Genomic DNA, 72089 nt, shown 5'->3' with positions numbered 1-72089 from the left:
TAGTGGGTTCATGCCTCCATTAAATGCAGGACGATGTGAGAAAGTTCTAAGGTTGTGGATGTGCTGTTGCCACTAGGGATAAAACATTGATGCTATGTCCGAGGATGTAGTTATTGATTACATTACGCACCATACTTAATGCAATTGTCTGTTGTTTGCAACTTAATACTGGAAGGGGTTCGGATGATAACCTGAAGGTGGACTTTTTAGGCATAGATGCATGCTGGATAGCGGTCTATGTACTTTGTTGTAATGCCCAATTAAATTTCACTATACTTATCATATCATGTATGTGCATTGTCATGCCCTCTCTATTTGTCAATTGCCCGACTGTAATTTGTTCACCCAACATGCTATTTATCTTATGGGAGAGACACCTCTAGTGAACTGTGGACCCCGGTCTTATTCTTTACATCGAATACAATCTACTGCAATATTTGTTCTTTAATATTTTTTTGCAAACAATCATCATCCACACTATACATCTAATCCTTTGTTACAGCAAGCCGGTGAGATTGACAACCTCACTGTTTCGTTGGGGCAAAGTAGTTTGGTTGTGTTGTGCAGGTTCCACGTTGGCGCCGGAATCCCTGGTGTTGCGCCGCACTATACTTCGCCGCCATCAACCTTCAACGTGCCTCTTGGCTCCTCCTGGTTCGATAAACCTTGGTTTCTTTCTGAGGGAAAACTTGCTACTGTCTGCATCACACCTTCCTCTTGGGGTTCCCAACGGACGTGTGTTAATTGCACGCATCAAGCACATTTTTTGGCGCCGTTGCCGGGGAGATCAAGACACGCTGCAAGGGGAGTCTCCACAATCCAATCTCTTTACTTTGTTTTTGTCTTGCTTTACTTTATTTACTACTTTGTTTGCTGCATTATATCAAAACACAAAAAAAAATAGTTGCTAGTTTTACTTTATTTACTGTCTTGTTCTCCATATCAAAAACACAAAAAAAATTAGTTACTTGCATTTACTTTATCTAGTTTGCTTTATTTACCACTGCTAAAATGGGTACTCCTGAAAATACTAAGTTGTGTGACTTCACAACCACAAATAATAATGATTTCTTATGCACACCTATTGCTCCACCTGCTACTACAGCAGAATTCTTTGAAATTAAACACCTTTCTTGAATCTTGTTATGAGAGAGCAATTTTTAATTGTTAGTTACGATGATCTTGCTGCCCATCTTAATAATTTTGTTGAATTATGTGAAATGCAAAAGTATAAGGATGTAGATGGTGACATTATAAAATTAAAATTGTTTCCTTTCTCATTAAGAGGAAGAGCTAAAGATTGGTTGCTATCTCTGCCTAGAAATAGTATTGATTCATGGACTAAATGTAAGGATGCTTTTATTGGTAGATATTATCCTCCCGCTAAAATTATATCTTTGAGGAGTAGCATAATGAATTTTAAACAATTAGATAATGAACATGTTGCTCAAGCATGGGAGAGAATGAAATCTTTGGTAAAGAATTGCCCAACCCATGGGCTTACTACTTGGATGATCATCCAAACCTTTTATGCAAGACTGAACTTTTCTTCGCGGAACCTATTGGATTCAGCTGCTGGAGGTAACTTTATGTCCATCACTCTTGGTGAAGCAACAAAGCTTCTTGATAATATGATGATTAATTACTCTGAATGGCACACGGAAAGAGCTCCACAAGGTAAGAAGGTAAATTCTATCGAAGAAACCTCTTCCTTGAGTGATAAGATTGATGTGATTATGTCTATGCTTGTGAATGGTAGATCTAATGTTGATCCAAATAATGTTCCTTTAGCTTCATTGGTTGCCCAAGAAGAACATGTTGATGTGAATTTCATAAAAAATAATAATGCTTATAGGAATAATTTGGGTAACAACTATAGGCCATATCCTGCTAGTGGTAATGATCATGGTAATTCTTATGGTAGATATGAGGAAAAGATGCTAGAAATTGAAAGATCCACTAAGAGCTTTATGCAATCACAATATGAGCAAAATCAATTGTTTACTAAAACTATGAATGAACAATCTACCTTGTTGAAAAATATAGGAAATCAACTTGAAAACTTGAATATGGGGATTTCGGATTTGCAACCTAAGATTTCAAATGCTAAAAACCGAATCTCATACCTGTCTGCGTCACAATCCTCCTTAATTAATAAAATGGCTGCTAAACCTGAGGATATTGAAAATAAGATTGTTACTACAGCAAATGCCATCCAAGTTAGAATTAATGAGAATATGAGATTGATGGCCGAATTGCATGCTAGGTGGGAAAGAGAAGAAAATGAAAAACTTGCTAAAGAGAATAATGTAGCTAAAGTTTGGACTATTACCACCACTAGTAATGTTAATGCTCCACATGTTGCTGCACCTCCTACTAATAATGGTGAAAGAATTGGTGTTGGCAATGTTTCCACTTCTAATGCAAAGCCTGCAAAACTACCGGAAACTGCTAAAACTGCTGAAACTGCTTGTGATAAAACTGCTGAAATTTTTTCCAACATTGGGGATGATGATACCATTGCTGTAGATCATAATGGTTTAGACTTTGATGATTGCCACATCTCTGAAGTTATAAAGTTCTTACAAAAGCTTGCTAAAAGTCCCAATGCTAGTGCTATAAATTTGGCTTTCACAAAACATATTACGAATGCTCTCATAAAAGCTAGAGAAGAGAAACTAAAACTTGAAACTTCTATTCCTAGAAAGCTAGAGGATGGTTGGGAGCCCATCGTTAAGATGAAGGTCAATGACTTTGATTGTAATGCTTTATGTGATCTTGGTGCAAGTATTTCTGTTATGCCTAAGAAAATTTATGATATGCTTGACTTGCCACCATTGAAAAATTGTTATTTGGATGTTAATCTTGTTGATAATGCTACAAAGAAACCTTTGGGGAGAGTTGATAATGTTCGCATTACCGTTAACAATAACCTTGTCCCCGTTGATTTTGTTGTCTTGGATATTGAATGCAATGCATCTTGTCCCATTATATTGGGAAGACCTTTTCTTCGAACTATTGGAGCTATCATTGATATGAAGGAAGGTAATATTAAATATCAATTTCCTATCAAGAAAGATATGGAACACTTCCCTAGAAAGAGAATGAAGTCACTTTTTGATTCTATTATTAGAACAAATTATGATGTTGATGCTTCATCTCTCGATAACACTTGATATACACTTTCTGCGCCTAGCTGAAAGGCGTTAAAGAAAAGCGCTTATGGGAGACAACCCATGTTTTTACTACAGTACTTTTATTTTATATTTGAGTCTTGGAAGTTGTTTACTTTTATTTTATATTTGAGTCTTGGAAGTTGTTTACTACTGTAGCAACCTCTCCTTATCTTAGTTTTGTGCATTGTTGTGCCAAGTAAAGTCTTTGATAGTAAGGTTCATACTAGATTTGGATTACTGCGCAGAAACAGATTTCTTTGCTGTCACGAATCTGGGCCTAATTCTCTGTAGGTGACTCAGAAAATTATGCCAATTTACGTGAGTGATCCCCAGATATGTACGCAACTTTCATTCAATTTGGGCATTTTCATCTGAGCAAGTCTGGTGCCACTTTAAAATTCGTCTTTACGAACTGTTCTGTTTTGACAGATTCTGCCTTTTATTTCGCATTGCCTCTTTTGCTATGTTGGATGAATTTCTTTGATCCATTAATGTCCAGTAGCTTTGTGCAATATCCAGAAGTGTTAAGAATGATTATGTCACCTCTGAACATGTAAATTTTTATTGTGCACTAACCCTCTAATGAGTTGTTTCGAGTTTGGTGTGGAGGAAGTTTTCAAGGATCAAGAGAGGGAGATGATACAATATGATCAAGGAGAGTGAAAGCTCTAAGCTTAGGGATGCCCCGGTGGTTCACCCCTGCATATTTTAAGAAGACTCAAGCGTCTAAGCTTGGAGATGCCCAAGGCATCCCCTTCTTCATCGACAACATTATCAGGTTCCTCCCCTGAAACTATATTTTTATTCCATCACATCTTATGTGCTTTGCTTGGAGCGTCTGTTTGTTCTTGTTTTTGTTTTTGTTTGAATAAAATGGATCCTAGCATTCATTGTGTGGGAGAGAGACATGCTCCGCTGTTTCATATGGACAAATATGTCCTTAGGCTTTACTCATAGTATTCATGGCGAAGGTTGAATCTTCTTCGTTAGATTGTTATATGGTTGGAATCGGGAAATGCTACATGTAGTAATTCTAAAATGTCTTGAATAATTTGATACTTGGCAATTGTTGTGCTCATGTTTAACCTCTTGCATCATATACTTTGCACCTATTAATGAAGAAATACATAGAGCTTGCTAAAATTTGGTTTGCATATTTGGTCTCTCTAAAGTCTAGATAATTTCTAGTATTGAGTTTTGAACAACAAGGAAGACGGTGTAGAGTCTTATAATGTTTACAATATGTCTTTTATGTGAGTTTTGTTGCACCGGTTCATCCTTGTGTTTGTTTCAAATAACCTTGCTAGCCTAAACCTTGTATCGAGAGGGAATACTTCTCATGCATCCAAAATCCTTGAGCCAACCACTATGCCATTTGTGTCCACCATACCTACCTACTACATGGTATTTCTCCGCCATTCCAAAGTAAATTGCTTGAGTGCTACCTTTAAATTTCCATCATTCGCCTTTGCAATATATAGCTCATGGGACAAAATAGCCTTAAAAACTATTGTGGTATTGAATATGTACTTATGCACTTTATCTCTTATTAAGTTGCTTGTTGTGCGATAACCATGTTCCTGGGGACGCCATCAACTTTTTACCTTTGTTGAATATCATGTGAGTTGCTATGTATGTTCATCTTGTCTGAAGTAAGGGCGGTTTTCACGATCAAATGGTTTGAGTATGCATACTGTTAGAGAAGAACATTCGGCCGCTAACTAAAGCCATGAATCATGGTGGAAATTTCAGTTTGGACATAAAACCTCAATCTCTTATGAGAATATTATCTGTTGTTGAATGCTTAAGCATTAAAAGAGGAGTCCATTATCTGTTGTCTATGTTGTCCCGGTATGGGTGTCTAAGTTGAAGAATGATCAAAAGCGAGAAATCCAAATGCGAACTTTCTCCTTAGACCCTTGTACAGGCGGCATAGAGGTACCCCTTTGTGACACTTGGTTGAAACATATGTTATGCAATGATAATCCGTGTTAATCCGAGCTAATTAGGACAAGGTGCGGGCACTACTAGTATACTATGCATGAGGCTTGCAACTTGTAAGATATAATTTACATGATACATATGCTTTATTACTACCGTTGACAAAATTGTTCCATGTTTTCAAAATAAAAGCTCTAGCACAAATATAGCAATCGATGCTTTCCTCTTTGAAGGACCTTTCTTTTACTTTTATGTTGAGTCAGTTCACCTATTTCTCTACACCTCAAGAAGCAAACACTTGTGTGAACTGTGCATTGATTCCTACATACATGCATATCGCACTTGTTATATTACTTTACATTGACACTATCCATGAGATATACATGTTATAAGTTGAAAGCAACCGCTGAAACTTAATCTTCCTTTGTGTTGCTTCAATACCTTTACTTTGATTTATTGCTTTATGAGTTAACTCTTATGCAAGACTTATTGATGCTTGTCTTGAAGTACTATTCATGAAAAGTCTTTGCTTTATGATTCATTTGTTTACTCATGTCATTACCATTGTTTTGATCGCTGCATTCATTACATATGCTTACAATAGTATGATCAAGGTTATGATGGCATGTCACTCCAGAAATTATCTTTGTTATCGTTTACCTGCTCGGGACGAGCAGGAACTAAGCTTGGGGATGTGATACGTCTCCGACGTATCGATAATTTCTTATGTTCCATGCCACATTATTGATGATATCTACATGTTTTATACACATTATATGTCATATTTATGCGTTTTCTGGAACTAACCTATTGACGAGATGCCGAAGGGCCAGTTGTTGTTTTCTGCTGTTTTTGGTTTCAGAAATCCTAGTAAGGAAATATTCTCGGAATCGGACGAAATCAACGCCCAGCATCTTAGGATCACGCGAAGCTTCCAGAACACCCGAGAGAGGCCAGAGGGGGGCCACAGGCCCACCAAACAGTAGGCCGGCGCGGCCAAGGGGGGCCCGCGCCCCCCTGTTGTGTCGTCGCCTCGTTGACCTTCTGACGCTGCCTCTTCACCTATATAAAGGTCCCTGACCTAAAACACGATACGGGAAAAGCCACGGTACGAGAAACCTTCCAGAGCCGCCGCCATCGCGAAGCCAAGATCTGGGGGACAGGAGTCTCTGTTCCGGCACGCCGCCGGGATGGGGAAGTGCCCCCGGAAGGCTTCTCCATCGACACCACCGCCATCTTCACCAACGCTGCTGTCTCCCATGAGGAGGGAGTAGTTCTCCATCGAGGCTCGGGGCTGTACCGGTAGCTATGTGGTTCATCTCTCTCCTATGTACTTCAATACAATAATCTCATGAGCTGCCTTACATGATTGAGATTCATATGACGATGCTTGTAATCTAGATGTCATTATGCTAGTCAAGTGGATTTTACTTATGTGATCTCCGGAGACTCCTTGTCCCACGTGTGTAAAGGTGACAGTGTGTGCACCGTGTGGGTCTCTTAGGCTATATTTCACAGAATACTTATTCACTGAGTTATGATTTGAGTTGGATGTCTCTATGAAATTGTGGTGTGTTAGTACCTCCTGTGAATGCTCAAAGTGACAGCGTGGGGTGTTCATTAGTACTTGGGAATGCATCTTTAAGGTTTGCCTACATGATGAATTAGTGTTCGTTATCTTGCCAGAGAGTAATTCAGAGTAGCATAGTGAAGTGCTTATTTATATCTCTTTATGATTGCAATGTGTTTTGTATCACAATTTATCTGTGTGCTACTCTAGTGATGTTATTAAAGTAGTTTATTCCTCCTGCACGGTGTAATGGTGATAGTGTGTGCATCGTGTAGTACTTGGCGTAGGCTATGATTGTGATCTCTTGTAGATTATGAAGTTAACTATTGCTATGATAGTATTGATGTGATCTATTCCTCCTTTCGTAGTGTGAAGGTGACAGTGTGCATGCTATGTTAGTACTTGGTTTGGTTATGTTGATCTGTCATGCACTCTAAGGTTATTTAAATATGAACATTGAATATTGTGGAGCTTGTTAACTCCAGCATTGAGGGTTCGTGTAATCCTACACAGTTAGTGGTGTTCATCATCCAACAAGAGGGTGTAGAGTCTAGCATCTATCTATTTATTCTGTTATGTGATCAATGTTGAGAGTGTCCACTAGTGAAAGTATGATCCCTAGGCCTTGTTCCTAAATACTGCTATCGCTGCTTGTTTACTGTTTTACTGCTTGTTTACTTCCTGCAATATTACTACCATCAACTGCACGCCAGCAAGCACTTTTCTGGCGCCATTACTACTGCTCATACTTATTCATACCACCTGTATTTCACTATCTCTTCGCCGAACTAGTGCACCTATTAGGTGTGTTGGGGACACAAGAGACTTCTTGCTTTGTGGTTGCAGGGTTGCATGAGAGGGATATCTTTGACCTCTTCCTCCCTGAGTTCGGTAAACCTTGGGTGATCCACTTAAGGGAAACTTGCTGCTGTTCTACAAACCTCTGCTCTTGGAGGCCCAACACTGTCTACAATAATAGAAGCACCCGTAGACATCAAGCACTTTTCTGGCGCCGTTGCCGGGGAGGAAAGGTAAAAGGCACTCATACTCCGGTCCCAGGTAACTAACTACTTTTCTGTTGCCGTTGTGCGTGTGCTCAAAGCTATTTCCTTTAGATCCTGCAATTTCATCTTTTTGTTTCTTGTTTACACTAGTTTGGCATAATGGACAACAGTGAGCTTCTTATTCTATTTCCTGATTTAAGACATGGATGGTTTGATGCGAAAATTAAAAAACCCATGGAACATATTAATATGAACACTTTGAATACCATTGTTGCTAATGATATAGAAAGTTCTAAGCTTGGGGAAGCTGGTTCTGATGAGCATGATCTTTTTAGTCCCCCAAGCATTGAGGAGAAAATTTACTTTGATGATACTTTGCCTCCTATTTATGATGATGATAGTAGTCTTTTAGTACCGCCTGCTATGGAGGATAAATTTGATTATGATTACAATATGCCTCCTATATTTGATGATGAGAATAATAATGATAGCTACTTTGTTGAATTTGCTCCCACTACAACTAATAAAATTGATTATGCCTATGTGGAGAGTAATAATTTTATGCATGAGACTCATGATAAGAATGCTTTATGTGATACTTATATTGTTGAGTTTGTTCATGATGCCTCTGAAAATTATTATGAGAGAGGAAAATATGGTTGTATAAATTTTCATGTTACTAAAACACCTCTCTATATGCTGAAATTTTTGAAGTTACTCGTGTTTTATCCTCTTATGCTTGTCACTTTGTTCTTCATGAATTCATTTGTGTACAAGATTCCTTTTCATAGGAAGCATGTTAGGCTTAAATTTTTTTTGAATTTGCCTCTTGATGCTCTCTTTTGCTTCAAATACTATTTCTTGCGAGTGCATCATTAAAACTGCTGAGCCCATCTTAATGGCTATAAAGAAAGCACTTCTTGGGAGATAACCCATGTGTTTATTTTGCTACAGTACTTTTGTTTTATATTTGTGTCTTGGAAGTTGTTACTACTGTAGCAACCTCTCCTTATCTTTATTTTATTGCATTGTTGTGCCAAGTAAAGTCTTTGATAGCAAGGTTCATACTAGATTTGGATTTCTGCGCAGAAACAGATTTCTGTCTGTCACGAATCTGGGCAGAATTCTCTGTAGGTAACTCAGAAAAATCTGCCAATTTACGTGCGTGATCCTCAGATATGTACGCAACTTTCATTCAATTTGGGCATTTTCATCTGAGCAAGTCTGGTGCCATTTTAAAATTCGTCTTTACGGACTGTTCTGTTTTGACAGATTCTGCCTTTTATTTCGCATTGCTTCTTTCGCTGTGTTGGGTGGATTTCTTTGTTCCATTACCTTCCAGTAGCTTTGGGCAATGTCCAGAAGTGTTAAGAATGATTGTGTCACCTCTGAACATGTGAGTTTTTGATTATGCACTAACCCTCTAATGAGTTTGCTTTGAGTTTGGTGTGGAGGAAGTTTTCAAGGGTCAAGAGAGGAGGATGATATACTATGATCAAGAAGAGTGAAAAGTCTAAGCTTGGGGATGCCCCGGTGGTTCATCCCTGCATATTTCAAGAAGACTCAAGCGTCTAAGCTTGGGGATGCCCAAGGCATCCCCTTCTTCATCGACAACTTATCAGGTTTCTTTTCTTGAAACTATATTTTTATTCAGTCACATCTTATGTACTTTACTTGGAGCGTCTGTGTGCTTTTGTTTGTGTTTTTGTTTGAATAAATGCTTGTGTGGGAGAGAGACACGCTCCGCTGGTTCATATGAACACATGTGTTCTTAGCTTTTAATTTTCATGGCGAAGGTTGAAACTGCTTCGTTAATTGTTATATGGTTGGAAACGGAAAATGCTACATGCAGTAATTGGTAAAATGTCTTGAATAACTTGATACTTGGCAATTGTTGTGCTCATGTTTAAGCTCTTGCATCATATACTTTGCACCTATTAATGAAGAAATACATAGAGCTTGCTAAAATTTGGTTTGCATGTTTGGTCTCTCTAAAGTCTAGATAATTTCTAGTATTGAGTTTTGAACAACAAGGAAGACGGTGTAGAGTCTTATAATGTTTATAATATGTCTTTTATGTAAGTTTTGCTGCACCGGTTCATCCTTGTGTTTGTTTCAAATAACTTTGCTAGCCTAAACCTTGTATCGAGAGGGAATACTTCTCATGCATCCAAAATCATTGAGCCAACCACTATGCCATTTGTGTCCACCATACCTACCTACTACATGGTATTTCTCTGCCATTCCAAGCAAATACTTCATGTGCTACCTTTAAACAATTCAAAAGCTATTATCTCTTATTTGTGTCAATGTTTTATAGCTCATGAGGAAGTATGTGGTGTTTTATCTTTCGATCTTGTCATTTACTTCGGACAGACTTTCAACAATGGATTAGTGGCTTCATCCGCTTATCCAATAATTTTGCAAAAAGAGCTGGCAATGGGGTGCCCAGCCCCAATTGATTAACTTTCATTAATAATTCTCTTCACATGTTTTGCTCTGATTCATCAGTAAGCAACTTAATTTTGCAAATAGACACTCCTTCATGGTATGTGATTGTTGGAAGGCACCCGAGGATTCGGTTAGCCATGGCTTGAGAAAGCAAAGGTTGGGAGGAGTGTCATCTAAAAAATAAAAAAATAAAAAAACTAAACTAAAGTACATGTGTAAACAAAAGAGAAGAGGGATGATCTACCTTGATGGTAGAGATAACGTCCTTCATGGGAGCCGCTCTTGAAAGTCTGGTTGATGAGGTAGTTAGAGTACCCACTACCATTCGTTGACAACAACAAACACCTCTCAAAACTTTACTTTTATGCTCTCTACATGATTTCAAAACTTGAAAAGCTCTAGCACATGATTTAATCCCTGCTTCCCTCTGCGAAGGGCCTTTCTTTTACTTTATTGTTGAGTCAGTTTACCCATTTCTCTCCACCTCAAGAAGCAAACACTTGTGTGAACTGTGCATTGATTCCTACATACTTGCATATTGCACTTGTTATATTACTTTACATTGACAATATCCATGAGATATACATGTTATAAGTTGAAAGCAACCGCTAAAACTTAATCTTCCTTTGTGTTGCTTCAATACCTTTACTTTGATTTATTGCTTTACGAGCTAACTCTTATGCAAGACTTATTGATGCTTGTCTTGAAGTACTATTCATGAAAAGTCTTTGCTTTATGATTCATTTGTTTACTCATGTCATTACCATTGTTTTGTCGCTGCATTCATTACATATGCTTACAATAGTATGATCAAGGTTATGATGGCATGTCACTCCAGAAATTATCTTTGTTATCGTTTACCTGCTCGGGACGAGCAGGAACTAAGCTTGGGGATGCTGATACGTCTCCGACGTATCGATAATTTCTTATGTTCCATGCCACATTATTGATGATATCTACATGTTTTATACACATTATATGTCATATTTATGCGTTTTCCAGAACTAACCTATTGACGAGATGCCGAAGGGCCAGTTGCTGTTTTCTGCTGTTTTTGGTTTCAGAAATCCTAGTAAGGAAATATTCTCGGAATCGGACGAAATCAATGCCCAGCATCTTAGGATCACGCGAAGCTTCCAGAACACCCGAGAGAGGCCAGAGGGGGGCCACAGGCCCACCAAACAGTAGGCCGGCGCGGCCAAGGGGGGGCCTGCGCCCCCCTGTTGTGTCGTCGCCTCGTTGACCTTCTGACGCTGCCTCTTCGCCTATATAAAGGTCCCTGACCTAAAACACGATACGGGAAAAGCCACGGTACGAGAAACCTTCCAGAGCCGCCGCCATCACGAAGCCAAGATCTGGGGGACAAGAGTCTCTGTTCCGGCACGCCGTCGGGGCGGGGAAGTGCCCCCGGAAGGCTTCTCCATCGACACCACCGCCATCTTCACCAACGCTGCTGTCTCCCATGAGGAGGGAGTAGTTCTCCATCGAGGCTCGGGGCTGTACCGGTAGCTATGTGGTTCATCTCTCTCCTATGTACTTCAATACAATAATCTCATGAGCTGCCTTACATGATTGAGATTCATATGACGATGCTTGTAATCTAGATGTCATTATGCTAGTCAAGTGGATTTTACTTATGTGATCTCCGGAGACTCCTTGTCCCACGTGTGTAAAGGTGACAGTGTGTGCACCGTGTGGGTCTCTTAGGCTATATTTCACAGAATACTTATTCACTGAGTTATGATTTGAGTTGGATGTCTCTATGAAATTGTGGTGTGTTAGTACCTCCTGTGAATGCTCAAAGTGACAGCGTGGGGTGTTCATTAGTACTTGGGAATGCATCTTTAAGGTTTGCCTACATGATGAATTAGTGTTCGTTATCTTGCCAGAGAGTAATTCAGAGTAGCATAGTGAAGTGCTTATTTATATCTCTTTATGATTGCAATGTGTTTTGTATCACAATTTATCTATGTGCTACTCTAGTGATGTTATTATAGTAGTTTATTCCTCCTGCACGGTGTAATGGTGACAGTGTGTGCATCGTGTAGTACTTGGCGTAGGCTATGATTGTGATCTCTTGTAGATTATGAAGTTAACTATTGCTATGATAGTATTGATGTGATCTATTCCTCCTTTCGTAGTGTGAAGGTGACAGTGTGCATGCTATGTTAGTACTTGGTTTGGTTATGTTGATCTGTCATGCACTCTAAGGTTATTTAAATATGAACATTGAATATTGTGGAGCTTGTTAACTCCGGCATTGAGGGTTCGTGTAATCCTACACAGTTAGTGGTGTTCATCATCCAACAAGAGGGTGTAGAGTCTAGCATCTATCTATTTATTCTGTTATGTGATCAATGTTGAGAGTGTCCACTAGTGAAAGTATGATCCCTAGGCCTTGTTCCTAAATACTGCTATCGCTGCTTGTTTACTGTTTTTCTGCTTGTTTACTTCCTGCAATATTACTACCATCAACTCGCACGCCTTGACAAGCACTTTTCTGGCGCCGTTACTACTGCTCATACTTATTCATACCACCTGTATTTCACTATCTCTTCGCCGAACTAGTGCACCTATTAGGTGTGTTGGGGACACAAGAGACTTCTTGCTTTGTGGTTGCAGGGTTGCATGAGAGGGATATCTTTGACCTCTTCCTCCCTGAGTTCGATAAACCTTGGGTGATCCACTTAAGGGAAACTTGCTGCTGTTCTACAAACCTCTGCTCTTGGAGGCCCAACACTGTCTACAAGAATAGATGCACCCGTAGACATCAGGATGCTGATACGTCTCTGACGTATCGATAATTTCTTATGTTCCATGCCACATTATTGATGATATCTACATGTTTTATGCATACTTTATGTCATATTTATGCATTTTCCGGCACTAACCTATTAACAAGATGCCGAAGAGCCAGTTGCTGTTTTCTGCTGTTTTTGGTTTCAGAAATCCTACAAAGGAAATATTCTCGGAATTGGACGAAATCAACGCCCAGGGGCCTATTTTTACACGAAGCTTCCAGAAGACCGGAGGGGAGACGAAGTGGGGCCACGGGGCGCCGCCACACTAGGGCGGCGCGGCCAGCATAGGGCCCGCGCGGCCCTGTTGTGTGGGGCCCCCGTGATGCCTCTTGACCTGCCCTTCCGCCTACTTAAAGCCTCCGTCGCGAAACCCCCAGTACCGAGAGCCACGATACGGAAAACCTTACTGAGACGCCGCCGCCGCCAATCCCATCTCGGGGGATTCAGGAGATCGCCTCCGGCACCCTGCCGGAGAGGGGAATCATGTCCCGGACGACTCTTCACCGCCATGGTCGCCTCCGGAGTGATGAGTGAGTAGTTCACCCCTGGACTATGGGTCCATAGGAGTAGCTAGATGGTCGTCTCCTCCTTATGTGCTTCATTGTTGGATCTTGTGAGCTGCCTAACATGATCAAGATCATCTATCTGTAATGCTATATGTTGTGTTTGTCGGGATCCGATGGATAGAGAATAATATGTTATGTTGATTATCAATCTATTACCTATGTGTTGTTTATGATCTTGCATGCTCTCCGTTATTAGTAGAGACTCTGGCCAAGTTTTTGCTCTTAACTCCAAGAGGGAGTATTTATGCTCGATAGTGGGTTCATGCCTCCATTAAATGCTGGACAAGTGACGAGAAAGTTCTAAGGTTGTGGATGTGCTGTTGCCACTAGGGATAAAACATTGATGCTATGTCCGAGGATGTAGTTATTGATTACATTACGCACCATACTTAATGCAATTGTCTGTTGTTTGCAACTTAATACTGGAAGGGGTTCGGATGATAACCTGAAGGTGGACTTTTTAGGCATAGATGCATACTGGATAGCGGTCTATGTACTTTGTCGTAATGCCCAATTAAATTTCACTATACTTATCATATCATGTATGTGCATTGTCATGCCCTCTCTATTTGTCAATTGCCCGACTGTAATTTGTTCACCCAACATGCTATTTATCTTATGGGAGAGACACCTCTAGTGAACTGTGGACCCCGGTCCTATTCTTTACATCGAATACAATCTACTGCAATATTTGTTCTTTACTATTTTTTTGCAAACAATCATCATCCACACTATACATCTAATCCTTTGTTACAGCAAGCCGGTGAGATTGACAACCTCACTGTTTCGTTGGGGTAAAGTACTTTGGTTGTGTTGTGCAGGTTCCACGTTGGCGCCGGAATCCCTGGTGTTGCGCCGCACTATACTTCGCCGCCATCAACCTTCAACGTGCTTCTTGGCTCCTCCTGGTTCGATAAACCTTGGTTTCTTTCTGAGGGAAAACTTGCTACTGTCTGCATCACACCTTCCTCTTGGGATTCCCAACGGACGTGTGTTAATTGCACGCATCAGCATCCTAGTTCGCGTCTTCGGCGTCGTACTCCTCTTCTTCGAAATACTCCTCTTCAAAGTCTGGCCAAGTAAATAGCCAGGACAACAATGCCAATGAGTACGTTTGAATGTACTCGCAAACCACCTTAGAGAGAAATAAAGGATATGCAACATGGCAGTAGCAAGGAACAGGCACTAACTAAGGCGACAAGGAGCGAGAGAGAGTTTCTCTCGAGAATATGACCTCTCTACCTTTTGTTGAAAATATTTTTGTAAACAATTTTCATTTGGAGACTAGTAGGTAAGGGTGACCCAATTTATTTTTCTGGCCCTCAAAATGGCCAAATCAACTGTACCAACTTTCCACCGTACCTCTCAGGTACATTTTCCCCAGTCCCACTGGCATTTTCCCGTACCTTCCCGGTACCTTTCAAAAATCTTTTCTTTGAAAACATTTGTAAAACAAAATCTCTTCAGCGTAGGTATCATGCCTTCCCAACCGTCCATGACCGCGGACGCGGCTATTCGAATAGTTTTCACTCTGCAGAGGTTGTACACTTTCACCATAAGATCCGATAAATCCGTCGGGATCATCCCTGGTTCACCAAGCGTCAAAACGCGAGGCTCGGATAACCAATCGTAGTTTTTCGCTTGCTCGCCATAGCCTAAGACATGCCGCCTAGAGTTGTACCTCCCAACACCAGAGTACGAGGGATCGTTTACCCAGGAGTAGCAAATTCCCCGACCAGCTCGACCCTCCGGAATGCCGCGACCAACTGTGGGGCATTATTCAATGGGAGCTCATAGGTTGTACCCCTGCCATCGATACGCAATGGAAAGGCGTCCCAGTTCATCGGGAAGGCCACGGTCGATAGGTGTCCATGCTCGGACTACCCCTTACATTTGCAGGACCCAAACTATGGCAAGACAAACTACTACGCTACGCCCCGTGCCCACTTTGGGGTAATGTGGTTGCACTGTTTTCCAGTCCGGGTGAGTACTTAGGTGCTAAAGTTTTCGAAAACATTTTCTTTTCTCCACTTGCCTCCAGCAAATCTCCTTTTCATAAACATTTTTCATTGGATAGACTCACACTTGGGCAGGGCTACCCCATTCCAAGGTTTTCGAAAAACTTCTTTTCAGGAAAACATTTTCGTAACCATTTTTCCAGGGCTCCCAACCTATAGTCCAATTCTTCTTCGAAAAATGGCGACAAGGATGACAAGGTGATAAGCACCATATCACTAATAGAGATGTGTTCAGTAGGTACCAACGAGGGTTGCACCCTAAGGGTGGGATAAGAAATCTCCGGGTGGCACGAACCACCGAAATAATAAATAAAAGACATGCACTTTATAAATCCTGTAGTAATGCACGAACAAGGTATATGTAGGATCAGAGATGCATCAAGAGGTGGCTTGCCTTGATCAGCAAAGTGCCCCTGGTCTTCCTCTTCAATCCCTCCAAAATCTCCCCCTCCTTCGTTGCCGGCGGTGTTCGAATCTAGCGTCGCAAAAAGAAAACAACAAGCCATACCCAATCAACAAACCATACCAGAATAATTCACATAAAAATTTGGTAAAATCACGGTATGTAAAGGTTTACTAATGCAAGCTACTGAAAGTGGTTTCACCCATTTATGATTTTTAAAACAAAAGATATGATTTTTGCAATTCCAAAAATGACGTAGGAACCATTTAAATTGTCTAAATCTTTCTGTATGTCATAAAAATGCATGCAGCATACCTACTAAAAGCTAATAACATGTAGAGTACACATGCACAAGAATCACATGCAAATAATCTTTTAAATGACCTAGGTAAATTAACTAAGGCAGAAACCAGTGCATACAAACAACAAGGCACACCAGTATCAGAGCATCACCAACCAACACCAAGCATACCCATGGATAGGTGAGACTAAATGTGAACTAACCCCACTGGTTTGGTATTTTTTTGATTTGTAAAAGATTTTACAAAAATCAAATACTACAAATCTATACTGTTTCAGTCATTGAATTATTATAATTAAAATACTTCTCTGAAAAATAAACCCTATGGCACAAAAGTACCATACAATTATATCTACCAGTAGCCCTTGGTTTTGCTTCAATATCATTTGTGGTTTTTGAAATAAAAATCATGGAATAGCTCTCTGGTCATATTTTTATTTGTAAATAAAACCAAAACCATGAAGCTTCTGCATGTCATACTAGTGCCAAAACAAAGGTATTAACTTCTACTTTACACCAAAGTTAACCTCATGCAGAAAGGGTTTATAAAACTTACATCATAAATAAAATACACAATCAGTAACATTTTAGGTTCTTATTTATCAGCACATTTTAACAAAACTAAATCACATGAACACATTTATTTGTGGTAGAGATTTTATTTGTGAGCACATAGGAATTTGAATCAACAAATTTGAGTTAACGAGGAATTTACAACATTTTAAAACCTACCAAGCTATTTACTGGAGGGAAATGGCAGATTCAATTTTTAATTGGAAACGGGCCGGAAGAGAGGGGGCGGCCCAGTTCGGCTGCTGGCTAGCCCAGCAGCGATGGCGACGAGCGGGAACCGCCGTTTTAAACGGCGCCGACGTGGCATCCGAGCTGGCGCGGGCCAGGGGAGGCGAATGCATGCAGCCGTCCGATCAAGTGGAGATCGACGGCTACCGTGCGTCGTCTCCACGGCGCCATGCACGACGTGCACAGGCTACCTGGGAACTGGCGGAGGCTGGGGTGCTCACCTCGGTGAGCAGCTGACGACGGGACCGGGCGCGTTGGAAGCAGAGGAGAGTTCTCCGTCGAATGGCGGTCGCGGCGGCGAAAACAGTGGTACTTTTTCTGGCGGACGTTGACGGCGGCGTCGACGCTGTTCGGAACGCCGGCGGCTACAGGCGATCCTGGGAAGCGAAAACAGATGCGTTAGAACGAGTCGAGGATGGGCTTTACAGTGGAGGTGGTGGTGGTCAGAACGGAGACCTCCTGTCCGGCGTTCGACAGCGACGGCCACGGGCGGCTGCTCGTGACGGCGGCGTCCACCAGCGTTCCTGGAAGAGACAGAGGGGTGCATCAGCACTAGGAGGAAGAGGAGCATCCAGAGAGCTAAGGGAGAGGGAAAACGGGGGGATCCCTTCGACGGCAACCTTCACCGACGCTCACCGGACGCCGAGCGTGAGCTCGGATGGTAGGGAGGAGAGGAGCTCCTCTCCTCTCGGGAGGTGGAGTTGGGGTGGAGTGGGGTTCTGGTGGCGAGGGAGTTGAGAAAGAGGGGGTCCTGGCTGTTTTATATCTCGCCGCGCGGTGCACGGTGCACCGCGTCCATGGCGAGGAGAAGGGCGTGCGGCGGCAGCGTATTGGGCAAGATGGTTGGCGGGGCTACGTGGCTGGTCGACGGTGCCACGCCGTGGACACACGCGCTTGTCGTCTACAGCGAGAGAGAGGAAAGACACGACGGGAGCAGGGAGATCTGCCAAGCGTTCGACGGAACAACACGACATGGCGTCGATCGTGGCGTGCGAGTGATGGGAAGGGACGGTGCTGGTGTGTGTCTCTGTGACATGTGAGCACTCTACCGTGTTCTCCCCGTCGTCGATAGTCACCGGCGTGCGAGGGTGGAGCGGCCAGCTTGGCCGTGCCAATGCCGGCGTGTTCACCGCCCATTGGGGGTGACCACGGCGGGTCAGAGGGAAGGAGTGAAAGAGGGACGCCATGGTGGTGTCTAGGGGTGTTGGAGGGTTGCAGAAAGTGTCGATGACACGCTAGATTCGCGGCCTGGGCAGCAGAGCGAATGGAGGGAGGAGCTGGCCGTATCTGGGTGACCACGGTTGGAAGCGGACACGAGGGCGGCCTAGAAGCTAGGGGAGGGAACAGGAGGGAGATGTAGGACGTGCAGGAGCTCCAAGCGTTGTCTGGTCTGGATGGAAACATGCAGGTTGGCAGTAAGTGCTCACCAAGCCCCGGCCATTCTTTTCTCTCCGATTTCTCTCTCACTCACATGATGCCAAGGGTATGGACACGCATGTGATCAGTTGGTGGAGAGTGAGAGAGTGGAGAGGAGGGATGGGGTCGAAAATTTTGTCCACTATGCTGGTTGTTTTGGCGTGTGATGAGAAAGAGAGAGAGTGCAAATGGGTGATGTGGTGTGCATGGCCGGCATGACCATCCTCCTCTTCTTTAATTTCTTTGAAAATCCAGCCACACTCCTAAGCATGATCCAGGGAAAAGTTAGGTCAAAAAGGTGGGAAAGGTTTCTACAAGATCATTATCACATGGTAATGGTCAAAATGGTCAAAGGTTTCTACAAGGTTTAAATTAATAAAACAAGGTTTGAAAAAGGGTGACATATAAGAAGAGAGTTTTAGGGTTTTGTGAAAAATAGAAATTTTGATCACACAAGTAAATAGAGAGAAGGGTGAGATACTCCAAGGGTTTGTGCCATGATTAAGTTAATTTAAAACTAGAATTTAAAAAAAAAATCACATGAAGAAAAGGGTTTTAGGGTTTTAGAGATTCACACACAAATGTAATTTCCACAAGTGACAAACACACACATCCAACAATCAAATGCAAGATCAACTATATGCATGCAAATTTTTAAGATAGAACAAGTTTTTGTTGGCCCAAAAATTTGTATTCCAAGATTTTTAATCAATGCACAAAAGTTGGGTTGTTACAAACCTTCCCCCCTTAAAATGAATCTCGTCCTCGAGATTCGGTGGCAAAGAACTGAAGAGTGCGGGAAAGTCCTTCCAAAGTTGATCCTCTCGTTCCCAAGTGGCTTCCTCCTCGGAGTGATTAGTCCACTGAACCTTACAGAATTTGATCTTCCTTCTTCGGGTGAGACGGATAGCTTCTTCCAAAATCCGAAGGGGTACCTCGTGGTAGGTTAAGTCGGTGTTGAGGTCGAGGGTGCGATAATCGATGTTCTTGAACGACTCCGGCTTGTCAGGTACTTGGAGGCATCGTCGAAGGAGAGAGATATGGAAGACATCGTGGAAATGTGCTAGCTCGGCAGGCAGTTCCAACTTGTAAGAAACTTCTCCTCGTCGATCGAGGATCTTGAAGGGTCCAATATATCTTGGCGCCAGCTTACCCTTAACATGAAACCGTTGCATTCCTTTGAGTGGGGTGACACGAAGATAGACATAATCTCCAATATTAAGGGTCAATCCGCGACGCTTGGAATCAGCGTAACTCTTCTGACGGGATTGAGCGGCCTTGAGGCGGTCACGAATCAGTTGAACTTGTTCTTCGGCTTCACGGAGGTGGTCAGGTCCAAACACTTTACTATCTCCAGTCTCGGACCAGTTGAGAGGGGTTCGACAACGGCGACCATATAAGGCTTCGAAGGGGGCCATCTGCAGGCTGGCTTGGTAACTGTTGTTGTAGGAGAATTCTGCGAAGGGTAGACAGTCTTCCCATTTTGCTCCATAGGCGAGGACACAAGCACGAAGCATATCTTCAAGGATCTGATTCACTCTTTCGGTTTGACCTCCGGTCTGTGGATGATAGGCGGTACTGAAAGACAGGTTTGTCCCAAGGGCTTCATGCAGGCTCTTCCAGAATCTGGAGGTGAATTGGGTGCCACGATCCGATACTATCCTTTTTGGTACTCCGTGGAGACTCACAATCCTGGATATGTATAGGTCGGCTAGTTGTGTTCCATGATAAGTGGTCTTGACGGGAATAAAGTGAGCTACTTTGGTAAGTCGATCGATGATGACCCAGATGGAGTCATGACCACGTTGAGACTTAGGAAGTCCCGTGATAAAGTCCATTCCAACCTCTTCCCATTTCCACTTGGGGACTTGGAGGGGTTGGAGCAGTCCAGCTGGTCGCTGATGTTCAGCCTTCACTTTCTGGCACACATCGCATCGAGCTATGAAAAAGGCTATCTCTCGCTTCATACTGTGCCACCAGAATTGTTTCTTCAGGTCTTGATACATCTTGGTTCCTCCGGGGTGGATTGAGTAGGGGGTGTCGTGAGTGAAAGGACACGGATGTCGCCTAGAGGGGGGGGGGGGGTGAATAGGCGATTTAAAACTTTTACGAGATGGGCTTAACAAATGCGGAATAAAACTAGCGTTTACTTTGTCAAGCCCAAAGTCTATATACTATTATTCACCTATGTGCACCAACAACTTAATCTAAGCAATGGTTCACCTATGTGAACCAACAACTTATGCTAAGCAATACAAGCAAGTATGTGATAGCAAGATATATATAACTTCAAGCACGATGGCTATCACAAGGTAAAGTACATAAGTAAAGAGCTCGGGTATAGAGATAACCGAGGCACGCGGGAGACGATGATTTATCCCGGAGTTCACACTCTTGCGAGTGCTAATCTCCGGTGGAGAGGTGCGGTTGCTTAGTGCTCCCGAACGCCACAAGAGGCTCACCTTGAGGTGTGGTTGCTCGATGCACACCAACGCCACAATGGCCTCACCCCAAGATGCGGTACTCACACCACACACCGAACGCCACGAAGGCGCCTCACCTAAATCTCCGGTGACCCTCGCCACAAAGGCCTAGGTCACGATTCCACTAAGGGATTTCCTTCGAGGCGGAAACCGGGCCTTACACAAAGATTGGGGCACACATCCACAACTTAATTGGAGGCTCCCAACAAATCGCCACAAAGGTGTAGAATCCGTCTAGGGTTCCAAGAACCCAAGAGTAACAACCTTCTTGCTTTCACCACCACGAATCACCGTGGAGAACTCAAACCGATGCACCAAATGCAATGGCAAGAACACCACAAAGATGCTCAAGTCCTTCTCTCTCAAATTCCAACAAAGCTACAAAAGCTATTGGGGGAATAAGAGAGGAAGAACAAAGGAATTCACAAAGAACACCAAGATCCAGATCTAGAGAGTTCCACTCACAAAGAGATGGATTTGATTGGTAGAAGTGTAGATCTAGATCTCCTCTCTCTTTTCCCTCAAATGGGGGCAAGAATCATGGAGGGATTGAGAGATAGTGCAAGCTTCTCTAGTTCAACAATGGAGGAGAGAGCGAGTGAGAGAAGCTACAGCCCAAGGAGGAAGAAGGGGGGTATTTATACCCCCCAAGAAAATCGAGCCGTTGGGCAAAACCAGGGCCGGATAATCCGGCCTAAGTAAGGGCCAGATAATCCGCCCCCCCCCCCCGGATAATCCGGCCACAGGGACAAAACCTGGTCAAAATCCGGCCAAAAGTCCGGCCTCACATCAGACTTGCTTTTCTTCAGGTCCTTAGCCATTTTTCGAGGGGCCGGATATTTCCGAAATGTCCGGCCCGGATAATCCGGCCCTGGGACAAAACCGGGACAATATCCGGGCAAATGTACGGCCCCTATACTGAGCAGCGATTCCTCAGGTCCTTAGCCGATTTCGAGGGGCCCGGATATTTCCGAAATATCCGGCCTAAGCAAACTGCAGAAACACCAAAACTAAAACGGGCATAACTTTTGCATCCGGACTCCGATTTCGATGATCTTGGGCTCGTTAAAATCACAACAACAAGCTCTACAACAATATGCATAGAAACATCATAGTACAGCAAAGGAGGATAGAAACAAATGATGAAAGGTTTTACCTATCTCAAAAAGACATACCGGTAAAACCTCCAATCTTGAAAATGCAACAAGTTGCCCATGGAAAAACCATTCTCAATGAACTAGAGATTGTCATGAGAATAAGCACAAGCTCTAAATCATCACATGGATAAGATTCAAATAACAACCAAGAAAGATGATGAACCAAACTCGAAAACGCAACAAGTGATCTATGCGAAATCCGTTTTCGATGAACTAGAGCTTGTCATGAGAATAAGCACAAGCTCTAAAACATCACATGGATAAGGTCCAAATAACAACCAAGAAAGATGATGCAAGGATGCAAAGGTTTGAGCTCTCTCCGAACGATACGATCGAGTTACTCACTCGAGAGCCCTCTTGATAGTACGGCAACTAAACTATAAACCGGTCTCCAACTACACTATGAGACCGGTGAGAAAGAAACCCTATCAAGAGCAAACCTTATACTTGCGCATTCCACTTGAGCTCGATGACGACGATCTTGACCTCAACAAGATGGAACGCCTTTCTTGCTTGTGCTTGCTTGATGAAGTCTTGTGGATTGCTCCCCCATAATCCACCATGGGAGAGCTTCTTCTTTGGCGCATCTTCACATAACCATGACCACCATGTGGATGTGGATTGCTCCCCCATAATCCACCATGGGAGAGCTTCTTCTTCGGCGCATCTTCACATATCCATGATCACCATATGGATGGCAAGACTCAAGCAAAGGATCTCTTCGAGATGGCTCATCTTGAACTTGCACTTCATTCTTCATTCTTCATCATATTGATGTCTTGAAGTAACTTGAGGGCTCACTTCATCTTCATCTTCAAGACATACTTGACATTTGATATCCTTCATCAATTTCTTCTTATTGCAACCTTGAAGCCAACAAATGGTTCAAGAATTTCCTATGGACAACTCCTACAAATATAACTCAATGCAAACATTAGTCCATAGGGATTATCATTAATTACCAAAACCACACATGGGGGCTCCATGCACTTTCAGTGAGCTTCCTTCATGATGAGTTGCTTCAAGTCTTCGACATTGGGGACACAGAGGCGTCCCTTGTACCACAAAACTCCTTTGGCATCAATGGTGAAGCCAGGAACTTCTTTCCTATCCAGCCTACGCTTGATTCCTTCAATACTTTCATGTCCCACCTGGGCTTCTTTGATCTGATCAAACAAGGTAGGCTTCAGCTCAAGATTTGCCAGGAAACCATGGCTAACCAACTCGAGGCCGAACTCCTCAAGTTCTTCATACAGCTTGGGTTGAGCAATTTTGATCAGGGCGTTCAACGAACAGGGCTCTCGACTAAGGGCATCAGCTACGACATTGGCTTTACCGGGATGATAATGAATACCGAGATCGTAGTCCTTGATAAGTTCCATCCATCTGCTCTGCCTCATATTCAGCTCCCGCTGAGTGAAGATGTACTTCAGACTCTTGTGGTCGGTGTAGATTTCACAACGATTTCCTACTAAATAATGACGCCAGGTCTTCAGGGCGTGAACCACCGCAGCAAGCTCTAAGTCATGAGTGGGGTAATTCATCTCGTGCGGTCGAAGTTGTCTTGATAAATAGGCTATCACCTTACCTTCTTGCATCAGCACACTTCCCAGACCAAGTTTCGAGGCATCACAGTATACATCAAAATCCTTGGTGATATCGGGCATGGTCAAGATGGGGGCTGTGACTAATCTCTTCTTGAGTTCCTGAAAACTGGCCTCACATTTGTCGGTCCATTCGAACTTCTTATCCTTCTTCAACAGCTGCGTTAAGGGTCTCGCAATGCTGGAGAATCCCTCAACGAACTTACGATAATAACATGCCAATCCTAAAAAGGCGCGGACTTCGGTCTGATTGGTAGGGGCTTTCTTCTCCATGATGGACTGAATTTTGGATGGGTCGACTGACACTCCTCCGGCAGAAATGACATGACCAAGGAATCCTACTTCTTTCAGCCAAAATTCACATTTACTAAACTTGGCGTAGAGCTGATGGTCTCGGAGAGTTCCCAAAACAATCCGCAGATGTTCAGCATGCTCTTCTTCATTCTTGGAGTAGATCAGAATATCATCGATGAAAACCACGACGAACTTGTCGAGGTACTTCATGAACACCTTGTTCATGAGATTCATGAAATAGGCAGGGGCATTGGTGAGTCCGAAGGACATCACGATATATTCAAATAGTCCATACCGTGTGGTGAAGGCAGTCTTGGGAATGTCTGACTCTCGAACCTTGAGTTGATGATAACCAGTTCGGAGATCTATCTTAGAGAAAACTCGGGCGCCATTCATCTGGTCGAACAAATCTTCAATCTTCGGGAGGGGATATTTGTTCTTGATGGTGACATCATTCAGTTTCCGGTAATCCACGCACAGGCGGATAGTACCGTCCCGCTTATCCACAAAGATAATGGGAGATCCCCAGGGTGATGCGCTCGGGCGAATCAACCCTTTCCTCAACATATCATCCAACTGCTTCTTCAACTCCACTAACTCTTGGGGGTTCATCCGGTAAGGTCGCTGAGCGATGGGAGCAGTTCCGGGAACTAGCTCGATGATAAACTCGATATCCCGATCAGGGGGCATACCGGGTAACTCATCAGGGAAAACCTCAGGGTACTCACAAGCTATGGGTACTTCATGCAGGGCTGGACTGGCGATACTCTTCTTGCATAGGGCCTTCGATGATGGCATGGTGGCTACATGTTCAATTTTTTCGCCGTCCTCAGCAGTCAGGGTTATGGCTCGGCGAACACAATCTATGTGACCCTTATACTTCACCATCCAATTCATCCCGAGGATAACTTCTAAGCCTTGCTCTCCTAGTACGATCAGATTCGCGTGAAAACGATTTCCCTGAATATCTATGGGAACATCCTTGCAGGATAGATCCGTTTTGGTGGAGGCTCCCGGAATTTGGACTATCATAGGCCGTTGCATGATGGTAGGTCTCAACCCACTCTTTCTAGCGAATGGCTTAGTGACAAACGAGTGCGATGCTCCGGAATCAAACAAGACAGTGGAGGGTACTGAGTTGACAGGGAACGTACCCAGAACAATATCCGGAGCTTCCTGTGCTTATTCAGCGTTGACATGATTCAGGTGACCTCTAGATGGTCCTGCTGACTTCTTTTGGTTCTGGTTTCTTCCGGCAGCAGCGCAAGCTTGTCCCTGATTTGGCTTGGGCGGATTGGGGCGCTGAGCAGTGTTTACCTTGTTGGGACACTCCTTGGAGAAATGACCCGGCTGTCTGCAGGTGTAGCATCCGTTGGTGGGGATGCGGACAGTGTTGTTCTGGCGGTTGTAGTTGGGATTGAAGTTGCTTCCTCCAGAACGCTGAGGGTTGTAGTGGCGGTTAGGGTTGTTGGGGCGAGGTGCAGGGGGTGGTGCCCTCTGCTGTTGTGGCGCCGTCCTGGGTGGAGGGAAACTGCGGGGTCGCTGACTGCTGGAGCTGCCTTGCTGCAGCATCGCCTTGCGCTTGCGGTTCTCAAACGCATTCTTGCGCTTGCTCTCAACCATGATAGAGGCATCTACTAGCGACTCAAGGTCAGGGTAGGGAACAACCACCAAGATACTCTGCATCTCATCATGCAGACCGTTCAGAAAGCGGTCTTTCTTCTTCTCTTCGGTGTCGGTGTCTTCTGGAGCATACCTGGACAGAGTGGTGAACTTGTCCATGTACTCCACCACAGACATGCTTCCTTGCCTCAGATTCATGAACTTGTCCTTCATGTGCTTGATCAGTCCCGATGGAATGTGGGTCTTGCGGAACTTGGCCTTGAATTCTTCCCAGTTGATGATGTGTCCTTCGGCTTGAATAGCCTTGACATTTTCCCACCAAGCGCGTGCCGGTCCAGAAAGAAAGTGAGTGGCGAACAACACCTTCTCATCATTTCTGACTCCGGCGACCTCAAGGTTGTTCTCAATGGTGCGAAGCCAATCATCGGCGTCGAGAGGTTCAGTGCACTTGACGAAGACGGGAGGGTTGGTGCTCTGGAAATCCTTCAGCTTAGAGTGGGGGTCTCCATTTCCGTTCCCGCCATTGTGGTTGTTGGCGTTTCCGGTAGCAAGCTGAGCGAGGTGCTGAAGGGTAGCAAGGTTAGCTTGGCGCTCTGCGCGGGCTGCCTCACGGTCTTCCATCATAAGGCGCAGAAGTTGCGCCATGGTTGGGTCCGGAGGTGGAGGGGGGTTTTGGTCTGACCCGCTGGCATTTCCGCTACGGGTTTCAACCATCCTGGAGAGGTGTGGATTCAGATATTAATGGGGAAACAAAGAGATGGGTAGCCACTTAAAAGGGGAGGGCTTGTTAAAAACGCATAATTTTGAAAACGGAAACACGCAAAAACAAGGTAGGTAAACGATAGCGTAACATAGCAGGGGTGCCAAAGGCACAAAAGCATCACACAACAATCATATCCAAACAATCAAGCTCACACTTCGAAAACTACAACAACTACATGACTCGCGCATAGGACTAGTTTCAGGGGACACCTAATATTTGGGATATCCTATTCGAATCAACTGGAGCTTGTCATGTCTTCAATACCTCGAGTCCGGTGAATCTGAGTTGGGGGAACATCGTCAAATATATAGGCTTGGAAGAGGATGAGATAGTAGAACAAGAACTTTCAAAGTCGCTAGAAATCAGAGGGGTGAGAATTTGAAGTTTTTGAAAGGGTAAGAAAGATAGAAGCTTAAACTTCTAGTATGTAGGAAAACAATTTTAGTAAATAATTTTACCAAAGTAGTATTTTTCCTAACTAACGCCCATGCTAACTAAGGTCTCCTACAGTCAGGATGGCTCTGATACCAGCTCTGTGGGGCCCCGGACTTACCAGTCCAGAACTCCTGTTATGCATACAATTTCACGATCCGAAGATCATTCCATCGTGAATACATAACCGAACTGATACCAGATTACATCATCCATTACAGTACCGAAATAATATTAATACGGAAGTCTTACATCATAGGCCATCAAGGCCGAAGTTCAACAAACAGCAGCGGAATTTATTTGACTTCAAACAGCGGTGGAACCCACGTCAGGCCTTTACCCTATAGGCAGCTGACTGGGAGAGCGTCCTAGTTCGCGTCTTCGGTGTCGTACTCCTCTTCTTCGAAATACTCCTCTTCAAAGTCTGGCCAAGTAAATAGCCAGGACAACAATGCCAATGAGTACGTTTGAATGTACTCGCAAACCACCTTAGAGAGAAATAAAGGATATGCAATATGGCAGTAGCAAGGAACAGGCACTAACTAAGGCGACAAGGAGCGAGAGAGAGTTTCTCTCGAGAATATGACCTCTCTACCTTTTGTTGAAAATATTTTTGTAAACACTTTTCATTTGGAGACTAGTAGGTAAGGGTGACCCAATTTATGTTTCTGGCCCTCAAAATGGACAAATCAACTGTACCAACTTTCCACCATACCTCTCAGGTACATTTTCTCCAGTCCCACTGGCATTTTCCCGTACCTTCCCGGTACCTTTCAAAAATCTTTTCTTTGAAAACATTTGTAAAACAAAATCTCTTCAGCGTAGGTATCATGCCTTCCCAACCGTCCATGACCGCGGACGCGGCTATTCGAATAGTTTTCACTCTGCAGAGGTTGTACACTTTCACCATAAGATCCGATAAATCCGCCGGGATCATCCCTGGTTCACCAAGCGTCAAAACGCGAGGCTCGGATAACCGATCGTAGTTTTTCGCTTGCTCGCCATAGCCTAAGACATGCCGCCTAGAGTTGTACCTCCCAACACCAGAGTACGAGGGATCGTTTACCCAGGAGTAGCAAATTCCCCGACCAGCTCGACCCTCCGGAATGCCGCGACCAACTGCGGGGCATTATTCAATGGGAGCTCATAGGTTGTACCCCTGCCATCGATACGCAATGGAAAGGCGTCCCAGTTCGTCGGGAAGGCCACGGTCGATAGGTGTCCATGCTCGGACTACCCCTTACATTTGCAGGACCCAAACTATGGCGAGACAAACTACTACGCTACGCCCCGTGCCCACTTTGGGGTAATGTGGTTGCACTGTTTTTCAGTCCGGGTGAGTACTTAGGCGCTAAAGTTTTCGAAAACATTTTCTTTTCTCCACTTGCCTCCAGCAAATCTCCTTTTCATAAACATTTTTCATTGGATAGACTCACACTTGGGCAGGGCTACCCCATTCCAAGGTTTTCGAAAAACTTCTTTTCAGGAAAACATTTTCGTAACCATTCCAGGGCTCCCAACCTATAGTCCAATTCTTCTTCGAAAAATGGTGACAAGGATGACAAGGTGATAAGCACCATATCACTAATAGAGATGTGTTCAGTAGGTACCAACGAGGGCTGCACCCTAAGGGTGGGATAAGAAATCTCTGGGTGGCACGAACCACCGAAATAATAAATAAAAGACATGCACTTTATAAATCCTGTAGTAATGCACGAACAAGGTATATGTAGGATCAGAGATGCATCAAGAGGTGGCTTGCCTTGATCAGCAAAGTGCCCCTGGTCTTCCTCTTCAATCCCTCCAAAGTCTCCCCCTCCTTCGTTGCCGGCGGTGTTCGAATCTAGCGTCGCAAAAAGAAAACAACAAGCCATACCCAATCAACAAACCATACCAGAATAATTCACATAAAAATTTGGTAAAATCACAGTATGTAAAGGTTTACTAATGCAAGCTACTGAAAGTGGTTTCACCCATTTATGATTTTTAAAACAAAAGATATGATTTTTGCAATTCCAGAAATGACGTAGGAACCATTTAAATGGTCTAAATCTTTCTGTATGTCATAAAAATGCATGCAGCATACCTACTGAAAGCTAATAACATTTAGAGTACACATGCACAAGAATCACATGCAAATAATCTTTTAAATGACCTAGGTAAATTAACTAAGGCAGAAACCAGAGCATACAAACAACAAGGCACACCAGTATCAGAGCATCACCAACCAACACCAAGCATACCCATGGATAGGTGAGACTAAATGTGAACTAACCCCACTGGTTTGGTATTTTTTTGATTTGTAAAAGATTTTACAAAAATCAAATACTACAAATCTATACTGTTTCAGTTATTGAATTATTATAATTAAAATACTTCTCTGAAAAATAAACCCTATGGCACAAAAGTACCATACAATTATATCTACCAATATCCCTTGGTTTTGCTTCAATATCATTTGTGGTTTTTGAAATAAAAATCATGGAATAGCTCTCTGGTCATATTTTTATTTGTAAATAAAACCAAAACCATGAAGCTTCTGCATGTCATACTAGTGCCAAAACAAAGGTATTAACTTCTACTTTACACCAAAGTTAACCTCATGCAGAAAGGGTTTATAAAACTTACATCATAAATAAAATACACAATCAGTAACATTTTAGGTTCTTATTTATCAGCACATTTTAACAAAACTAAATCACATGAGCGCATTTATTTGTGGTAGGGATTTTATTTGTGAGCACATAGGAATTTGAATCAACAAATTTGAGTTAACGAGGAATTTACAACATTTTAAAACCTACCAAGCTATTTACTGGAGGGAAATGGCAGATTCAATTTTTAATTGGAAACGGGCCGGAAGAGAGGGGGCGGCCCCTCGCTGCTCGGCTAGCCCAAAGAATGATGGCGACGAGCGGGAACCGCCGTTTTAAACGGCGCCGACGTGGCGTCCGAGCTGGCGCGGGCCAGGGGAGGCGAATGCATGCAGCCGTCCGATCAAGTGGAGATCGACGGCTGCCGCGCATCGTCTCCACGGCGCCATGCACGACGTGCACAGGCTACCTGGGAACTGGCGGAGGCTGGGGTGCTCACCTCGGTGAGCAGCTGACGACGGGACCGGGCGCGTTGGAAGCGGAGGAGAGTTCTCCGTCGAATGGCGGTCGCGGCGGCGAAAACAGTGGTACTTTTTCCGGCGGACGTTGACGATGGCGTCGACGCTGTTCGGAACGCCGGCGGCTACAGGCGATCCTGGGAAGCGAAATCAGATGCGTTAGAACGAGTCGAGGATGGGCTTTCCAGTGGAGGTGGTGGTGGTCAGAACGGAGACCTCCTGTCCGGCGTTCGACAGCGACGGCCACGGGCGGCTGCTCGTGACGGCAGCGTCCACCAGCGTTCCTGGAAGAGACAGAGGGGTGCATCAGCACTAGGAGGAAGAGGAGCATCCAGAGAGCTAAGGGAGAGGGAAAACGGGGGGATCCCTTCGACGGCAACCTTCACCGACGCTCACCGGACGCCGAGCGTGAGCTCGGATGGTAGGGAGGAGAGGAGCTCCTCTCCTCTCGGGAGGTGGAGTTGGGGTGGAGTGGGGTTCTGGTGGCGAGGGAGTTGAGAAAGAGGGGGTCCTGGCTGTTTTATATCTCGCCGCGCGGTGCACGGTGCACCGCGTCCATGGCGAGGAGAAGGGCGTGCGGCGGCAGCGTATTGGGCGAGATGGTTGGCAGGGCTACATGGCTGGTCGACGGTGCCATGCCGTGGACACACGCGCGCGTCATCTGCAGCGAGAGAGAGGAAAGACACGGCGGGAGCAGGGAGATCTGCCAAGCGTTTGACGGAACGACACGACATGGCGCCGATCGTGGCGTGCGAGTGATGGGAAGGGACGGTGCTGGTGTGTGTCTCTGTGACATGTGAGCACTCTACCGTGTTCTCCCCATCGTCGACAGTCACCGGCGTGCGAGGGTGGAGCGGCCAGCTTGGCCGTGCCAATGCCGGCGTGTTCGCCGCCCATTGGGGGTGACCACGGCGGGTCAGAGGGAAGGAGTGAAAGAGGGACGCCATGGTGGTGTCTAGGGGTGTTGGAGGGTTGCAGAAAGTGTCGATGACACGCTGGATTCGCGGCCTGGGCAGCAGAGCGAATGGAGGGAGGAGCTGGCCGTATTTGGGTGACCACGGTTGGAAGCGGACACGAGGGCGGCCTAGAAGCTAGGGGAGGGAACATGAGGGAGATGTAGGACGTGCAGGAGCTCCAAGCGTTGTCTGGTCTAGATGGAAACATGCAGGTTGGCAGTAAGTGCTCACCAAGCCCCGGCCATTCTTTTCTCTCCGATTTCTCTCTCACTCACATGATGCCAAGGGTATGGACACGCATGTGATCAGTTGGTGGAGAGTGAGAGAGAGGAGAGGAGGGATGGGGTCGAAATTTTTGTCCACTATGCTGGTTGTTTTGGCGTGTGATGAGAAAGAGAGAGAGAGTGCAAATGGGTGATGTGGTGTGCATGGCCGACATGACCATCCTCCTCTTCTTTAATTTCTTTGAAAATCCAGCCACACTCCTAAGCATGATCCAGGGAAAAGTTAGGTCAAAAATATGATGATCCAAAAGTGTACTTGCTTGTAGAACTTTCAGATTTGCTATTTGAGGGAAGGTGGGAAAGTTTTGAAGGAGAGAAATTTGGGGAGAGGCATGATCTTCCAAGATCATTACAATGGTAATGGTCAAAATGGTCAAATGTTTCTACAAGGTTTAAATTAATAAAACAAGGTTTGAAAAAGGGTGACATATAAGAAGAGAGTTTTAGGGTTTTGTGAAAAATAGAAATTTTGATCACACAAGTAAATAGAGAGAAGGGTGAGATGCTCCAAGGGTTTGTGCCATGATTAAGTTAATTTAAAACTAGAATTTTAAAAAAAATCACATGAAGAAAAGGGTTTTAGGGTTTTAGAGATTCACACACAAATGTAATTTCCACAAGTGACAAACACACACATCCAACAATCAAATGCAGGATCAACTATATGCATGCAAATTTTTAAGATAGAAAAAGTTTTTGTTGGCCCAAAAATTTGTATTCCAAGATTTTTAATCAATGCACAAAAGTTGGGTTGTTACACAAATGTTGAGGAAAGTTGAGAAAAGTTAGGGTTAGGGTTAGGGTTTGTAAGTCCTCATGCCATTATAGTGTCTCACAGCACTATGCACATATTCCACTCTATTGCTATAGTCTATGTTCAAGTTTATGAGTTTTTGCATGATTTTGTGGTAGAAATTCTGGGCAATACCTCACAATTCGACAGACCCGGTCATCGGCCCGGTCAACCGGCCTCTCAACCGGCCGGTCCGGCGTGCGGCTCGGTCGACCGGATTGGCAACCGGCTCGTCCGGTCTGTCGTCCGGTTGGACCGGCCTGTGCGCCGGCTCGCCCAGTTTTCGCACAACTTCGTCAAAACACTTGAATATATACTATGCTTTTTGGCCTCCATATTTACTGATGACATGTACACTTACCCCACTGCTATCCTCGCTCTATTTGCTGATTCACAGGTGGTTCGAGTGGTGATGATTGTGGTGGCCTTGCCAAGAGAGGAAGGCTTGCGCCAAGGCCTCCTGGCTGCTGATACGTCTCCAACGTATCGATAATTTCTTATGTTCCATGCCACATTATTGATGTTATCTACATGTTTTATACACACTTTATGTCATATTCGTGCATTTTCTGGAACTAACCTATTAACAAGATGCCGAAGTGCCATTCTTGTTTTCTGTTTTTGGTTTCAGAAATCCTAGTAACGAAATATTCTCGGAATTGGACGAAATCAACGCCCAGGGTCCTATTTTGCCACGAAGCTTCCAGAAGACCGAAGAGGAGACGAAGTGGGGCCACGAGGTGGCGACACCATAGGGCGGCGCGGCCCAAGCCCTGGCCGCGCCGACCTAGGGTGTGGGCCCCTCGTGCCGCCTCCTGACCTGCCCTTCCGCCTACTTAAAGCCTCCATCGTGAAACCCCCAGTACCGAGAGCCACGATACGGAAAACCTTCCAGAGACGCCGCCGCCGCCAATCCCATCTCGGGGGATTCAGGAGATCACCTTCGGCACCCTGCCGGAGAGGGGAATCATCTCCCGGAGGACTCTACGCCGCCATGGTCGCCTCCGGAGTGATGTGTGAGTAGTCTACCCCTGGACTATGGGTCCATAGCAGTAGCTAGATGGTTGTCTTCTCCCCATTGTGCTTCATTGTCGGATCTTGTGAGCTGCCTAACATGATCAAGATCATCTATCTGTAATTCTATATGTTGCGTTTGTTGGGATCCGATGAATAGAGAATACTTGTTATGTTGATTATCAAAGTTATGTCTATATGTTGTTTATGATCTTGCATGCTCTCCGTTATTAGTAGATGCTCTGGCCAAGTTGATGCTAGTAACTCCAAGAGGGAGTATTTATGCTCGATAGTGGGTTCATATCTCCGTGAATCTGGAGGGGTGACAAGAACCTCTAAGGTTATGGATGTGCTGTTGCCACTAGGGATAAAACATTGGTGCTATGTTCAAGGATATAGTCACTGATTACATTACGCGCAATACTTAATGCAATTGTCTGTTGTTAGCAACTTAATACTGGAGGGGGTTCGGATGATAACCTGAAGGTGGACTTTTTAGGCATAGATGCATGCTGGATAGCGGTCTATGTACTTTGTCGTAATGCCCAATTAAATCTCACTATACTCATCATAATATGTATGTGCATGGTCATGCCCTCTTTATTTGTCAATTGCCCAACTGTAATTTGTTCACCCAACATGCTGTTTATCTTATGGGAGAGACACCTCTAGTGAACTGTGGACCCCGGTCCAATTCTCTATCTTGAAATACAATCTCTTGCAATACTGTTCTACTGTTTTCTGCAAACAATCATCTTCCACACAATACGGTTAATCCTTTGTTACAGCAAGCCGGTGAGATTGACAACCTCACTGTTTCGTTGGGGCAAAGTATTTTGGTTGTGTTGTGCAGGTTCCACGTTGGCGCCGGAATCTCTGGTGTTGCGCCGCACTACATCCCGCCGCCATCAACCTTCAACGTGCTTCTTGGCTCCTCCTGGTTCGATAAACCTTGGTTTCTTTCTGAGGGAAAACTTGCTGCTGTGCGCATCATACCTTCCTCTTGGGGTTCCCAACGAACGTGTGAGTTACACGCCATCAAGCTCTTTTTCTGGCGCCGTTTCCGGGGAGATCAAGACACGCTGCAAGGGGAGTCTCCACATCCCAATCTCTTTACTTTGTTTTGTCTTGCTTAGTTTTATTTACTACTTTGTTTGCTGCACTAAATCAAAATAGAAAAAAATTAGTTGCTAGTTTTACTTTATTTGCTATCTTGTTTGCTATATCAAAAACACAAAAAAATTAGTTACTTGCATTTACTTTATCTAGTTTACTTTATTTACTACTACTAAAATGAGTAATCCTGAAGTTGAAGTTCATACGTTTAAGCAACGAGGGGGAGAATGTTTAAGAGATGCTTGGTATAGAATTAGTGATGCCCATAATAGGTGCATTAAGAAACACTCCACCACTATCTTACTCAGGAATATTTATGTTGGTATCTCTAGCAGGAATAGGTATGTTCTTGATAGTCTCGCGAAAGGTAACTTCCTAAGTACTCCTGCATTAGAAGCTAGCTGCATTATTGAGAGTCTATTTGGAATACCCCCTGTTGATGAAGTTAAAACTGAAATCTCTCTTGGAGATGTTATGAAAAAATTGGAAACCTTAGAGAAATTTTTTCCAAGTATTGAAGCTAAATTGGAAATGATACTTGATAAAACTGATGAACTTGATAAATCCTTAGGAGGAATTGATGAAAGAATTAGTGTCCTAGGAACTTGTGTTGTCCATGACGATCAAAGCAATAGGATTGACGAACTTGAAAAAGCTATGGGAACCTTGGGTTCAACATTTTCTTCTCTTAAATATAAGGAGAGAGCTTATGTGGGTAAGGAGCAAAAGTTTATGTATGTCTCTAAAGTGCCTAAACCAAAGAAGTATTATTATAGGCCTAAAATTGACAAAGCCCTTAGTGCCACTACGGATGGGGGAGCTCATAATAACGATGCACCACTCTCCGATAATACTTGATACACACTTTCTGCGCCTAGCTGAAAGGCGTTAAAGAAAAGCGCTTATGGGAGACAACCCATATTTTTACCTACAGTACTTTGTTTTTATTTTGTGTCTTGGAAGTTGTTTACTACTGTAGCAACCTCTCCTTATCTTAGTTTAGTGTTTTTTTGTGCCAAGTAAAGTCGTTGATAGAAAAGTTCATACTAGATTTGGATTACGGCGCAGAAACAGATTTCTTTGCTGTCACGAATCTAGGCTGTTTTCTCTGTAGGTAACTCAGAAAATTATGCCAATTTACGTGAGTGATCCTCAGATATGTACGCAACTTTCATTCAATTTGAGCATTTTCATTTGAGCAAGTCTGGTGCCTCGATAAAATTCGTCAATACGAACTGTTCTGTTTTGACAGATTCTGCCTTTTATTTCGCATTGCCTCTTTTGCTATGTTGGATGAATTTCTTTGATCCATTAATGTCCAGTAGTTTTATGCAATGTCCAGAAGTGTTAAGAATGATTGTGTCACCTCTGAACATGTTAATTTTTATTGTCGCTAACCCTCTAATGAGTTGTTCTAAGTTTGGTGTGGAGGAAGTTTTCAAGGATCAAGAGAGGAGTATGATGCAACATGATCAAGGAGAGTGAAAGCTCTAAGCTTGGGGATGCCCCGGTGGTTCACCCCTGCATATATCAAGAAGACTCAAGCGTCTAAGCTTGGGGATGCCCAAGGCATCCCCTTCTTCATCGACAACATTATCAGGTTCCTCCCCTGAAACTATATTTTTATTCCATCACATCTTATGTGCTTTGCTTGGAGCGTCGGTTTGTTTTTGTTTTTGTTTTGTTTGAATAAAATGGATCCTAGCATTCACTTTATGGGAGAGAGACACGCTCCGCTGTAGCATATGGACAAGTATGTCCTTAGTTTCTACTCATAGTATTCATGGCGAAGTTTCTTCTTCGTTAAATTGTTATATGGTTGGAATTGGAAAATGATACATGTAGTAATTTGCTATAATGTCTTGGGTAATGTGATACTTGGCAATTGTTGTGCTCATGTTTAAGCTCTTGCATCATATGCTTTGCACCCATTAATGAAGAAATACATAGAGCATGCTAAAATTTGGTTTGCATATTTGGTTTCTCTAAGGTCTAGATAATTTCTAGTATTGAGTTTGAACAACAAGGAAGACGGTGTAGAGTTTTATAATGTTTACAATGTGTCTTTTATGTGAGTTTTGCTGCACCGGTTCATCCTTGTGTTTGTTTCAAATGAGCCTTGCTAGCCTAAACCTTGTATCGAGAGGGAATACCTCTCATGCATCCAAAATACTTGAGCCAACCACTATGCCATTTGTGTCCACCATACCTACCTACTACATGGTATTTTCCGCCATTCCAAAGTAAATTGCTTGAGTGCTACCTTTAAAATTCCATCATTCACCTTTGCAATATATAGCTCATGGGACAAATAGCTTAAAAACTATTGTGGTATTGAATATGTACTTATGCACTTTATCTCTTATTAAGTTGCTTGTTGTGCGATAACCATGTTCACTGGGGACGCCATCAACTACTCTTTGTTGAATTTCATGTGAGTTGCTATGCATGTTCGTCTTGTCTGAAGTAAGAGCGATCTACCACCTTATGGTTAAGCATGCATATTGTTAGAGAAGAACATTGGGCCGCTAACTAAAGCCATGATCCATGGTGGAAGTTTCAGTTTTGGACAATATCCTCAATCTCATATGAGAAAATTATTAATTGTTGTTACATGCTTATGCATAAAAGAGGAGTCCATTATCTGTTGTCTATGTTGTCCCGGTATGGATGTCTAAGTTGAGAATAATCAATAGCGAGAAATCCAATGCGAGCTTTCTCCTTAGACCTTTGTACAAAGTGCATAGAGGTACCCCTTTGTGACACTTGGTTAAAACATGTGCATTGTGATGATCCGGTAGTCCAAGCTAATTAGGACAAGGTGCGGGCACTATTAGTATACTATGCATGAGGCTTGCAACTTGTAAGATATAATTTACATGATACATATGCTTTATTACTACCGTTGACAAAATTGTTTCATGTTTTCAAAATCAAAGCTCTAGCACAAATATAGCAATCGATGCTTTTCCTCTATGGAGGACCATTCTTTTACTTTCAATGTTGAGTAAGTTCACCTATTTCTCTCCACCTCAAGAAGCAAACACTTGTGTGAACTGTGCATTGATTCCTACATACTTGCATATTGCACTTATTATATTACTCTATGTTGACAATATCCATGAGATATACATGTTACAAGTTGAAAGCAACCGCTGAAACTTAATCTTCCTTTGTGTTGCTTCAATGCTTTTACTTTGAATTATTGCTTTATGAGTTAACTCTTATGCAAGACTTATCGATGCTTGTCTTGAAGTACTATTCATGAAAAGTCTTTGCTATATGATTCACTTGTTTACTCATGTCATATACATTGTTTTGATCGCTGCATTCACTACATATGCTTTACAAATAGTATGATCAAGGTTATGATGGCATGTCACTCCAGAAATTATCTTTGTTATCGTTTTACCTGCTCGGGACGAGCAGAACTAAGCTTGGGGATGCTGATACGTCTCCAACGTATCGATAATTTCTTATGTTCCATGCCACATTATTGATGTTATCTACATGTTTTATACACACTTTATGTCATATTCGTGCATTTTCTGGAACTAACCTATTAACAAGATGCCGAAGTGCTAGTTGTCTTTGTTTGCTGTTTTTGGTTTCAGAAATCCTAGTAACGAAATATTCTCGGAATTGGACGAAATCAACGCCCAGGGTCCTATTTTGCCACGAAGCTTCCAGAAGACCGAAGAGGAGACGAAGTGGGGCCACGAGGTGGCGACACCATAGGGCGGCGCGGCCCAAGCCCTGGCCGCGCCGACCTAGGGTGTGGGCCTCGTGCCGCCTCCGACCTGCCCTTCCGCCTACTTAAAGCCTCCGTCGCGAAACCCCGCACGAGAGCCACGATACGGAAAACCTTCCAGAGACGCCGCCGCCAATCCCATCTCGGGGATTCAGAGATCGCCTCCGGCACCTGCCGGAGAGGGGTATCATGTCCCGGAGGACTCTACGCCGCCATGGTCGCCTCCGGAGTGATGTGTGAGTAGTCTACCCCTGGACTATGGGTCCATAGCAGTAGCTAGATGGTTGTCTTCTCCCCATTGTGCTTCATTGTCGGATCTTGTGAGCTGCCTAACATGATCAAGATCATCTATCTGTAATTCTATATGTTGCGTTTGTTGGGATCCGATGAATAGAGAATACTTGTTATGTTGATTATCAAAGTTATGTCTATGTGTTGTTTATGATCTTGCATGCTCTCCGTTATTAGTAGATGCTCTGGCCAAGTTGATGCTAGTAACTCCAAGAGGGAGTATTTATGCTCGATAGTGGGTTCATGTCTCCGTGAATCTGGAGGGGTGACAAGAACCTCTAAGGTTATGGATGTGCTGTTGCCACTAGGGATAAAACATTGGTGCTATGTTCAAGGATGTAGTCACTGATTACATTACGCGCAATACTTAATGCAATTGTCTGTTGTTAGCAACTTAATACTGGAGGGGGTTCGGATGATAACCTGAAGGTGGACTTTTTAGGCATAGATGCATGCTGGATAGCGGTCTATGTACTTTGTCGTAATGCCCAATTAAATCTCACTATACTCATCATAATATGTATGTGCATGGTCATGCCCTCTTTATTTGTCAATTGCCCAACTGTAATTTGTTCACCCAACATGCTATTTATCTTATGGGAGAGACACCTCTAGTGAACTGTGGACCCCGGTCCAATTCTCTATACTGAAATACAATCTCTTTGCACATCTTGTTCTCTTTTTCGCAAACAATCATCTTCCACACAATACGGTTAATCCTTTGTTACAGCAAGCCGGTGAGATTGACAACCTCACTGTTTCGTTGGGGCAAAGTATTTTGGTTGTGTTGTGCAGGTTCCACGTTGGCGCCGGAATCTCTGGTGTTGCGCCGCACTACATCCCGCCGCCATCAACCTTCAACGTGCTTCTTGGCTCCTCCTGGTTCGATAAACCTTGGTTTCTTTCTGAGGGAAAACTTGCTGCTGTGCGCATCATACCTTCCTCTTGGGGTTCCCAACGAACGTGTGAGTTACACGCCATCAGCTGCCGTACTAACAGTCGCAAGCCTTCTAAAGCACCTCAGACTACTGACATTGGCAGCTCAGCTGGGGGAAGAAGCAAGAAAGTTGGTGGTAAGAGGAAGGACAAGCATGCAGCCCAAGAAGAGGATGAAGTAGTGCCAGACTACAATGTGGGCTCAGCACACATTGGTGATTGGCAAGGTGTGAGGAAGGAAAATCCCTATCGCTTTGTGCAAAGGACTTACACTGGTGGGGACAGGCTCTTCTGGACCAAGACTCGAGCAAGCCTTTGGGAAGATTTCTACAACACTAGAGAGTGTATGAAGAATGGTGCCATTGTGATGCCCAAGGCCATCAACACTGACGAGCTTGCCTTGCATGAAACCACAAAATACCGCTTTGTGGTTGATACCTTGAAGGGAATGGGACTATATGATCTTGTGTGCCTGAAGCCCGATGTTGACCAAAGGGAAGGCACCTATTGTCCCCTTCTTGTCCGTCAATTCCATTGCACTGTATTCTTCCATGATGATGAGGACCGCACTATGACTTGGATGACTGGCAAAGAGAAGTACTCATGCACCTATACTCAGTTCTGTGGGTTTTGGTGGTGGCCTTGCTGAAGGATTCAAGATTCATTCTCGGCCTAAGCTCACTAAAGGTGACATCTCCTTTTGCTATCCCCCGAACCCTACAGCTGGGCCTCCCACTATCTCTGGGATGTATTACTCCTATCTTGTCCTTGCCAAGATGTTCCGTGAGAGTCTCATCAGCAAGTCAGGCGACACCAGTGATGTCAGGAACTACCACCTGAATCTGATGTACTATTGCCATCCTGACAGGCTGATACGTCTCCAACGTATCTATAATTTCTTATGTTCCATGCTAGTTTTATGACATTACCTACATGTTTTGTTCACACTTTATATCGTTATGCATTTTCCGGAACTAACCTATTAACGAGATGCCGCACGATACGGAAAACCTTCTAGAGTCGCCGCCATCGCGAAGCCAAGATTCGGGGGACAGAAGTCTCTGTTCCGGCACGCCGCCGGGACGGGGAATTGCCCCCGGAAGGCATCTCCATCGACATCACCGCCATCTTCATCGCCGCTGCTGTCTCCTATGATGAGGAGGGAGTAGTTCTCCCTTGAGGCTAAGGGCTCTATCGGTAGCTATGTGGTTAATCTCTCTCTCATGTACCCCAATACAATGATCTCATGAATTGCCTTGCATAATTGAGATCCATATGATGAGCTTTGTATCACTATTAATCTATGTGCTACTCTAGTGATGTTATTAAAGTAGTCTATTCCTCCTTCATGATGTAAAGGTGACGGTGTGTGCATCATGTAGTTCTTGGCGTAGGTTATGATTGTAATCTCTTGTAGATTATGGAGTTAACTATTACTATGATAGTATTGATGTGATCTATTCCCCCTTTCATAGCTATTGGTGACGGTGTGTATGCTATGTTAGTTGTCGGTCTAAATTGCAATGATCTATTATGCTCTAAAGGTTACTTAAATATGAACACCGAATGTTGTGGTGCTTATTAACTCCGGCTTGAGGGAGCTCTTGTAGCCCTACACAATGAATGGTGTTTGTTATCAAACAAGAGTGTATGTAGCACAAAGGAAAAGAAGTTATTTATTTGTTATGTGATCAATGTTGAGAGTGTCCACTAGTGAAAGTATGATCCCTAGGCCTTGTTTCTGAATATCGAAACTCCGTTTATTTACTGTTCTACTGCATGTTTACTTGCTGCCATATTTATTTCAGATTGCTATTACCACTCATATTCATCCATATCACTTGCATCTCACTATCTCTTCGCCGAACTAGTGCACCTATACATCTGACAAGTGTATTAGGTGTGTTGGGGACACAAGAGACTTCTTGTATCGTAATTGCAGGGTTGCTTGAGAGGGATATCTCTGACCTCTACATCCCCGAGTTCGATAAACCTTGGGTGATTCACTTAAGGGAAACTTGCTGCAGTTCTACAAACCTCTGCTCTTGGAGGCCCAACACTGTCTACAGGAATAGAAGCGTGCGTAGACATCACATGCTAAGGAAGATTGATGGCTGTGATCTCATTCATTGTGAACTGAAGCGTTCAGTTTTGGGCCGCATGACTCCCAACTATGCTCAGTATGTTCAGCGGCTCATCAACTACATAGTACCTACTCCTCTCAACACGCTAGAGGAAAGGATCATCATGGAACCATTCAAGTTCCCTGTTCAGGACACACGTCCGGAGCTCCCTTCCATGATGCCCTCTGAGCGCCGTTCCAAGGAACGCCATGATCATGATGCTAGCTCCAGCTACTCTCGACGCCCCAAGCGCGGTGCCGCTCGCTTCTTCTCCAGCATGTGGCAAATGTGCAAGAACACCAATGATGTTGCACATCAGAGTCTTGCTTTGAACCAGGAGACAAGGAGGCGACAGAATGAGTTCATGGCTTCACGGAATGCCCCTGTTCCTCCTTCCGGACCTGAGATGGAGCCTGTGGTCGCACCTCAGTGGGAGATGCCTCACCTTACCGATGAGATGATCCAGAACTTCGACTTCTCCATGTATGCTCATGGTGGTCTTCCTCCTAGGACTGCTCGTGCCCCTGTTGATGCTGATGCTGCTGAAGATGAAGAGGAAGAGGAAGAGGAAGAGGATGAAGGTGCTGAGGATGATGATGGCCAGCGCGATGGCGTGAGCTCATATTCCATTGGGCATGAGTTCTACTGATGGGTGCGCTAGCGTCTCTCCTCGTTTCTTCGCCTTTTTGGTGTTCCAATGCCAAAGGGGGAGAAGAGAGTAGAGTCTAGGACCACGGGGTTCTTTGATTGTCACAAGCCATGGGTGTTGCTTTATTTGATTCTTATATGGCTTGTGCTTATTTGCTTTGATTTCTCAAGAACCATTTGCGACTTTGAATAATTCGTGTATGGACGAGTATTTGCATGCTTAATCACTCTATTAGGATGATCATGCTTTATGCTTATATATGTTGATATACATGTCCATACCATGCTTGTTTCCTAAAGATATTGGGGGAGCTTCTCATGTTCCACAAATGGTGCACTTTGCATTCAAACGCAAATTCTCCAAGTGCACATATTATGGGGGAGCTGTCGTAATATCTTATATGGAATCAAGGTTTAAAGCTTATCATAATATCTCTTTGTGAATCTAGCTCGGTTTGTCATCGTATACCAAAAAAGGGGGAGATTGTAAGGGTATTTTACCCTTATCCATTATTTTGGTTACAATGACACCGTGCTAGAGTATTTGGCCTAATACATGTTTGTAAAGCTAATCCCAGGTATTAGCCAAAGAAGCATAAATGGTGTATCAAGGAACAAGAAGTCTAAAGGAGACCCCCCCCACTTCGAGAACAATCAAAAGGGGTTCTCCAGCAGGCAGCCGGTCATAGATCCGGTTGGACCGGCCCGTGCGCCTGCAGCCTCCGGTCTGCCGCCCGGTCGACCGGGCGATGGGCCGGCGCCTCGGCGCAACCGGCTCGCGCTGACGGCAACCGGGCGAGGTATCGGAAGACACGAAGACGTCCCGGTCAAGGGCCGGTCTGCCGCCGGTTTGGACCGGCGGGTCCGGTCCCTGGCCCGTCCGACCGGGCTCCGACCGGCGCCCCGGCGCCAACCGGCTCGCGCCGATCGCAACCGGAAGGAGTACTGCGCGACATTTCGAGGGTCCGGTCATGGTCCGGTCTGCCGTCCGGTTTGGACCGGCAGGTCCGGTCCCTGGTCCGGTCCGACCGGCCCCTGCGCTGGGCTGTCCGGTCTGTGGTCCGGTTGACCGGGATCCTCAGGAGAAAGCTGATGTGTCAAGTGAGCAATGGCCATATTTCAAGTGACACTATAAATAGCTCTTCTCATACCTCTGGATAGTTAGGCACTACATTACAAACTGTTCTTGAGCTCTCTCTCTCTCATACTCCATTGCTAGAAACACCAAAAGCCTCAGATCTCTCTCCTCCTCCACCCAAACTCAAATCCCTCCGGGGAAACGATAGAGGAGGACCAGATCTACTGTTCTACCAAGCCAAATCTCATTCCCCTTGTATTCATCAAGAAGCTTGCTCTCTAGGGTTCCTTGGAAACCCTAGGTGGGCAAGAGTGGTCCGGAAGCATTCGGGCTGTGGATTTGCTCCTGACAAGATTGTGAGGGTTTGGAGGCTACCTCAAAGTCTACCACAAGTGAGTGAGCTATTCCTTCGTGGGATAGGCTCCGGAGAATAGGGTGAGCCTTCGTGGCGCGGAGAATCCTTCGTGGGACCTCCACTCCTCCAAACGTGACGTACATTCTTGCAAAGGAAGGGAACACGGGAATACATCCTCGTCTCCGCGTGCTATCGGTTATCTCTAACCGAACTCCTTACTTGTGATATAACTGCCTGTGAGAGTCTTCGTGCTTGAGTTGCTTGTATCCTCATATAGGTTGTTTCACCTAGTTTGCATTAGGCTCATCTTTATATTCCGCAAAGCCTAATATTGCAAAGAAAGAATTAAAATCTGTAGAAACCTATTCACCCCCCTCTAGGTTTACCATCTCTGATCTTTCAACAACCCTGATGACCGGGGTTGTCTGAGGCGAACAACGGTTGAGCCAGGCTCATTAGCGTGGGGCCGCATGTGGTTTTTTCGGTTTCAGTAGATTTTTTAGTTTTATACTATTTTTTTGGTTTTTTTCTGTTTTATTTGTTTTTCAGCTGGTTTTTCTAGTTATCCCATCAGTTCTTTTGAAGTCTTTGAAATATTGAATATTTTTAAGTTTGAGCTTTTTTAAAGTTTGAACCTTTTCAAAATTTGAGTTTTCTTTGAAATTTTTGGCATGTTTGGTTCATGACATAGCATGTCTTACCAAAAATTTGGCAACCATTGTCAGGCAAAATATTAGTTAGAGATTCCTTAGCTCCATATTAGGTAAAAAGTTGGTAAGATTTGTGAAGGAAATGTAAGAAGATGGCAAAATTTCACATGCAACCAAAATTTTGGCAGCCAACCAAACAATAACAAAGGGTATGTTTGGTTTGTGTCCTACCTTGCCCTGCCAAATGTTGGCAAGAATTGACTTGCCAATTTTTTGGTCAAGGAATGCTCCACCATCTAACCTGATTTGGCAAGATTCCGTGAGACAAATTGTGGAACACCCATTGGCAGCCAAACTTTTGGCAACAAACCTAATATAAACCCAAATACAGACAACCAATTTCTTAGTGGGGCTAACGTGGGTAATGAACCAAACAGACCTAAAAAATACCACCAACTACTAAAATATTGATAGAATAAAATCGGGCACCAACCAAACATACCCGTAATTAGCCACCCAAGCCTCGCCAGTTCGTTGGCAGAAAGGTGACATGTGAGCTGATCGAGCTATGCTAGCCAACTTTTGGCAAGGCCGGCTCTAAAAGTGTGTTTTTACTATCAAAGCATATCCTACCAATTTTTTTGGGTATAGCTAGAAGGTTGGTTCTTGTTTGAATAGTTGTCAACTTTTTGATTTGCCAATGCTTCACTACTAACTCTAGTTTATTTTTAGCCAATGTTAATCAATTTATGGGTAAGAAATAACTCAACCAAAATATTAGCTAGCCAAAATTTTGGTGGGACAATCTTGGACACAAACCAAACACACCCTAAACCAAACGAATCAAACATGCCCTTTCTCTCCCCGCATCTTCTCCACCACGCCGGAGTGCGGCTGTCTCCGCCGCCTCCGCGGCGACCTCCCGAGAAAATATAGCGACTCTCCTCCACCAGCGATGTCATCACTTCGAGTTCGGAGGCGACCAACGGCAGCCTCGCGGGAGGAGGAGGAGCGCGGGGGGTCCACATCCCAGTCGGCACGTCTCGGCCGTTCACCACGCCGGCGAAGACGGCTTGATGCGGAAGCGGGATTCGCGGCGGAGCCAGAGAGGACGCCGGCCGGCTGCTACTTACTGGTAAGATGCGCTGCAACTCCAGTTGTGTAGTCCCCACATTGGGAATTTTGGGGGATTTCCGCCAGTTTATGAAGGTCTCCCTCAGGGATTTTATCATCATGTTTTACTAAGATAGAGAGGCGATAGAGTATATAGGGTATAGTAGAGATACGGTAGACGAAGTTATTTAAAGTTAAATACTAATTGATCTCCTGCCCCACAGATCACTTTTTTTTTTGTTTTAGAGAAAATACTTCAGAAATTTTTGTAATTTCCGTAGTACTAGTGACAACAGTAGATGGTAATTGTGTTTCCTCTGCATAGGTTAATATACCGGACAATATAAAATTGTGTAATCTAGGTTTGATACTTTATTCATTGTATCATTGAATATTAGTAATACACAAGTTTTGCTGGCTGCCAAATGTTTCTATGTCCGCTGGACTGAAAAGTGCAATAATACACAAAGCTGATGATTAAGTGCAGGGATTACTTCTAGCGCAGCTTCCGATTCCTAGCCCCTTGATCAGCATGTGTGCTTCATCTTGTTCTCTTAGTTAGTGGCATACTGCTATTTGCTTATTTCCTTCCTGTATCAATTGTGCCTGGACATTTTGTCTTGTTCCGTTGGTTGGCTACCTGCTGCTTTCCTCAGGAACAAGTTACAGTGTGATATGTGTTAGAACTGTGTAGAGTGTACATATGTTTTAATGGCATTGCTGGATGTTTTATGAAGATTAAGGTGAAGATGAGAGCATTTGATACATCTCGGTATTTTCCCCATTTTAATTTTTATAAGTTAACACTAGGAAGTTCCTTTACCATGCTACTGGTTGTTTTCCTATTTTCTTAAGAGCCAACATGCCCAAGATCAGTAAGCGGTTGTAGCCATTTACCAACAGATAATCGATGTGTTGTGTTTTCATCCGTTGCTAGGCTCTGGTGCATCGGTCATACATGCATTGGTAAGCAGTAATCAAAAGTGCTGCGCACCAACAAAACAAATATGTGCGATTTTTTTGTTACTACTATCCGTTGCTACTTTTGGTGGTATTTGCACATACCAATTATTCATATTTAGCTTTCTGAGTGATACAAGCATACCCATTTCATTCAAAATAGGTTTTCTATAAAATGAATCAATCATAATCTGAAAAAAATTGTAGTCTTTATTCATCGTAAATTTTCACTTCTCTGTGGACTCATTGTATACAACAGATGTATCAGTAACCTTTCACCAATGATAAGCAACAGAACTAGTTCCATTTCCTCATGCACCAAAGTTGATGTTTTGTTCTCCAAGCACTGAAGTTGATGCTTCAGTTTTCTGTAGACCCAGCCCATAACTGTTTCTAAAATCTTCTGTCCTTTCTGATCTTGTTTACCTTTCGAACCTTCTGCACTCACTGAGGACATATGAGTCTAGTCTGACTTACACAAAGGAAGCTTCGTACCTTTTATGTCATGAATATAACCTGCTCCAGTTTGTTAAGCAACAGCGTTATTAAAATGAATAATAAAGAATGTACCGTACCACCTTTGCTAAGCATTTTGTTTTCTGATGCATTGTGCATCCTTATGGATCTATTTGTTTTTACTGTATTCTGGATTAAAAAAATCCCCTCAAGTCTACACATAATACAAATAAATAAAATGATTTTAGTATTCAGAAGTACCAAGTAAAATAGCTACACACTCCTGCATAATAGTAAGTGTGAGATGTCTAGACTGTGTTTTAAATACTTTGACTCAATAGCACTGAGCACAAAGTACCTCACCATGCTCCAACACAGACTCTGATTACTTTTCGAGCCCTTCTATAAACTCATAGTTTTCTATTTCCCATAATTGCAACTCAGAAGTCCTGAAGATAAACCTCTCAAAGTGCCATGCTAATTCCGCTTAGTGTCCATTGATAAAATGACTCCCCGTTTTAGACCAAAATAAAACTAGCAAGTCTTTAACGAGACCTGCATTTTTTTGTACTTTTAATTGATGCAACTGTCTGGACTAAGACCTGTTACTTAGATTTCACCGAAAACTGTCATTGTCATGCAAATTTCGTTGGAACAAGTCATGTCTAGTACCGTTTCATGAAACCATCTATCAATTCATACTGTAGTTTTGCAGAACATTACCTGATACGTGTCCAAATGGTATCTCATTTTTTTTGTAAGGAGGTTATACCCACGCTCCGTGCCTCAATTGATTCACACATAATTTCGACTATTAATCCCAAATTGTCCAAGCTACAATATAGTCCTTTTCTCTAGAAAATCAGCGCACAGGATGTGCGGCTTACTGTGAGATGGCTTCAGCTCAAATTTAGTAGGCATATCCCTCTCATGTTGATTGCATCGTATGGAACCATGAGGCCTTCACACAGTGTCATGGGATAACTAGAGTTCAACATAATTGCCAACCGTGGGCACTGAATTCTCGAGCTTGCTATGAGTTCTTGCTTGTTTAGTACAGTAATAGCTAGCAAGTGTAGAGCCAAGGCAGTGAAAGAATATTAAAGGCACTTGGCAGATAAATATGGATAAATAAAAAATCAGTAAATTAAGGCATTTTAGGAGCATGATTGTACAGATATTCCTATAGCCGATGATCAGTTTGCTAGTATTTTGTACACATTGACGCTAGACACCAATACTATTGTGGCCTCCATTTAATGGCGGTGTAATAATTAGCATTTTGTCTACGCTTGCTTAAGTGTGAGAGAAGATGATGCTTGTGTTGTTGTTAAGCACAGTTCTCTGGCGTGCGGTTCTCATGAAATCCGAGGTTTTGCATAGTTCGGTCTTGAGTGATAAAAGTAGTCAGGAAGGCATGCAAGTACAAGCTCGGTTACTGCTTCCACCTTGCTCCCCAATTAAAAATCTCGGTGCATCCCATTCTAGCATTCTTATCATGCAGGGAACCATCACTGCCACTCAAGATGTCTCATCATTCTGCTCATCTGCTGCTACCCTTCCTCAGGACTCACTCAGCTGCTCTGCTTATCGAACTACAGAAGCAAACTAGCCCAACTATACAGTTTTGAGTGTTTATTGTACTGCATGAAGGAGTTGGTTACTTATATGTAGGGTATCCATGTACTGATGGATGAAGAGAGGCTAGCAAATTGAGTGCTATAAACCTACCCATGCACTAGTTTGGTTGCTTCCCTGGGCTTCGTGCCTGAGAAAAAAAATGATGCCTGGCCTGAGTTTGTAGAGTTAGCATTTAGTGCCTCGTCAGTCGTCAGTCTAGCGTGAAAAAGAGTTGTTTGGTTGAAGCTTGACCTGGTGAATTATTAAGAAGGCTTTAATAGGAATACTGGGTTGCTTTTTTGGACAGTACAATTCACATGACAGTGCTTGCTAGCATCCAGGCAGTTATTCGCATGCAGGCCGCACTGCCAGGCACTAGAAATTGGTCACCTAGGAGGCTAACCACCAAGCGTGGGTGTCCCTGCTAGGCCAGACTCATTCTTTCTAGGTTATTAACCAAACATCCTCCCGCAGGATCCCAGGGACGGCTCCAGGCCAGGCACCGGGCGGTGAGGACAGGAACGCCATCTCTAGAAGCTCAGGAACATCTGAAGTCTATATAAAATATGTTGCCTTATGCGATTTTTCAAAAATCTCAATCCTTATCTTTACCGCCTTCATGGTTAGAAATAAGTTGGCCACAGAGTTCTCCACAAATTAACTTCATCAATTGTTAAAAATCTCTTAAAAAAATGTGTCAGCATAGAAGTAACTTGGAGGAGAACCACAAAGTAGCACAGTTAAAGTTGAATCATACAAAATGGTTTGGGTCATCTGGTGGTTTCGACACTTGTGGGACAGGAATGACCATATTAGAGTCGAGGAACAAACTTAGATTCTGACCATAGTTCAGAGAACAAAATGTATTTTTCCATATTTAGCATTGATAGTAAAAATAGGCATATCGCTGGCAAGTCTCAGTAACAATAAAATACACTATGCATGCCTCTGAATCCTCCTACTTCTTATGATAGACATAATACACACACACACTAGACTGCTTCAGGGAGGCAAAAGTAGTACTCCCTCCGACCCATAATAAGTGTCGTGGTTTTAGTTCAAATTAGAACTAAAAGCACATCATAAGTGTCGTGGTTTTAGTTCAAATTAGTTCAAATTTGAACTAAAAGCACATCACTTATTATGGATCGGAGTGAGCAATACACATTTGCCTAACGTTTCTGGAAGTTCAAAACCTTAATGGAGTAGCCAAAGATGAAGTAGAATCCAATGGCATAGGCGAAGTGGGCTAGCACTACATAGCCAAGGAAATCATGCTTGATGCCCAAAATATCCTCCAAGAATTGCTTCACCACTGTAGGGCTCCCACCGGGGATTGAAAGAGAATTGTTGTTCTCGCCAAATTGTGATGCAACGACACCATAGATGGTCCAGGACACTGGGTTGGCCCAGTAGTACCACCTCCACCAAATTGGTATGGCCTTCAACAATAACACCAACCATCACCACGATCTTCAATCAGCGAATTTGGTTAAATCAAAGATGAACCTTAGCTTACTTACCGGTCTGACGATGAGGAATCCAGCAAATAGGTTCCAAAGAGGGAGTACAAAGGATATGAGTATGTTTGCGATCATCGCAGATGGGGTCAATGCCACCAACATCATGCCAAACAATGTGAAGTAGTTGAAACTTGCAATTATGAAAAATAGGAAATAGAAGAACTTGTCAGCTTTCCACTCATATCCAATCATTGAATAGATGAGGATTGTGTATAGACACCCCTGCAGGATATTGTAGATAATCTCCACGCTTGTCTGCATATATCAAAATTTGCACAATGTTGAGAATGGTTGGGCTTAGATTTGTAAATATCCAAAATGTTCAGCCAACCAATGCATTAAAAACTAGACAAGAGAAATCCAACCTTTCACCACCTGTAATTTCTCGAACTCATTCAATTTTATTCTTGTTTTAGCAAGTGTACTAATGTCTATTCTCTTGTTTCTCTAGTTTTGGATCTGCCATACATAATCTCAGGGTTGCTAATTGTATCCTAGTTTAATAGCTGATTAAGCCTGAACATAGCAACTTTGGAATCCATGCTCAATATAGTTTGAATAGGATGACTCATAAATTTCATCGTAACATTGATACTCCAATTGAAATGAGACCAGATTAAGAATATCAAGAAATTACCTGAGCTAATGCATAGGATAATGGAGAGTACATCCCAGCTGCCTTTTCACGGTAGAAAACAGTTCGCTCTATTGCCACAACGGGTTGAACTGTGATGCAATTGGAAGCCCCAAGGAAGAAGACAGCAGCATAAGTGGCTCCAAGTAGATTGAACAAATCTTGTTGTGATTCTCTGCCCACAAATCAAACACAAAATTGTATTAGTGCCTCCATAGGAGCTAATGTATCATCTTTCACCAACTCTTTTCTCTACTCTCAATTATAGCAACACGATGGGATCATACAATTTTGTTCCTTTTTGCCAAAACACCGTGCCAAATACAAGTCCATTGAGCACCGTCATAAGATAGCGCATGGCATTGTAGGGCGGGTTCTTCCAATAAGATTTGTACTGCTTCCAGAAGTTTGCAACGCATTGGTTGTAGAAATTCTGAGAATACTTTGTAGAAAATGAGAGATCCTCATAGCCTGGAAGGGGAACACTCAATTCCTTAATAAGTTCTTGGTTTTCCCTGCTCATAGTTAACAAACGGGAACTTAGTGGTGATAGTATAATGAAAACAACATTTTGCTGCTCATTTCAGCAGATATATATTTAGTTTAGTGTAAATGACAACTTATTAAAAATGGCAGAGAGTTAGGTCCAACGAACGAGGTACTTACTTATAAAGAGGAGAATTAGCATATATTTCAGCAAAATTTATTTCCAAGCGAGCCTCCGCTAGAGGGGAGCTAACTTCAAGCATCCATGTTGCGGGATTATATCCTTTTGTAATCTTTGCTACACCTGGAATTGCCTGCAATGATAGAAACATCGGTTAGTTTTTATACTTTTGCTACTCCAGCCAAATGTTCGCGACCTGTTTAGTCTTCAATGGCTTTTCTGAGCCCAGTAGTCAAATTTGTAAGAAGGTGTTCAACTCAATATTAGTGAAATCTCCGCTACCCAAAACTAACACATGTACATAAAGTAACCCACCTCAAAGTATTCAACTAGTTTATGAGAGTGGCGACCAAGTTCACCAGCATAAATAACCCGCCCTCCTCTTTTCAAAAGTAGAAGCTACAAAAGGAACCAGTTGTGAGTTAGATAACGGGAGAACTACATAGAAATAGAGAGATACACATGATATAGAGAGAAAGCAAAAGAGAAATATATGCATATATAGAGAGAGTACATCATCAAATGACTCGAATATATCGATGCTAGGTTGATGGATTGTGCAAACCACAGTACGCCCGGTGTTGACTGTATTTCTCACTGCCCGCATTACAATTGCTGCTGCTCTAGCATCAAGCCCTGAAGTTGGCTCATCCATGAATATGATTGAAGGATTTGATACCAGCTCCACTGCAATTGTCAATCTCTTTCTTTGTTCAGTTGATAACCCGTCTACTCCAGGGAGACCAACCATAGCATTACGCAGCACATCAAGCTCTACAAGGGTCATGACTTCCTCCACAAACATCTGTGTGGGTGAAGATTAATATCTTAATAAAAACAATTACAGTTTGAAGTCTCAGGTATATAGAACCATACATCTTTACTCGAGGCTTAAACATGGCTTGAATATGTACCTGTCTTGTTTTGTCGTTAACATCTGATGAAAGACGCAGCCAAGCAGAGTAGAGAATGGATTCATATACAGTAACATTGGGTGAATGGATGTCAGTTTGTTCGCAATATCCACTAATGCGGGCAAAGGTTTCTTGGTTTTTAGGGTAACCAGAGAGGGTGATACTTCCTTCAATAGATCCACTGGTTTTCCTTCCAGCAAGGACATCCATTAGAGTGGTCTTCCCAGCTCCACTCATCCCAACTAATGCTGTTAGAACACCTGGCCTGAAAGCACCACTAATATCAGTGAGCAACTGAAGACGACTTTCCGCGAAACCTTGCTCCTTCATTTCCTGAAAGACAAGATGAAACACTTTAATGCCGGAACAAATATATTTTCTTGTCCACATCTGCAGATAAGGTTATCATACAAGTGAGAAAGTTATGTCCTAAGATTATGTGGTAGGAGGAAGGCAGGTAGGCTTACCGCAGGCATGTCCACATAATAGTTTATATGGTTAAAAGAAAGTGAAAGAGGCTGGAAAGGCAACACAATTCCTGAATGAGTTGGCCTATTTGTGGTTTCGTCAGTACCTACTGAAACTGCAAGTGCAAACATTGACACATTATTATTATTAAGGCGTTAATTGGCTTGATAAATAGTACACAAACATAAGAATATTATAAAGGTTACAATATTATAACATAGATATACTTATAAAGGACCTCACCCATCGGTATTGAAGATGTCGTAGTTGATGATGCATTGACTTCTGACATTTGTTCTTTGTTTTTCTCACTATCACTCTCTTCATCCGAAACTAGTGTGTTTGAGCTGCCGCTAGCTGGAAGGTAAAAAGTTATATGTAATGTAAGCACCTAGCTCTTCAAGTCATTAGCCAATAATGCCAGACAAAAGAAAATAATGGTACTCACGGCTCAAGTATGTAAGGGCCAAAATGTAGAAGATGTTGAACAAAATAGTGAATCCTATCATAGCTCCTATAGAAAGCCAAAAGCCCGAGTCACTAGTAAAAAGTCCTTTCGATTTAAGAATAGCCTTTCCTATTGTTGGTTCATCAATAGAAATGTCGTTGTTTGGCTGTAATAACATTGAAAGACTTACATTAGTTGAGATGTTCTCTCCTGCAACATTAGGATATAATGGTTTCTTAGTTTTGAGAATAAACCAAAAATATTGGGTCATGAGAAAAACTTACACTGGCCCACCTACTAGCAAGGAATTCATTGACAGATATTGCATTCTGACTGTACATCATAGGAGATGACCAATAAGCCCAAATCCACCAAGGTCTGATGTCACCTGTCCACATCAAATTTAGGAATTGAGAAGGTTACATTCATCCATGCAGTTGCACATTGCTGACTTATCCTGCCTAGCTAGCTAGATACAAATGATTTTGGTATGACATCAAGCTTACCTCTAGGGATGAGAAATCCTCCAAATATAAAAATAAGAAGGATTACAAACATCCCAAAATTGTTGGCCATAACCATTGACTTAAAAATAGCAGCAAGAAATCGGAACAAAGCCATTGCCATTTGGTGAGTAGCAAAGAAAGCTAGAAGTTGACGAAAGAACCTATATTGAGCAGATGGATGGATAATGGAGTTATCAATTTGAATTTTAAAATGATAATGGCTAAGTTAGCACACAAATTATACATGGATTCTTACCTTCCTGCAGCAGGTGCAAAACCCATCACATAGTACGTGAGGGCTACCCATACCCCAGCCTCGATAAATGAAATAGGAATTTTTAGGAGTAGGTTTGCCAACGCAAAGGTCCATGGAGGGAAGAACAAGAAATCCCTTTGTTTGTAGAATGTAGGAAGCATCTTTATGGTCAGTTGTAGCTCAGCTAACCCGTTGAATAAGATGGTGATTAAACTGAAAGTGAGAGCTCCAAAGAATTTGGTACCGTCAGAAATCTGGCCACTGGGCATCTTTGTTCTGAGGAACACAGTCATGGCCATGAGCCCGAGGATGATCAGCTGGGTGACCTTGAAGATGTAGATGAATGAGTTGCGGTTCATCAACAACACCTCTCTCGACATCACTGCCTTGAGTGACTCCTTAATAGATAGGCCATACTTCTTGGTGGTCAACGCGGCAGGATGGGTTTTGGATTTTTCAAAAGGGATTTGCACCTCCTTGAGCATCTGCTCGCCTACATGGAATGACTTGAAACGTTCAGCAAACTCTGGGACTGACACAGAACGATATTGTTCGTTTTCAAGGTACCAGTATTGTTGCTGGTCTTTCTTGGAAGTAACCTCTTGAAGAAAGTCAGCAATTCCTTTTCTCTCAGGGCACCGGAAACCAGAAGATTCAAAGAATTCCAAGATGTTCTCACGTGGCCCATGGTACACTATGTAACCCTCTGATAGCAGAATTATGTCATCAAATAGGTTGTATGTCTCAGGCGGTGGTTGTAGGAGGGAGATCATCACAGTCTCATTCATCACATGGACCAAGTGCTTCACATATTTTACAATCTGAAATGTGCTAGAACTATCCAAACCAGTGGAAATCTCATCCATGAACAAAGCCCTTGCGGGTCCGGTTAACATTTCCCCTGACATAAAAAAGTAAATAAACTCAGATTATCATAACATAATTTAATTGAAAAACTCCTTTCCACAAAGAGTTAAGAGGTCATGCTTATTCTATCCAGGTGTGCATGCATACCAGTTGTGACACGCTTCTTTTGCCCACCGGAAATTCCTCTAATCATCTCATCACCAATCATGGTATCAGCACAAATGTCAAGCCCAAGCACCTGGCAGTAATGTTTTTTAATAGATTCAGTTAGCGCAATGTTGTTAGAGAGTTCCGTGAAATGAACAAAATAGTGAGAATCTCACCTTCAGAGTAAGATCGGTTATAATATTAGTTTGTTTTCCTTGCACCGCAGTAGCTTTCATGTAAGCGTCAATCTCAGGATCTGGCTTTATGCCAGCAGCACGCTCCCTCCTAGCGAGCTCCACAAGCATGTCATATCTAGCACCAACGCCTAAGCAGCGCCTCGAGAAATCCAATGTCTCTCTTACAGTCATCTCCGCATTGTGGAGATCGTATTGACTAACATATGCGCTGGTCCTCTCGGGGTAGAACTGCGAAAGTGTATGGCCACAATATGTGATGTTGCCAGATACCTGCAATGTCCATATGATGGTGATTTTTTTATATGCATGCGTCCATAAAGCACAAAGAAAGGAAAACACGATAAGTTAAAACCTTGAGGGTTTTGTCAAGCTTGCCAGCAAGGGCTCGCATAAGTGTGCTCTTTCCTGAAGAAGGAGGTCCAAGAAGAAGAGTCATTCTGAAAACAACATACATGTTGAATAATTTCTTTTTCAGATTATTATATACAATTAGATGGAAGCAACAAAAACATAATCAGTGGATTTACTTGGCGGGAAGCTAAAGTTGATAGGTAGATAATGTTCGAGATATATTTGATGTACTCATATTTGGTGGTGTAGGATTTGTAATCCAACTCCTACCTTACCTCTAGGAGAGATTTTCTGTCCTCCAAGTCTCCTATAGAGACTGGCCCGTGACCGTCAATACAACAACCAATGAGGGGGACTGGGCTCCTGCAGGGGGACGTGGTGGTGTTGGGCCCAACATGTGGAGGCCAGCTCTGCTGCGGGTGATCAGGTGAGGAGCGGTGCGTGGAGGCCGGCTGCTGCGGGTGGCCGGGCGAGCTGCGGCGTGTGGAGGCGGCTGCGGGTGGCCGGGCAAGGAGTGGCACGTGACGTCCTGTGCGGGGCAGGGGTGCAGGAGGTGTGCCGGCCGGAGGCCCTTCTCCGACGTACGTCGTGTTTGGCAGCTGCCGGCTGTTTGCGTGGCTGCGGAGGTGTCGGCAGCATGGCAGGAGCGCGGCCTGGGGGTCGGCGTGAAAGTTGGAGCAGTGGCTCCTTCGTTTGTTGATGCTGTGCTTGGTTATTTGCACGACTGTCACGGCGATCCGTTTGGGTGTGTGACCTCGGGGTCAGCGTGGAAGGCGGAGCGGCGGCTATTCGGTGGTGTGGGTTCCGGCTGCTTGGGTGGTGGAGCTGTTGGCTAGTCTGGAGCGCGACCTCAGGTTGGCGTGTGGAGCTTATTTAGTCTAGTGGAGGCATATGGGTGGAGGTTCGCGAGTTGGATCCGGGTGAAAACCCTGTCTCAGGAGGTGGCCAGAGCCAACGGTGTCGACGCCCTTGGGCGCCATTTCCTTCTTAGAGACGCGGTTGTGGTGAAGTTGTCGGTGATCCACCTGCAGCTGCGCCCTTGCGGTGGCCCATCTATGAAAGACGAAGACTCTCCTCTCCACGAGACAGGAAGTCTCCACGGGGGGGGGGGGGGGGGGTACCTCGCGAGGGGTCTAAGACTTAGCCATTTCTAGAGGACGCGAAAACCTCGCGAGGCTTCCCTTCGCGAGGGGGCGTGCCCGGCGCCAGGAGATGCCGTTCGAAGCCCCTCTGCAAGCCAGTTGCGTAGGGATGAAGCTAAGGAGGATGACGCAAGCCACGCCATGCACAAGGAGATAAGAGAAGCCCCAAATTTGCCTGCATAAAGCAGGTTGGCCGTTGCTCCTTTCCCTAAAGGTTAGGGGTGGATGGCGTAGTAGAGAAGGGATTGCTGGCATCGTCCACAACCAGTCCTTGTAGACCAAGATGCTTGGCATGGCCATGGACCAAGTTCACGAGCGTAGTCAGGGACAGCTGGCCTCCTCCTTGGGCATGCCTGTGGTTACCCCTCCGCCAAGTTTCCTTGGGGAGGATGGTTGGTGCCTTTATAAATGGAGGGGCAGTTGCCTAGTAGAAAGGATCTTTGGCCGATGCTAGTTTGATCCCTCTTTAGATACCATTTCCCTTCCCCAACTTCATCTTCAACATAGAGCAGAGCAGATCCAGATCTAGGGGAGATCTCACCAAGCCACCACCTTGTAACACCAGATATCAATACCACTCCAAGGCAAGACATAGGGGTATACCTCACCACGAGGGCCCTGAACCTAGGTAACTCAGTGTCTCTCTGTCGTGCTGCTACCACCTCTCTTCGGTGTCGCCATGGCTTTGTTGAGCTTGGAGCTTTGCTTCTAGCCCCCTGTGGTCTAATAACCTTAAGGGTCTTGCCGAGGTATCCGTGCTCCTTTGCGATACCAAAACCCCGACAAAAGATCTTGTCCGTACCATAAGTCATCTATGGGAGAAACCCTTGATCATTGCGATCGGAAGATGGCAGCATTTCAATGTCGTTTTGCCTCTTGTGGGCTTCGTCTTTGGAGTTGTGCTTCCACCGGTGTGACAAGCAGAAGATGGTGGTGCTGGTGTTGTAGCCGGAGCGGTGGCTCTGAATTGTTGTAGGGTGGTTGCTCTGGTTGCTTGGGCGCCAGAGTTACCAGCTCGGCAGGTGCGCGGCCTCGGGGTCGGTGTGGGTGTCGGAGTGGAGGCTCATGTGGGTAGGGTGTTGTCTCCGGTTGTTTGGGTGACAGTGCTGGCGGCTCGTTTGGTGCATGGTCTCGGGACCGGCGTGTGTGTTGATGATGTACCGGTTTTCACCTGGTTTTCGCAACTTCTTCTTAATCAATGAACATGCAAAGCTTTTGCCTTGGTTTTTAAAAAAAACAGAACAACCAACGCATTATGCTAACCTCATACTCTTTTAGATATCGAGAACTTATTTTTGGGAACCCCTGGCCTATCTAGAAATACTTGTGCTAAAGTGATATTGGCTCATGATGCATGAGATACAAGTGTGAGAAATAATGGACCTGCTAATATGGCTACTGGCCTACTGCTGTTTGTGGCATAATTAGTTGTAATAAAGCAGCAGTAGGAGGAAGGAGAAGGGGGCGATGAGTAGTTTGTTACCTTGATGGTTTGAGGATGCCATTGACGTTTCGAAGTATGTTGATGGTTTTCTTGTTGGAGGATCCCAGTCATCCAATAAGACCCTGCGATCGCCACGCCAGGCGTTGCGTTGTGTAAGCAAATCATGCTTGAGGATGATGCATATACAGAAGTAATTGAGATCGGTACGGTATACAAAATAAAGGGTGAGATATCAACGACAAGCTATTTGTAGCACTAGCTGATGATTAAAAAAAACTGAGAAATCTGGGTGACGTAGCATCCTAAGAAGAGTTATTTTTCCCTCCGGAAGCACCAGCACAAAGTCGTTGGCAATGCACTAGCACGAGAGAAATTCCGAGCATATTCACAGCCGATTTAGATGCCTTTTGTCTGGGCTCAGATTGGCTGACGTTGTGAAGAGAAGTCATTGGCTGACTTAGGCCTCTCATCTGCCATATACGTTCTGCATCCAGCAGTTGCTTCTCTTCTCAGCTCTCAGTGCAAATGACACAGCCCAATGCAAGAATAAGCTGGAAAAATCCCAGTTCAGGAATGGAGGAAAATAACAGAGGGAAAACACACACTGGTAGCCTGACATTCTTCTGTTTCTGGTCTCTGTTTCAACATCAGCCCAAGTCAGCCCATGTTGTGGAAGAGAGGGACGCTGTCGCTGATTTTGGCTGGGAAACGCTCTGGTTTTGGTGGGCACCTAGGAGACGAGCGCTCCAGACTGAGGTAGATCCCCGCAGGTGAGCCAGCGCATGTGAACTTCGTCCTCTGGTTCGGCTACTGATTTCCCCGCGTCTCCTCTTACAGGTTGGTTCTGCTGCTATTTTTCTTATCCTTCCCCGTTCTCCTAATTCCCTATTTGTCTGCTCATTTGAAAAATTGCTTTGATTTTTTCATGGCTGCAGCGTGGCTTGAGTTCTCGTCTTCAATAAATCCTCAATGGCACACTACAGTAAGTAAGGGAAGTTTCCATCTCAAAATTCAGTTCTCTGTTCTTTCTTGCAAGTAGATGTCCAACACCAAGAATTTGTTTATTTTCCATAGGGAGGGTGTGAATGCTACTTCTGTACGTCAAGTTGGTGCAAGATTTAGAAATCTAGATCATGCTTGGCCGTTTGGGTTTATAATGGAGGTCAAGTAGGCTTAGAGGTAAAAACAAGTCTGATAGCAAGGTGACTTCATGTCAATATGTTTGTGCAAAGGAGGGTTATCGACAACCGAGATTGTGTGATAAATAATCTCCCATACGATCATGTGATAAGAATTAAGGCACCTATGTTGGTGGAACAAGCAAATTGTACACTGCCACCATATTTGAAGCGTTTCAAGGTCAATATGAAAGATCAATGGCTGCATACACAATAGTACTAGAGGAATATAACACATGCCGTTGCAAATTGGGAGTGGGGATGGTGGTTTAGCTTTTGTGGAGGAGTGGATTGTTATTGGTAATCTTTTAGAGCAAATAACTTTATGTAGTTGCGGGCTATTTACAAGAACTGGCATACTGTGTTGTCATGCTTTGAAAGTTCTTGACTTGATGAATATCATGTTGTCGCTGAAACAATATATATTTTGAAGTGATGGACAAGGGAGGCACGTTTGTGGAATGATACAAGACAATCAAGGAAGAAGCATTGTTGAATATCTAAAATTGGATGTTGTTATAGGTTTCTCACATAAATGTCTGAACTTGGTGTATACTCTAGCCGGCTTTCCGGAGTGTCTGTTAGTAGATAATGCACTTGATAGTCTCCCTAAGAAGCTTGAGGAGAAAATCAATGCATCTTCAAATATGGCAAGTAACTCACACAATGCCCAAGATGTTCGACAAGAATAAGATTTACCTAGTGTTGCATGGCTCAAGAAAAAGGAGGTTCAACCAAGAAGTAATAAGACACGAAAAATAAGTTGGGTTGACAAATTACGCAAGTTCAAAAACAAAGTTTCTACTAAATCTAGCGTATGTTCCTTTAAGAACTTGCCATTTTTTGTTCTTACTCATACATACGCAGAATAACAAGTTGCACTGCTTCATGCAGCAACAAGAAGATTTTCCTGCTGTACTGACAATGAAGATGACTTGGAACAAATCAGTGAGATGGGTAGCATCACTAGCTACATTGAACTTCTGACTGTAATATAGCCTAGTTTAATTGACAATTTTGATGCAAAATTATTTTTCTCTGGCTCACTTGTTCATTTATCATTGCAGGGTCATAGTCAGCTTGCTGATTTAGCTCTTGAGCATCTTCTTTAGGCCTCTGTTTTAGTAATTACTGTCATTGTGTAATTTTGTTCATGGAGCAAAACTGTGCAGTTTGATTTACAACGCCAAAGCTGAATGTAGTTTGACACTGCTCTTTTGCTTTGTTAAGCTGGGCGCTGTTCTTTTGCTTTACTAAGCTGGGCGCTGCTCTTTTGTTTGGTGAAGCTGGGAACTTTTGGTAACAATACCAAGCCAAGTGTTTGTTTAAATGTAGTGCTAAATAGAGTGAAAATCTGTACGAGACCTAAAATAGAGCAATGTCAGGCTGTGAGTGTGTTTTCCCTCTGTTTTTGGCTTATTCTTGCATTGGGCTGTGTCATTTTTACCGAGATCGATGAGAAGGGAAGCAACCTCGGATGCAGATTATATGATGGATAAGAGGCCTAAGTCAGCCAATGACTAGTTTCGGTCAATGTTTTCTGCTTTACCTGTAGGATGTAACCCTTAGCTTAGATCAGCTTTTCGTTTTTTCTGTCTCTTTTTTGTTGGACCTTATCCCTCTCTGATCAGTAAAAAAGCAGCTTCGCTCTGCATTTTCAGTCAAAAAAAAAGTCAGCCAATGACTTCTCTTGACAACGTCAGCCAATGTGATGCGCGTGTTGTCTTGGAAAAAGAAGGGAACGAGCTGGATATATTCGTTGGCCTTCCACGTATGCCACGGAACGGGCCACTCGTTTTTCTTCTTTTCAAACGAGTAGCACACAACAATGGCTGTAATTCTGTAAATGAGTTAAGCGCGACGCATTTCGGACGTCCAAATTGTCCGCGGGCGTCCGTTTGGGTCGCCTGGCGGACGCGGAAATGGTCGTGTGTCCGTTTGCGTCTGGGGTTGGCTCCAGCGGGGCGACGCATTTTGGGCGCAGGCTAGAATTCAAAAAAGTTGAAATAGCGTCGACTTTGCACGAAATTACAGCCGCAAATTGAGGGCTGAAACAAGTTCATCACACTTTGCAGCTCGTACGGCGCAAAGTGGAGCAAAAGGGGCACAACAAGGCCTGAACAGCAAATTAAAAAAGTCCAAAAGGAGGCCAAGGTGCTGGGCGCATGGCGGCGGCGATCAGGCGTCTCGCGCGCGGATTTCGGCGTGCCTCTTCATGAACCATGCCCTGGTGTCGTCGTCGACGCCGCTCAAGTCGGCAAGCATGATCCTTGTGTCTTCTGCACGCAATTTTGCGTCGGCGTCAGCCTTTTTGGCCTCGATGTCCAGCCTTTGGACATCGAGGACCTCCTTGGCGAGGTTCTGGTAGATGGCAGCTGCGGCCTCTTTTTCCAGACGCCTCTTGTCGTCCCTAGCAGCCATGGCGGCACGGTTGTTGGCCATTATCTTCTCCATGCTCTGCGTGAACGCAATGGCCTGCGCCTCCCGGACAAGATCGGCCTTGGTAGCCTTATGGCCTCGTGGACGAGGTGGAAGGACTGGACGGCCTTGATCGCCGTCGAGGGTGACCGCTGTCCCATTCTTCACAGCTTCTAGGTAGGCCGCAAAGCTTGTCATCCACTTGTTGTTGTCTTTGAGCACCTCCCAACAATGGACCATATGGAAGCCCTTCTTGTGCGTCGCCCTGAACTTCTGCAAGGCGCGGGATACCTGCAATCATAGCCGCCAATGATGTACAATGACGCAAATTGACGCAAGGACGCAAATTGTCTACAATGATGATGGTTCTATCGTCTTTACCACTGTCATGACGCCAGTGCCGCTTACGGGGTTGTTTATAGCATGTTCGACCGCCGAGCAGAACTTGGCAGTCTCTTGTTTGATGTAGTTCCATCTTTTCCGGAGGGACTCTTCCGTCCGAGGGCCTATGATATGGTAGGGCGGGTGCATCCTGGTCTCGTTGTACTGCTGCAAGACCTTGGCCCAATACACCTTGCCCTTTTGCTGGGCGCCATTGATACAATCATGGGTCGTTGCCAGCCACGCTTCACACAAACACTTATCCTCATCGTCGACGAAGCCTTGTGTCCTCAAGCTCTTGCCCTTCTTCTTCGGAGCAATGTCGGGCTGTGTTGGCGCGTCGTCGAAGTCGTCGACGGACACGGGTGTTGGCTGCGTCTGCTGGGTGGCGAACAGCCGTGCGGTATCGATGTCCTCCGCATCTTGCGTTGGTGGCCAGTCATCGTGCGCGCCTATCCCGGCCCGATCATCGCGAACGAAGCCGCCGCCGTAGATAATTTCCTGGATGTCTAAATCATGGCGGTCCTTCCAATAGTCCTACGAACGACCGGACATCAGACGCATGATACAGGGCACTCGCACACATTGACAGAGCTCACGTACCGGGTCGTCCATCGTCGGGGCAGGCGGCGCCATTTCGTCGAACAGGGTGCAGGGCTGCGGCATGCTCTCCTCCGGCACCTGGCGCGTCTTCTGTGTCGCGCCCGGGCAGGAGTCACCGCTTCTAGGCGTCCGGTTGAGGTCGGGAACCGCCGCCCCGGTCAACTTCACCGGCGGCAGGCCGGAGGCGAACCGCGACGCCGCGTGGCCCTGCAAGGGAGCGGGAGTTCCAGGGCGCAGCTGGGAACTTGCCGAGCTGACCGACGTGGCCGGAGGAGCGACGCTGGCAATCCCCTCTCTCTTGATGAGCATGTAGCCCTCCGCTAAGCTCGGATGAAGGGCTACTTGCGCGACGCCGGCTTTGATCTGCATCTGCCAGGCCTGCTGGTTGGCGGCCGCGGCAGTCTTGATCTTCTGATTCCTGCGCCGGCCGCGACGCTTCGCGGCCTCCAGGACTTTCTCCTCCGCGGAGAGCACCTTCTTTGCCGCCTTCGGCTTTGCCTCCCGGCCGCCGCCGGTGGCGGCCCGCTTTGCTTCCGCCGGAGCTGCAGTCTCCATTCTGGCTATGGCCGTGGCTACGAGTGAGTGTGGGGCGGCGGCGGGTGCGAGGGTTTGCTCCGCATCCATGGCGGTAGCTGCGGCGGTGAGGACGTCCATCGCTTCTGGACTGCTCGCGCCGTTCTAGTTTCCAATTTCGCGCGGGGGAATGGCCAGTGGCGGGAATAATATCGCCCTCCAGCCACTGACGCGCGGGTCCTACGTCTTTTTCGGCGGACACTCGGCGCGACCGCCGAGCGTCCGCGGAGACGCAAACCTGGCGCATATTTGGGCCAGGTTTGCGTCTCCGCGGACGGCCCGGTCACTTTGCGTCGCCCCGCTGGAACAGGCCTCAGACGCATTTCCGGTCACGGCGGACGAAAACGGCCGCTCAGCGACCATTTGCGTCGCGCCGCTGGAGATGCCCTAAGTTCAAGCGGTTACAATAGATTTAGCTCAGCTCATATTAATTCTAGCGAGCTGAGACTGACTCAAATGAAGTTGATCTCGAGGTAGTTTTGAGCTAAGAAAAATACTAAAAAATTGATATTCCTTCCATATAAGAGGAAGAAAAATCCCACCTATGCCATACAAAATAAATAAATTAACCTTCCAAATCTTCTTCATAAAATTCCATTCACGGTGGAAGGAATATACTATCCACAACAAATAAGTTAATAAATTACCTTATTTTATTTTAATATATATCATAAATATTATGCATAATCATATTTTTGAGGTGTCAAGCTAAATCGGGCAAGCTAGGGTTAGCTCAAAATCAGCTTATTTTTCAGTCCAATTGTATAAAACATCATAGTCGGCTGATTTCTTTTGTTTATCAATATCCAGTCAAGCTAAAAAAAAAGAGCTGATCTAGAGCCACTCACTGAGTCTTAAACTTTTCTCGTAGCTCAAACATGACACGTCGTATGTGTACTTGTATTCTCCCTGCCTCCTCGGAATATTCTTAGTGGAAAGTGCCGTTGCTATCGACAGCGAAGCGTTGTGATAACTTTGTCAATCTTAAGATCCATCATATCAGTTTGTGAGACTCAACCTCTCGAAAGTGCTAATATAGTAAAGTGTACATGCATACATTTATAGGGGTATGTGTACGTACATATTTATTTATATATAGCAAATGTTTTCCAGCAAAGATGAACATTTTTCAAGTTCATACCCCATGAATAGCGATCCATATATACACACTTACTTTTTTTATGGAAAAAATGTTATTAGAGTATCTCCAGTGGTCCAACGTAAACTTACATCGGCTGTCTATTTTCGTCCGCATGGACATGAGGACACACAAAAACCCCATCCCAGTGGCCCGGCTCAAACATAACGAGTTGTCCATGGTGACTCATTCTAAGACCAAATTTGTGTTGGAAATACATTAGCATCGATAACAATCGCGTCCGCATGGGTCCCCCTCTTCTAGTCACAAGGTTGCTCGCCCGTGGCACACAGGCCAGTTCCTCTCCCGCCACTCTACTCGAATTTCAACGGCGCCAAATCCATAGATTGGGATTGAGGCCGACGCCTAGACCTCGCCCCCACCACGACCCCCACCCCTGCGCGTCGTCGGCTGCAATATAAAGGCCAAGACCCCGAAGAAATAACTGATGCAGACGGAGTGGGCGCTCGAGATTAAGAAGCATGGTGCCCAGCGTGGCATTGTGAAAGCAAAGAAGGCCCAGACATAAGCCGACGCTGCGATTAAGGCCAACGTTGAGCTTGTCTTGGCCATTCAAGCCAATGCCACCACTCAGCTCTTCACCTCTCAAGCTGCCGCTCATGGCGGCAAATCAAGCTCGATCACCTCCCGGGTCACAAAGCCGCTTGTGGTGCGACGGCCACCCACTTTACTGCCGGGAACAACATGACCCGCCTAGCACGTCCAGGTGCCGCCCTCCCAGCATGGTGGGTTGTTATCACCGCACACCAGGAAGACACAAGGCGGATCCAACAGGGTGGAAGGGTGGGGCTAGGACCACCCTAAGAATTTGGCCAAATAACTCTACTATATAGTATATATTTGAGGAAAAATAAAGATAATGACATCTCTAAGAGCAGCCCACGAAGCAAAAGACGGGGCTAGTCCATACCGATGTGGTTTCTATCTTCTCTCGACAATCCTGTGCGGCGGTTCTCGGAATCCTAAAACTTGTCCTAGCTGCCTAGCCCCCATACTGCGGTTCCGATGCAAAGTAGCTCCTGTTTTAGACTTTTGGTTTTATCGAGTAAGTGAAGACGATCACAAAATTAAGCAGCGAGCAAGCACGCAGCATGCTGCAGATCAGAGAGAGCGGAGCAAGGAAACATTACCATCGCGCGCATATGCTCGATCGGCTGGCCGGCCGGCCCCGTACATAGGTATTTTATTGGCGATTCTCTAATCAGGTCTAGCTCTTTACTTCTCTCAAGTGTTTTTAAGTTGAAAGTTTGATTAGCTTGTTCTTCCTACACAGCTAAACTAGAACATCGATTCATTAGTGAGTAATCGATTCAATGTAGTTCGTACAATTTAACTGATCAATTTTAAATTTGCATTGTACACTTACTTTTAACAGGAAGAGGACCAGGGATTTTCCGCAAAAAGAAAGGACCGGGGATATTGCTGCTCTTTTTCAGAAGCATGAAACAGAGAAGCTCGCATGTTAAGATGAGAACTTTAAAGGCCTAAATTATCTTGTTGATATCTCTGTTAAGCTTGTTGAAACAAAGAGGCATATTGTTCATGATGTGGTCTATTCCCTTCTCAAATTAGTATTGCTTCTACCTGTGCTGACCGTAAGTTTTGAAAGGGCATTTTCTGAAATTAATCCAATGAAGCATAAGTTGAGGAATCAGATGGGTGATAGTCTTCTAGATGATTATCTAGTCACATTTATTGAGCGAGATATTTTCTCCAAGGTAAAAAATGATGATATAATTGAGACTTTCATGGCTATGAAAAAGCACTATTCTGAGAAGAATAAGAAGTTCATTTGAATTATTGCAGCCATGTAATATTACTATATGCGTATTTTAGATATTTTATTTGTAATCATTGAATTCTCTGCTGCCTGTGAAACCTTATAAATATATTTCTATTGTTATTACATACCAATACAATTGTACATTATTTTTTTGGTATTGAAGAAAAAAATGTGTCTAGTTGGCCCACCCTAGCACAAAATCCTAGATTCGCGACAAGCGACTGCGCTGGAGAACATGCCCGTGCTCCGCAAGGTGTTCGAGGGAATGCCACTCCCAATGTCGGCCGACCAGTTATGGCCATTGATCATCTATTTACTCATCCACTTGCGTTTGAGAGTAGGTTTGTGATGTCAAATTATCCATAGGCCTACTATGCCGAGGACCATGATGCCTACATGCACAAGATGATCAATGACGGCGACTTCATGCGAGACGAGGGTCTTGGGACCGAGCAGGAGACCCAAGACAAGGGTTTCTAGATCGGACGAGGAGCCATTATTTGGGCAATCTGACAGTGAGATACCTGGAGGAAGTTGGTGGCAACGTTCCAAAGCGTGGGCAGGGCTCGGCTCCCGACGAAGGCGTCCACCTGGACGGATAGATCCTGGTAGCGTACTTCAATGGCCGGGAGTTCGATACCGACCCTGTCCACCCGATCCCTCAGGCTCGTCAAGAAGCGCTCGCTGTCGTCCTGGAACACCCTCTCCAGCAGCGCGCGGCCGCCCTCCCCGCTGGTCAGGTGCTCGATCTCCACCAGGCCCCCGACGGCGAACTCGTGGAGGACGATGGCGCGGCGCATGCGGTCGTACGTGGGCAGCTTCTCCAGCGCCGCCCACCGCAGGTTCTCCTCGTCGTCGTCGTCGTGCCGCCGGGAGCCTCGCCTGAAGGGGTCGTCGGTGTCGGCCTGGAGGCCCTGATGACGGAAGGAGTGCGAGATGGAGCTACCCCAGCTCCTGCCGCTGCCGCGGCTTCTGGACGATAGCGTGTCCCCCAGCCCCGGACCCTCCATGGCTTGCTTTCACTGCTAGCTAGTTTCATAGTTTGTTATAGCTAGCTCAGAGGAGAGTGCATAAAAGGAAGGAGTAGTTAGTAGTATTATGCTAACGGAGGAGAAGAAGGAGGTGAGAACTGATTAGAATGGAGATTGATCTTCCATATCACTATCGATCTGACTCCGGCTGGCTGGCATCATATCCCAATTTTTTGATAGCTTCTAGATGGGAGGGCGGTGCAATATAAGCAAGCGCACGAAGCGCACGTGGTAAGTAAACTACGGAAGGATATTCAGGTTTGTCAAAGCGGACAAAGCCCCGCGCCGCGTCCACTTTTTAACACATTGCTCTTAATTAGCTACACAGTAGCATATTAGTTAGGTCACAGTCAAAATCTGCACTCTGATCACACTAGCTATTTCGTCGTCACATGATATATATATGCGCCAAGATAAGCTAGCTGATGCTACAACTTGCCGCTCCCTCCAAGCAAATGGAACGCTGACCAACGACCGACGTGCCAAAAGATGACAATTTGATTGTTTAAACTACATAAAATCATATCAGTGTGGATTTTCCCCATGAAGTTGGACATCCCGCCACTACCAGAGAAGTCAATTTGACGTTCCGGTACTACCAGAGACGTCCATTTTTTTTGAGATTCCGGCAGGAGTCGATAAGTCAAAGTCCATGGTACATTTGCAAGAAGGATCCCGCAAAAATGCATAATTAACCTTCAGCTCACCCTAGGAAGATCCAACCCAAGACCTCCTTGATAGTAAACTTCAGGGACCGGGATACGGATGATTATTCAGTTTCTGTTACTGATCAATCATGATGTGTGACCATAACGGACTGTGCATAATTTAGAGCCCAAGTTCCTAAAATCCTCTTGTGAACTTTTTAAATATACTTGCATCATCCACAAGATGGACAGGAACAACATGTAACACATCGGTGACTCTATGACCAAAAGAAGTAACACATGCTTTTAACAGAGCAAAGATAACAGATATTAGAACCATGTGTCACATGACCCATCAAACATGAATTCTCGCAATTAGTTCCCCATTAGCGTGCAAGATACTTAATTAGGATGATGCACAAATATGTTCTACAATTAGGCCACATCATCGTGCAAAATACTTAATTACAATTAGGGATAATAATTTATTGGTGAATTAAATATAAATCGTAACTTTCATAATATTTAAGATATAAAATTCATTTGCATCCATTATTTTAAGATATAAAGTTCCATTACATGGATGACTTCATCATTAGTTTGCTTAGGTGGTGCTTTGAACACAAGATTTCCTTAAGAGAAAAGCTTAGTGCTTGTCCTCTGCCTAAATTTATACATAGGAAACTAACTAAGAGATAAGCCCTATTTAGGAAAAATCTCGTAGATTTGTTTGTAGTCCTTGAACACATATGTCTTTTTGCACGGCTCTATCACGTTGGGGTTGGAAGATCTTCGTGATGCAGACAACCTTGTCATCGATCTACATGGTATCATCCCAGCGGCACAAGTTGGCGACCTCACGACGTATCTGAAAGAGATATAAGATCGATTAAAGAAGATAAAGAAGAAAAACGAAATACGATTGTAGAAGGGGTTAAGAACATGATCGGCGGATCGGGTGAAAGTGCATGGAGTGCCCATGTGTGGTTTCGGTAATTAATGTCAACCATTATGGACTAATGATTGCATTGAATTAGATTTGTAGAAGTTATCCATATGCAATGCTTGAACTTATATCTTCATGGGAAGGATGGAAGAAAGAAGAAGCAAAGTGCAAAGTTCAAGCTAAGCCATGAAGAAGCGATCATATATTTTAAGTTTTCCATCCATATGGTGTTCATGGATATTATTATATTGTGATCCAAATTCATATATTAAAGGGAGCCTAATTTCTAACGAGCGGAGCGAGGCCCGTCGCCGGTAGGCTTGTCGTCGGCAGCCCCCCCGCGGTACAGATCGTTGCCGCCGCCTGTATATACATATTGTAAGCCTCCGGCTAGGGTTTATCAGATTATAAGATAACCCACGGCGTTTGTAAACACTCCCTGACATAGTGAAGTTTTGCTGGCTGACGCCCGTGGTTTTTTACCCTTCTGCGTTGGAAGGGGGTTTCCACGTTAAATCGCGTGTTTCCGCTGCATTTTCTTTTATCATTTTTCATTATTTGCTTGTCGCATTTATAACAAGTGGTATCAGAGCCCGTGTTTCAATCTAGGGTTTGCGACATGTCTTCCTTTAAGTTTGATCTACCGCAGCTGGATTATACCACGAGATATTCTTTGTGGCAAGTGAAGATGAGGGTGATCCTTACCCAATCTTCTGATCTGGATGAAGATCTTGATGGTTTTGGCAAGAAAGATGCCAAGACATGAACCAACAACGAAAAGAGGAAAGACCGTAAAGCTTTTTCTTTAATTCAAGTTCATCTATCCAACAATATCTTGCAGGAAGTGCTGGCTGAGAAATCTGCAGCGGCGCTGTGGTTGAAACTGGAATCGATCTGCACGTCCAAAGATCTAATCACTAAGATGCACGTGAAGATGAAGTTGTTCTCGCACAAGCTGCAAGAAGGTGCGTCAATGATGAATCACCTATCAATCTTTAGAGAGATCGTTTCTGATTTGCTATCCATGGAGGTAAATTATGAGGATGAGGATCTCTCTCTTATACTGCTAGTCTCATTGCCTAATTCTTTTGCGAATTTTCGAGACACCTTGTTATACACCCGTGATGAACTAACCCTTGCCGAAGTTTATGAGGCCCTCCAGCAGAGGGAAAGATGAAATCTGTGGTGCAGGAAGAGGGTTCGTCATCTAAGGCAGAAGCACTACAGGTCTAAGGCACGACCGATAACAGAAACAATAACTACAACAACTACAACAGAGATAAGAGCAAGACCGACAGAGATCGCTCAAAGTCGAAGGGACGAGATGGTAAGTTATACAAGTATTGTAAGAAAACTAACCACAATATTGATGATTGCTAGAAGTTGCAGAACAAAGAGAAAAGAAACGGTACTTACCAAGCGAAAAACAAATGTGATGGTGATGGTAAGGCTTCTGTTGTTTCCAGTGATAATTCTTACGGCGATTGCCTAGTTGTGTTTGCTGGTTGTGTTTCTGGTAATGATGATTGGATCCTTGAATCTGCATGTTCGTTTCATATTTTCTGTAACAAAGAATGGTTCCGTTCTTATGAGTTTGTGCAGAGTGGAGATGTTGTGCGTATGGGAGATAACAACCCACGTGAGATCGTGGGTATTAGCTCCGTTCAGATCAAGATGCATGATGGCATGACACACACTCTGATAGATGTGAGACACATACCTGGCATGGCCAGAAATATGATCTCTCTCAGTACCCTTGATGTTGATGGGTACAAACACTCTGGTTCTCGCGGATTTCTGAAGGTATCAAAAGATTCTCTCGTTGACATGATTGGTGATATGAATTCTGCAAAATTATATGTTCTTAGAGGTAGCACTTTGTCTGGTATTGCTGCTGCTGTTATTCCTGATGAACCCGGTAAAAATAATCTGTGGCATATGCGTCTTCGACATATGAGTGAACATGGCATGGTAGAATTGCACAAGAGAGACCTGCTAGATGACTGCAATTTTAGTAAGTTTGAGTTCTGTGAGCACTGCATTTTTGGTAAGCATAAAAGAGTTAAATTTAATGCTTCTGTTCATACCACTAAAGGGATTCTAGATTATGTGCATGCTGATGTGTGGGGACCTTCCCGCAAAACTTCTCTTGGTGGTGCAAATTACATGCTTACTATCATAGATGTTTACTCCAGAAAAGTGTGGCCTTTATTTCTGAAACATAAATCTGATGTGTTTGATGCTTTTAGAATGTGGAAAGTTATGGTAGAGAAGCAAACAGTAAAGAAAGTTAAATTGCTTCGTAGTGACAATGGCATGGAGTTTTGTTCTACTGTTTTCAATGATTATTTCAGCAATGAAGGCATTGTCAGGCACCACACCATCCCATATACTCCTCTGCAAAATGGTGTGGCAGAGAGGATGAACAGAACCATCATCTCCAAGGCTTGGTGCATGTTGTCCAATGCTGGTATGCATAGACATTTTTTGGCTAAAGCAGCCACCACCACTTGTTACTTGATAAATAGGTCACCTTGCATTCCGCTTGATAAGAAAACTCCTATTGAGGTATGGTCTGGTTCACCTGCTAATTATTCACAGTTGAGAGTTTTCGGTTGCACTGCTTATGCTCATGTTGATAATGGAAAGCTAGAGCCTAGGGCTGTTAAGTGTGTGTTTCTTGGTTATGGTTCAGGAGTTAAGGCATATAAATCATGGAATCCTAAAACTAAGAAAGTTTTGCATAACAGGACTGTTGTCTTTAATGGGGTTATCATGTTGTATAAGAGTTCATCTACAAATGTTTCTTATGCTATTGATTTTTCTGATGTTTCTGATGATGAGAAACAGAAGATTAGCGTGCAGGTGGAGCACGTGGAGGAGAAAGAAATTAATGTTGTTGAGAATGAGAACACCGTTGTTCAGCACTCACCACCTGTTTTGCAGCAAACAAATAGTTCCATTGCTGCTGATAGACCGAGGCGTAACAAAGTTGAAAGAGCAAAGTCTAAACCCCGTGTTTTGTGTGTTTGATGACAACACTTGAACAATCTCACCGTGTGCAAAGAGTATCTTTGTTAGATTTGCAAATACATATTCAAAATATGCACATGTCTAGGGGGAGCTCCGTCGAGCTTTTGCAAATCTAAATATCTCATCATAATATCATATGCCATTGCAAATTCTTGTGTTGTCATCAAACACAAAAAAGGGGGAGCTTGAAAGAGAAAAGTCTAAACCCCGTGTTTTGTGTGTTTGATGACAACACTTGAACAATCTCACCATGTGCAAAGAGTATCTTCGTTAGATTTGCAAGTGCACGGTGACCTCGCTGGACACGTCAAGATCGGAGGACTGAAGCGTAGCTTATAGGTTTTCTGGTTTTGTGTGTGTATCGCGAGGTGACATGGTTGGAGAGTAAAAGAGGAGAAAGAAGTTTTTGTCAGGCCGGTACTACCGGTACCAGTAGCGGTAGTACCGCTACCCCTACTGGTACCGCCCAACGGTACCGCTCTGGTGTTCTGCACTGAGAATGTCCCATAGAACAAGTTACGGTACCTCTGCGGTACCTTGAGCGGTAGTACCGCTTGAGAGCGGTAGTACCGCTCATAGTACCGCTCAAGTACCGTCACATAAGTTACGGCTGTACCGTTGTGGTACCGCTTCGGTACTGCTTGGGATCAAGTAAGCTCTGGAGGCCTTTGCGGTACCTCGAGCGGTACCGCGAGCGAAGTACCGCTATGTGT

General features: G+C 44.2%; 2 protein-coding genes and 1 long non-coding RNA gene across 5 annotated transcripts; 1 reads left to right on the top strand and 2 right to left on the bottom strand.

Moving 5' to 3' along the window:
- Positions 1–23080: 23080 nt before the first annotated feature.
- On the bottom strand, positions 23081–26254 carry LOC139834212 (uncharacterized). Its single transcript, XM_071824649.1, has 3 exons — positions 25304–26254; positions 23677–23851; positions 23081–23406 (listed from the first exon to the last, which is right to left on the bottom strand). The coding sequence occupies exons 1-3, from the start codon at positions 26252–26254 to the stop codon at positions 23081–23083; spliced, it is 1452 nt and encodes a 483-aa protein (XP_071680750.1).
- Positions 26255–44724: 18470 nt separating this feature from the next.
- Positions 44725–60355, top strand: LOC127327270 (uncharacterized). 3 transcript variants are annotated; one of them, XR_011749391.1, is made up of 5 exons: positions 44725–45046; positions 58276–58461; positions 58560–58606; positions 58699–59617; positions 59697–60355. It is a non-coding gene; the product is annotated as an uncharacterized lncRNA (long non-coding RNA). The 3 variants fall into 3 exon arrangements; XR_007868473.2 differs by having other exon boundaries at positions 58560–59617; positions 59697–59791; positions 59870–60354; XR_007868472.2 differs by having other exon boundaries at positions 58560–59617; positions 59697–60354.
- Positions 48753–66778, bottom strand: LOC127327268 (ABC transporter G family member 48). The gene is made up of 19 exons (XM_051354047.2): positions 66244–66778; positions 57664–57746; positions 55040–55124; positions 54667–54957; positions 54491–54581; positions 53477–54377; positions 53221–53381; positions 52999–53102; positions 52715–52880; positions 52510–52623; positions 52266–52381; positions 51799–52131; positions 51399–51689; positions 51200–51283; positions 50884–51017; positions 50505–50732; positions 50221–50392; positions 49584–49838; positions 48753–49502 (listed from the first exon to the last, which is right to left on the bottom strand). The coding sequence occupies exons 3-19, from the start codon at positions 55121–55123 to the stop codon at positions 49233–49235; spliced, it is 3795 nt and encodes a 1264-aa protein (XP_051210007.1). The 5' UTR covers position 55124; positions 57664–57746; positions 66244–66778; the 3' UTR covers positions 48753–49232.
- Between the last annotated feature and the right edge of the window lie 5311 nt (positions 66779–72089).

The sequence above is a fragment of the Lolium perenne genome, chromosome 1 (assembly GCF_019359855.2).
Source record: "Lolium perenne isolate Kyuss_39 chromosome 1, Kyuss_2.0, whole genome shotgun sequence".
NCBI lineage: Eukaryota > Viridiplantae > Streptophyta > Magnoliopsida > Poales > Poaceae > Lolium > Lolium perenne.
This window is presented reverse-complemented; position numbering and strand designations above follow the sequence as displayed.

What these genes read in the sequence shown, in the direction of transcription:
- LOC139834212 (XM_071824649.1), bottom strand. Translation starts at nt 26,254, where the DNA reads ATGGCGCAACTTCTGCGCCTTATGATGGAAGACCGTGAGGCAGCCCGC. An exon ending in CCAAGGAGTGTCCCAACAAG is followed by an intron (nt 23,852 to 25,303) that starts GTAAACACTGCT and finishes CCCTTAACGCAG; the next exon opens with CTGTTGAAGAAGGATAAGAA. An exon ending in AAGTGTGCTGATGCAAGAAG is followed by an intron (nt 23,407 to 23,676) that starts GTAAGGTGATAG and finishes CCAATGTCGTAG; the next exon opens with CTGATGCCCTTAGTCGAGAG.
- LOC127327268 (XM_051354047.2), bottom strand. Translation starts at nt 55,123, where the DNA reads ATGACTCTTCTTCTTGGACCTCCTTCTTCAGGAAAGAGCACACTTATG. An exon ending in AACTAGTTGAATACTTTGAG is followed by an intron (nt 51,018 to 51,199) that starts GTGGGTTACTTT and finishes CTATCATTGCAG; the next exon opens with GCAATTCCAGGTGTAGCAAA. An exon ending in GCTAATTCTCCTCTTTATAA is followed by an intron (nt 50,733 to 50,883) that starts GTAAGTACCTCG and finishes AACTATGAGCAG; the next exon opens with GGAAAACCAAGAACTTATTA.